This window comes from Peromyscus californicus, unplaced genomic scaffold, assembly GCF_007827085.1.
Source record: "Peromyscus californicus insignis strain IS unplaced genomic scaffold, ASM782708v3 Scaffold_5__1_contigs__length_169319896, whole genome shotgun sequence".
Taxonomy (NCBI): domain Eukaryota; kingdom Metazoa; phylum Chordata; class Mammalia; order Rodentia; family Cricetidae; genus Peromyscus; species Peromyscus californicus.
Genome location: NW_026294573.1, coordinates 146,758,525 through 146,830,389, shown reverse-complemented (window position 1 = coordinate 146,830,389; position 71,865 = coordinate 146,758,525). Strand labels below are relative to the sequence as shown.

Below are 71,865 nucleotides of genomic sequence, written 5' to 3'. Positions count from 1 at the left end.
TGGCTATAAAGCAGACAGCCATTGTTAGCAGTTAACCTTTAGAGCTGATGACTGTCAGTTTTTATCTCTTATGCTTATAATTTTATATTTCTATATTCCTGGACCCTTCATTCATATTGTTCTTCTTTACAGCTCCCTCCATGTCCCAACTCATATTGTCAGAATGTGAATCATTCCTGTGTCTTCCTGTCTTCAGATGAAAGTATCTAGCATGTAGTAAACCTCAAGTGTTCACTGACATGATTTGGTTCTATATTCGCCGGGTCCAGGACAAACCCAGGGTTTTTCTGTGAAGCCCATGATGGCCTGGAACTCAAAAATTATCCTGCCTCAACCTCCCGAGTGCAGAGATTAGCTATGTGCATTACTATGCCCGGCATCTGGCCAGCATGCTTCACAAGAGCTACCTGATACTTCACAAAAATCTCAAAACCTGTGTGTGGGTGTTAGGAGAGACATGGATATGTATGGAGTTCATTTGGTGGTGCTGGGTGTCTTCCTCAGTTGCTTGAAGTATTATTTTGAACCTGGAGCTTACTAATTTGGCTAGACTGGCTGACAAGAAGGCCCCAGTAACCAGCTTTTTCTGTGGGTGCTGGGCATCCAACTCAGGCCCTCTTGCCTCACAGCAAGCACTTTACTGACAGCTATCTCCCGGCCCCTCACGGAACCTTTGAAAGCCGTTTGTATACGGGCAGCCGGTCTTGGCAATCTTGTGAAGAGCCTCTTGTTACTTGTGTATTCAACACTGTCATTGCTAACCTGAGGTGCAGGAGAAGCAAGAAGCACAAACTCTGGGGTGGGCCGCTGTTACATGTTAGCAGATGTGGAGGGCAGTGGAGGTGGACCCTTCCCTCCTCCTCAGCAGCTTCTAAAACCAAGGCCTGAAACTTCAGGACTCAACTGTTAGTCGAAAGAATGGATTCAAGGTTATATAACTGGGTCTGGGTGGAGACATGATATTCTAAACGTCTTGGAGGGTCATTATTAGATAACTATCTAAACTTTGTAAGATTCTCATCTAACTGGAGACTTTGTGACAAGGAATAAGGTCAACCCCACCCCCCACTTTTCACTGGGAAGAGTCAATCCAAATGGATCTGTCAATCAATCCCCAGATGGGAAAACACCTCTCAGGGAAAGTTGCCCATTCTGGACTTCAGAAATAGAATGAAGCTTACCTGACATGGAGGCGAATGTTTTGGTCGCTTTGGCCATTGCACACTCTCACTCCTCATTGTTCCACTTTGCTCTCTGATAAACCTATCTTCTGTGTCATGCTGTGTGTGTGTCTGCTCTGAATTCTTTCTATGGTGATCACAAAAACTGGGGCGCTGAGGAGAGATGACAGTGAGAACCTAGTAGCATCCGAACTTCAGAGAACCCAGGTCCATGGATAATAATTTGCTCATTTTCATTCTGGCTGGATATGTTGTCCCTTTCAAAAGTAGGGAGCATAGAGCACTTGCCTAGCATGCATGAAGCTTGGGTTCAATCACCAGAACTGGAAGAAAAAAAAGAAAAAGTACAGTTTAAACTTAGAATGTCCCTTCTTGGGACATACCCAATTCAACTATACCGGATATCAGAGAGAGACAGCAACAGACAGCATGCAAAGACAGAGCAGGAGTAAAGACATTCCAGGGTCTGTGGCCTTGGGGGCCTTGCCTACCCAAGAATCATCCACCAGGAGGCTACTTCCTGGTGGGCCAACACCCTGAAACTCAATCGTCACCTGCTGCCCCACAACATGGTTACTGGCTCCTGGGCTACACAAGGACCTGTCTCAAAAATAAAAACAATGGAAACTGTATAATCATTGACTGGAAATGAAATGAAGCAGAGAACAAATAACAAAATATTATAGCACCCAAGCTGGAAAAAAAAAAAAGCACTTTTCTTACTGGAATGGCCTAATTGGTAATGGCAGAATGTTGGAAATAACCTAAATGGTAGGAGGAAGAGCATGCAGTCATGCCCATGTCGTGAAGTCCGTCTTCTGGTGTGGTTGGCTTGTGTTGGAAGTTGAGCAACTAGAATCTGATTTCTCAAATCTAACTTGCAAAAGTACTGGAGAGCTTGGATTTGACAACTGGAGAAGCACCTTGCCAACTGCTCCTAATGGTGACTTCTGTGTTGCTAGCCTGGGTTCTCTAGGCCTTGGCCCATGATCAAGGCCTCTGTTTTCTGAAGCCAAGTATTGGATTTGAGGAGAGGGATGTGCTGGTGTTGGAGGGAGGCTTTGGCTCAGGTCTAGGCCCTGCTGTCTGGAGTTGCTATACGACACTGAGAAGGTGAGAGGAAATGCCATACATCCTACTGCTAACTTGTTTGCACACGACTTCAGGTGAGACCTGCTCTTAGGAGTGATGTTTTTATCTGGGATTTTTCTTACCTCCCTACTAAATGTAATCTTCCTTGCTTGCTCCCCGCCCCCCTTCTGCTCCCCCTCTCTCCTTCTTTCTTTTCTCCTCCTCCTTTTTTCTTTTGACAGTCTAAGGTAGCCCAGGTTGCCCTCAGACCCACTAGGTAGCCTGGGCTATTCTTGTACTCCTGATTCTCCTGCAATCCCCTCCCAAGTGTTGTGATGATAGGCATGCATTATCTTGTCTTCTAAACTTCCTTAACATAATTTTTTTAAAAACTCAGATGTCTACTGTTTCCCCTGAGTGTACATAATTAGGGGACAGATGTTGAGAGCACTGGACATTGGGACAGTGAGATGATGACAATTATGCTGCAAGAAATAGAACCACAGGGCTGGAGAGCTGGCTCAGAGGTTAAGAGCACCGACTGCTCTTCCAGAGGTCCTGAGTTCAATTCCCAGCACCCACATGGTGGCTCACAACCATCTGTAATGAGATCTGGTGCCCTCTTCTGGCCTGCAGGCACACATGCAGACAGAACACTGTTTACATAATAAATAAATAAATCTTTGGAAAAAAAAAGAAATCGAACCACACCCACTCTCTGTCACCACTGTCTTACCCCATCAAAGGGACCATGAGGTGAAGTATGGAGAAGCCGGTGCACAGCAGCCCACAGGGATACTGGCAACCACAGGCGGTGACTGTAGCCACTGAGGCGGGTGTCCCTACAGGAGGGGCCGGGAGACTGGATTCCATTGGGATACTTGGCATTTGTGGTTTCCTTACTCTGAAATGTACTGGGAAATTAGACAGATAATTTGTCCCATGAAAACGAATGCCCTGGAGATTAGCTCTGCCTGGGAAGTAGAGAGTAGGCGAGTGATGAGAGCAATCTAAGGAAACAGGAATTTGAAGGGACATGTTTAAAGTTAATCAAAAAATTTCTATTGTTAAACCAGACATGGTGACACATGCCTGTAACCCTAGCACTTGAAAGCCTGAGCTAAGAGGACTGCCAAGAGTTCAGGGCTAGTTTGCGCTACTCAATAAATCCCTGTCCAAAAAAAAAAAAAAAAAGTCTATTGTAGAAAACTTCAGGTGGGGTGGGGTGGGTGAGAAGTACAAAGAAAATTAGGTCTGTATTCCCACTATGCTGTGGATGATTGATTGATAAATAAAACACTGATTGACCAGTAGCCAGGAAGGAAGTACAGGCGGGACTAGCAGAGAGGAGAAAGGAGAGAACAGGAAGGCAGAGAGGAGGAGACGCCAGCCTGCCATCCAGGGAGCATCATGTAAAGGCAGCAGAACACGTGGTGACATATAGATTAACAGAAATGGGCTGAGTATAAGAGTAAGAGCTAGACAATGGTAGGCCTGAGCTAATGGCCAAGCAGTTTAAATAATATAAGCATCTGTATGTTTATTTCATAAGTGGGCTACGGGACTGCTGGGCTTGGCGGGACCCAGAGAGAAAAACTCTAGCAACACCACTATGCTGAAATGACAACTCCTAGCATTTTGTTGTATTTTTTTCAAGTATTTTAAAGTTGACTGTATAATTTCTGAAACATATGATCAAACGTACATAACTGAAAATGGACTGTGTCAACCACTTTAAGTGTATGGGGAGGGACAATACAGACATTCACACAGCGCAGGCGCTGCTACCTGAAGGCTTTTCCCTTCACAAGACTAGAACTTGGTCCATTAAAACATAATTTACATGCTTGCATGCCGGCAATCCCAGCACTCAGGAGGCAGGAGCAGGAGAACCAGAGCTTGAAGCCAGCCTGGGCAACACAACACATTCTGGACCAGCCTGAGCTAACAGTGAGACCTTGTTTCCAAAACCAAAAGTCAAGCTAAGCTACCTCCTACCCTCGCCAACACACACAACTTCCTCACCACTGTTTTCTTAGCCCCTAGCAACCTTCCCCTTTTCTGTGTTGGAGATTGAACCTGGGCCTTCTGTAGCCAGGCAAAAGCTCCATGACAGAACCACAGCTCTTGCAACAATGGCCACTATATGTCCTGTCTCTAAGAATTTAATCAAATACATACCATGCATTATTTAAAAACATGATACACTATGCTGTGGGTTTTTGTTGTTATTGTTTTGTTTTGTTTTTCTCACACAGAGTTTCTCTGTGTAGCCCTGGCAGTCCTGGAACTCACTCTGTAGACCAGGCTGGACTTGAACTCACAGAGATCAGCCTGCCCCTGCCTCCTGAGTGCTGGGATTAAAGGTGAGCACCACCACTGCCCAGTCCCATGTTCTTTTTAATTAATGCCATGTTATCTGTTTCATTAGCTAGCCTTACCGGCATCTTTTCTAACAATCGGGCAGACAAACTTCGAAGCTTAGCAGATTCTGGGAGGAAAGAGACAGAGAGGAAGAGAGCACAGTGCTTCTTGAGTTGGGGGTAAGTCTGGGAGTAGCTGCATGTGGTGGGGACCATGATGATGTTTATGGTATGATCTGCTATATGGATATTTCTCTTTTTACCTTTCCTTCTCATTTGTTCTAATGCACACTCACACACAAACTTTTGATCGTTTTTTTTTTTTTTTTTTTTTTTTTTTTTTTTTTTTTTTTTGGTTTTTCGAGACAGGGTTTCTCTGTGTAGCTTTGCGCCTTTCCTGGAACTCATTTGGTAGCCCAGGCTGGCCTCGAACTCACAGAGATCCGCCTGCCTCTGCCTCCCGAGTGCTGGGATTAAAGGCGTGCGCCACCACCGCCCGGCTTGATCGTTTTTTAAAAGATGTATTTATTTTTGTTTTATGTGTATGTGTGTGCCTCCTTGTCTGTATGTACAGTACCTGTGTGCAGGTGCCCTTGCAGGCAGAAGAGGGCACCCAATCCTCTGGAATGTCGCATGCTCTTAACTGCGGAGCCATTTCCCAGCTGACACGTAAAATGCTGTAGGTAAAGGATTCTGTAAAATGTGCTGGTGGACTCCAGAAAATGAAGAGCATTGAGAAGTGCCTACTTGCTTTTCTATCTTGATGGAGAAGCTGCATTCTTTTTTTAGAACGAAAACTAAAAAGAGCTGGGAAGATGGCTCAGCCTGCTGAAGCCTGCACGAAGCTGTGCAGGGCTGCTTGTGTCTGTGACCTAGCATGGCAGGCGGCAGGCAGAGACAGGAGCTCCCTAGAGCTCACTGGCCAAACTTCTGTTTCAGGGTGAGACCCTGGCTCAAGGCAATACCAGGCAGAGAGAGAGGAGGACACCTATTGTCCTGCTCTGGACGCTTTTATTTGCTAGTCTCCTCCATACTCAAGTGCACATACACACACACACACACACACACACACACACACACACACACACACTCTCTCTCTCTCTCTCTCTCTCTCTCTCTCTCTCTCTCTCTCTCTCAAACACACACTCATTCACAGATGCACTCACTCACTCACTCACACACACACACACACACTCTCTCTTTCACACACACACACTCATTCACAGATGCACTCACTCACACACACACACACACACACACACACACTCACTCATTCACAGAGGCACTCACACACACACACACACTCTCTCTCTCTCACACACACACTCATTCACAGATGCACTCACTCACACATACACACACTGACTCACACATGCACACACACACTAAAGAAAGAAATTTGTCTATAACTTACTCTATTTTTTAAGTCCATCTTAATGTATCAACCACAGATTGCCAACATTTTTCCTTTGTTATTGTTTATATATTATTATGAAAAAAAGGAACGTACAGAATAAATAATTTTCTCTTTCCTATGAGGGGTATAAGATTTTTGGTCTCACTATAGCCATTTCTCAAATTAATACTGTTAATAAATGCAGAAAAATGTGGGTGGTGATTGCTTTTAACCTAAAACACTCACCCAAGAGGAAGGGTTTTCTCTGACTTAAAAAGAGGGAAGTCCCATGCTGAAAGCTCTGGTGATGAGGCAGAGTCCTGATTTGGGTCTTTTCTATTTCCACAATGCTTTGGCACCACTCAGGGTGTGCCAAACACAGAGTGCTGTGTGTGTGGTGTCTGGACCTTTGTATGGCATTGGTCTGGTGAAGTTCATGCTCTAGGGATGTCGAGATGGCTCAGTGGATAAAGGCATTTGCTCTCAAGACTGCTTGAGTTCAACCACTGGACACCACACGGTGGAAGGAGAGAGCTGATTCCTATCAGTTGTCCTCTGACCTCCACACACGTGCCATGGCATGTGAGCAGGCCCTCCCCACAAAAAATGTTGAAAGATTTTCACACACACCCCAAAAAACCCTAAATTCTATCAACTACAGTTTGATCTATACCAAGAAGCTAGATGGACTCGTAGGGATTCAAGGCTATTTTCCTTTAGACGTTTGAAAATCTATCTATTAATCAATCATGCTCAGTGCACAGTCACCAATGTTAATGTCTCACTGCTGTGGGCCGCAGGAATGTATCGTAAGAACTCAGCTGGTTATGGCAAAGTCACTACCTGGAGGAATCAGGGAATTCCTCCAGAGGAAGCCAAATCCCAAGGAGTTTTTGGTGTTACTTGGCTTGCTAAATATCAGCTGTATTCTGTTATGAAAGTCATGTGTGCCTTCATAGTTTTCCCATTTGACTTTTCCCTAAGAAGGGCTAACAGTGTGGACTGATCACTCTCTGGACATACACATTCCAGGTATTTGGAGAACAGCCTCAGGAAAGGCTTTCTCTGGTATCAGATATCTCCCTTGGCCACTTTCAAGGACCAGCAGTAATAACAGTCCACATGCAAGTCTCCTGATTTAAGGTAAATTCCACAAGGAAACACCACCTAGGTCAGGTGAATGTTAAGTAATAGCTTTACACAATTTAGCTCGGACCCTCCTTTCTTACAGCCTTACTAACTTTATAGACCTCTAACTCCTTACCTAAGCACTTCTAGGAATATTTAGATAACTTTCTGCGCTGACAGCTATGCTCAGCCAGAACCCCAGTTCAAGCCTCCCTGTAATTATCACCATTAGCAGCATCCGGCCAGGTCCATCCCCAGATGGAGGAAAGTACCTTATCAGAGATACCTCCGTACTCTCTAAGAACAGACTTAAGCATCCAGGCTACCTGTTTGAGAAGGCCTGGTGGATGTGCCAATTAAGTTTTACTTCCTCCTTTCCCAAACCTTACCTCTAGTTCCAGATCTCCCTTTAACTATCACCAGAGGCATCCACCTGTACACAGGTTGCCTAGCGACTGAGCACACTTCCCCCCACCCTGCAGAAAAACGGCAGATAGCTTGGACAGATAGGAGCCACAGGAAAAAAGAAGACAGTTTTATTTTTTCCCATTGACCTAGCAACTTATAGATTCTTAACATTTTCTACTAATCACGTTTAAGAGTTTAATAGTTGAGCACATAAGATCCCTCTTCTTAGATATTACCTGAATTTAGCCTTTAGTTAATTCATTTCCCCATTGGTCACCTCCCTTTGGGGTTGCAAATGATAATTAACTGTTATTGCCTCTCAATGTGATTCTTATCACCCCTCCATTTGACCCTGGAAGCCTGGCTTTATGTACCAGAACTTCCAGGGCACGGGAGATGGAGCAGAGAAAAGAGAATGGAAGAACTAGACAGGTAAGAACTTGAGAGGAACAAACTGAGATGGGGAAGAACTAGATTGAAGGTTAGAAGAGAGGACTAGAGGAACGAGATGGAAGATGAGGAAGAGCCAGATGAGGGGGAAGAACAAGATGAGGAAGAACGAGATGAGGAGAGAGAAGGAGATGGGAAAGAAGATGATATGGGAAGGAACAAGATGGATGAGAACCTAGAAGGGGCAGAACTAGATGAAGGAATTAAGATAGAACCTAGAGGGGACCGCAGACAAGTGTAGAGAGAAATCAGGCTAAAAATGAGCTAAATATGAGAGCAGAATATAAGCTTGTAACTGACACAGAATAATAAAGTGTATGAACTAAGGAGTTTCGTGTACATAGATTCATTTCTTTTCATCAAAGATTAATTATCAGCTGGTTGTAGATTCTTCCTGGACCCTGGGAGGGGACTATCGAGGGGCTGGACCCCCTTAGTCCTTGGTATCTCACCTCTCAAAAACTGGTAGGTTTCTTCTAGGATTATCCTCTAACCAACACTAAGGCTCAAAGGCTTTCGTGCAGATAAAATCTTTATGTGTCAATGATGTGGGGTATCACCACTGTAGGAACAAATTTCTTTCCTGCTGGGTATATTCTAGGCCACCATCAGTGACCATTCTCCTGGGCTTCTCAGTGGCTGACAGCAATGGTCACTGCCATCTGTGCTGGACTCTACTATCCCTGTTTGCCCTGACTTCTGCTGTCTGGCTCAGACTGCTAATAGTTCTTATAAGGGGTCAAAGGTAGAGTACCTAGTGCTTGATTTGGCCTAACCTAACTAACCCCTGCCCCATCCTCAACACACACAGAGTCTCCTTGGACAGACTGTCTGGAGACCTGTGTCTTGAATGTTCTCTTCTCCAACCTCTTCTTGCGCCATGCAGAGTTTAAGCCTCAGGTCCCCTTATTCCTAAGACACCCCTCCACCGTCTCACCTCTCAAGGATTTCCTATTGTGGGGCATCTGTAACTGTCTGTGAAATAATTAATCCTCCACTAGAAGAAAGAACCTTTGAGTAACGCCTCTGCTGACCTTTTCATTGCCCCAGGCCTCACAGAACATCTGTAAATGAGTCCAGGCTCTCTGGCCTGGCTACGGGATGCAGATAATTGTCTTTATGTTCAAGCATAAGGCTTGGAGTAAAACATAAGTAAGTCTGTGTGACCTGGAAATTGAAAACTGATTTAAACTGATGGAGGGAAAACTTAGAGCTTAGACCAATCCAACCTGTCCCCGACCCCCATCAGCCAATCCAATCTGTCCCCAGTACTCCTCCACCCTCTACCCTTCCACCCCATCAACTAACCAATTCCTGTCTGTGTCCACCTAATCTGCAAGGAGTAACTGGGCAATCATGAAGTGACCCTGAAATGGAGATATCTGTAAGAGTTAGGTTTCAAATTGATTTCCCCCTCAGGATGTGGTCGGCGTGCAGAAAATAAACAGAACAGTAGTAAATAGACTGGCAAAGCAGTAATTAAACTCGAAAGAGCAGCTAAGCGGCACAAACCTTAGCGTGGCAATTGTAGCTAGGATTTCTTTTTCTTCTTAAAAGGAAAACAGTACTGATAATACTGAAATGATCTGATTTGCTGAAATGTTTGGTCTAGAGGTTTCCCACTTTACATGACCTCTGACTACATGGGTGTCAGGCCATCAGACCCACCACATTATGATTATGCTAGAGCTAGACCCAGCTAGCTGGGAATCAGCCGCCTCTAGAAATGAACTCAGAAGGTGTTGGGAAAAATTGGCTAAATGATACAGTTCTCAGCTTAGTTCATGCTCAGGAACTTTTCCGTGAAAAGCTTCTGACTCGGGACACCTATTGTGTCCATCAACCAACTCATTGTTTTCTATTTCCTGGGCTTTTCCTGCTGGACTTTCACACACTGCACAAGGTAGGCGTGACAATGGTTTTATTTGTTCTTGTAGCTGGACAGAGTAAAGTTCGGCAAAGTCAAGTTCTCTTGCTTTCTTCTCCCCACTTCTCAAGGTTACTAGAAAAACAGGATTAGAGTCAGTGTTGGCTGCCTCCCAGCTTCACGCTCCACACTTTGGGCTGAGCCAAGTCTTACTTAGGGCACATTTCATTTGCTGGCTTGTTTAAACCATGCAGTTCTGAGTCAGGTAAATGAGCTTTAGTCAAATGAAAGCCAAGTGTCTAATATGCTTCTTTTCAGGATAATTTTATTTATAGTGATTGTTTCGCTGCTTTTCATGCAATACATTGTGTTCTCAACAGAGAAAGAGGTCTGTATCTAAACTTCGCTATCTGGTGACTTGGTCCGAGTTCTTTGCATCTAATGACATCTGGCAGTACCCAAAGTTCCCGAGTATTGACATAATGCCCAACACTGCCTTTGTTCGCTTGTCTTTTAGACAGCTTGCTTTCTAGAATCTTAGATTTGGAGGGGCTTTATGAGGTCACTTAGTTGCAATTCATACCCAATGCAATAATCTCTACCGTAGTACTCTGGGGCAGTGACTGTCACTCCTTGTTCCCAACATCTCTATGACAAGGCACTCACAACTAAACAAGGCAGTTAATATTTTTTTTTTTTTTTTTTTTTTGAGATGAGGTCTCACTATGTAGCCCTGACTGGTCTGAAATTTGCTGTGTAGACCAGGCTGACCTAGAACTCACACAGATCCTCCTGCCTCTGCCTCCCAAGTGTGCCGACTGAAGGCACATACCACCACTCCTAGCTTTCCCTTTTGAATACTGGATTGCTGGAGAGTTCTTCACGCTGCCGCAATTAACTATGATCTTGTCTCTCTGTAACTTTAGTTCTTTGGCCCTAACATGCTGCTAGCGAGATTGAAGCCACACAGTTTGAGTTGCCAGTAAAGTTCAACTCTTTGCTCTGACGAGTGTGTGCAGTTTCATGTCTCCTCCTGACAGGGCGACTCTCTGGTAAGCATGTTTTGTCCCTTCATTCTTCCTCTCTCCTAACTCATATGAGCGCCAATCTTTAATTCGTCCGAGGGAGAAAAATGCAACCGAAATAACCCAAGTGAGACAGACAACTTAAACAATTTTTGGGATTGGGGCAAGAGAGACGCTCAGCGGGTGAACGCACTTGACACTAAACCTAAAGTGCCGAGTTCATCACCAAGTCCCACATGGGAGAGGAAAACCCTGAAAGCTGTCCTCTGATTTCCATATGTGGGTGCACATGCCGCGCGCAGCGCGCGCGCGCGCGCACACACACACACACACACACACACACACACACACACACACACTTAATTAATTAATTAAACATGTTTAACAACCTTGAGATAAGCCCTTGTTATGTAGATTAAGACTCTTGATTCTCCTGCCTCATCTCTCCAGTGCTGAGACCACAGGCAAGACCCTCCAGCTCTGGCTAGAGCCAGCTTTTGATCCAGTCATGTCCAAATTCAGCCACTCCAGTCATGGCCTGGTCTCACTTCCACCAGGACAGAGAAATTATGTGATCATTCGATCAGAAAAAAAAAAAAAAAAAAGAGTCTAAAAAATGCTTAACTTTAATAGGTTATTTGGAGTAAGGGATTATCGTAACATATAATAATAGTCATGATGCTAGTTCCCCAGTGACACAATCCCAAATGTCACAATCCTGAATATCGAAATCCTCCCAAATCATCCCTGAAGCCTGAACTCCAGGAAGTCACAGTCCCTAAAGATTCAAATCCTGAATGCTGAAATCCTAAAACCTCAACCAGGACTCCAAACTGCAATTCCCATTGGGGGAAGCTGCTGAAAAAACAAAACAAAACAAAAACCCAATAACAACAATAACGTAGAGTCTTAGTTAAAGTTTCTATTGCTGAGACAAAATACCATGACCAAAAAGCAAGTTGGAGAGTTAAAGATCTGTTTGGTTTACATTTCAACATTGCTATTCATCACTGAAGGAAACCAGGACAGGGCAGGATCCCAGAGGCAGGAGCTGATGCAGAGACCTTGCTCCACATGGCTTGCTCAGCTTCGTTGCTTATAGAACCCAGGACCAGCAGCCTGGGGATGGCACCACCCACCATGGGCTGGGTCCTCCCCCAATGACCACTAATTGAGAAAATGCCTTACAGCTGGATGTCATGGAGGCATTTCCTCAGCTGAGGCTCCTTCCTCTGTGATGACTCTAACGTGGGTCAAGTTGACTCACAAACCCAGCCAGTCCAGGTAGTAAGGCCAGCTTGGGGGAAGCGATTAGTTCACATGCTATGACAGGGGTGTGTTTGTTATCTGCACTGACATCCCTTCACGTTTTTAATGAACTTACTCTGCATTTGTGTGACGAAGCCAGAAAAGTTAATGACTGGTTCCAAAATAAAGGCATGAACAATAGGATGAGAAGGCACATACCCCTGCTACTGTCTGCTCACTGCCATTTTCTGCCAAATGTGTGGTCTCTCCATGAGTACCTGCAGAGCAGACTTTTGTATATGCAAGATGATGCAGAAGTGTGACACAGGAGATGGGAAAAATGGGTGGAATGTCTGTGTCAGTGAATATCAAGTCATAGAAATAATTAAAACAAGCAGTATGGGGCTGGGGGATGGCTCAGCAGTTAAGCACTGGCTGCTCTTCCCAGGCCCCAGGTTCGATTCCCAGCACCCACATGGCAGCTCACAGTTATCTGTACTCCAGTTCCTGGGGGGTCTGATAACCTCTTCTGGCCTCTGAGGCCCACTGGTGCACATACATACATGTAGGCAAACACTCATACACATAAAACAAAAATAAAGAACGGGGAAAAAACAAAACCAGTCAGGACCAGTCAGAAAATGACTGTGGCCATTTTTTTTTCCTCCTGAGAGCCATGCCAAGAAAAAAGGTAAGAAAGAAAGAAAGGAAAGAAGAAAAAGAAGGCAGGTATTCCCCGGGATGAAGGGCTTTTAAAATCTAGCCATAGTCACCTGCTCCTACAGACTCACTGCCTACCACCCATCCCCGGAACACAGTTTTTTATCGTGTTGAACTTTCTATAACTTTGTTTCATGTTTTAGTTTCTTCCCACATAGTGTTAACGCTTCAGTTTTACTTTTTACAGTGTTACATAGTTCCTCTTCAGGTCTTCTCAGATATTAGATGCTTTTTTTCTGGTTTTTGCTTTTGTGGGTGGCAGGCGGGTAGACAGGGTTTCTCTATGCAGCCTTGGCTGTCCTGGAATTCACTATGTAGACCAGGCTGGCCTTTAACCCACAGAGATTCTCCAGCCTCTGCCACCTGAGTGCTGGGATTAAAGATATTCTCCAATACCATTAGCGTCTGCATGCATTTTTTTGCAAAATCAACTCTATGGAGAAACATTGTTACAGTTTATTTGGTGTGGTAAAACTCTTAAAATCTCATCAGGGTATGGTGGCACACGTCTTTAGTTCCCAACACTCCAGAGGTAGAGGCAGACAGATCTCTGAGTTTCAAGCCAGTCTGGTCTTCAGGGCAAGTTCCAGGACAGCCACAGCTACACAGAGAAATCCTGCCTCAAAAAATAAAATAAACAGCAACAGAAAAAGTCAAAATTCTGTTTTAGTGGGCAGTGGTGGCATATGCCTTTAATCCCAGCACTCGGGAGGCAGAGGCAGGCGGATCTTTGAGTTTGAGGCCAGCCTGGTCTACAGAGTGAGTTCCAGGACAGGCACCAAAGCTACACAGAGAAACCCTGTCTCAAAACAAAACAACCCCCCCCCCCCAAACAAAACAAAACAAAACAAAAAAACAAAAATTCTGCTTTAGACAGGTTTTTTTTTTTGGGGGGGGGTACATCTCCATTTGGGAAAGATAAAATTTCTTAAGACTTTAGCTCTTTGGGTAACTGCATATTAACAGTGTTGACCTATTGTGTATGTGTATGTGTTTTCTTGTAGTGCTGGGCATTGAACCCAGGACCTCAGATGTGCTAGGCAAGTGCTCTACTTATAATACTGAGTGATATCCATGCTCTCTAATGTGTGTGTGTTTTTTTAAAATTTATCTTATAAAACATGCAAATTGCTCATCATGGTATTTCAAATAACCACATTTATAAAATACACAAAATTAACCAAGAGATATGTACATATACATTTGCTTTTGTGTTTGTTTTATGAGCCTGGGGGCTCACTATGTAACTTTGACTGGTCTGGAGCTCCCTCTGTAGACCAGGCTGGTCTTGAACTCATGAAGACCAGCCTGCCTAACCTCCCAAGGGCTGGGGTGAAAAGCCACCACTCCTATCATTGGCTATATTTTTTGGATGTATTTTATGTTTTTGAGTGTTTTGCCTATATGTATATCTGTGCGCCACGAGTGTGTCTGGTGTCTGGTGCCTGAGGATCCAGAAGTGTGTGTCCGATCCCAGAGACTGGAGTGACACATGTGTGAGCTCTGGAAGAGCAGCCAGTGCTTCTAACCACTGAACCATCTCTCCAGCCTCCTCCCTGCTTTCTGATAGTGTAATGATATGTAACTAAGGAAGACCCTGGACACCAGCTCTTCTAAGCTCTGTAAATTTTGCAGTTTTGCATTTTGAACTATGTATGAATATGGTTCATCTGCTCACAAACATTACACCTATGCAGTTCTTATTAGTGTATCCATGTGCTATAAATATACATATGTATGTAAAATGTGTGTGTGTGTTATATTGTTTCATTTGTAAAGGGGCCTACGAAATACTATATTGTATTTTTACATTTCTCAAACAAATCTCTTAAAAAGTAAATTAAAGTCTTTTAAAATAAATATAATTTTTCCCCAGAAATATAATTTTACAATTTCAATCTTTTGTTATTTTAGACTTAGGGGTTTTGGACTTTTATGATTTCAACATTTGGGATTATGATACTTAGAATCTTTTGGCTTTATGGCCCAGGTCTGAGTAGGAATTTTTTTTAAATCACCCCCACCCCCACCACTGCCCGGATAAGGTTTCACTGTGTTGCCCTGGCTGTCCTAGAACTTATTCTGTAGACCAGACTGGCCTCAAACTCAGAGATCCGCCTGCCTCTGCATCCCTAGGGATGCACCACTTTAATAAAAGAGCAAGTTCCAGGACAACCAAGGCTACGTAGAGAAACCCTGTGGGGGATATATATATATATATTCAGATATGGAAAACACCTTGGGCAGAGACAGTACCTGAGGAAGACGAAAACCTGCCACCCCAGCCCCAGCCTGGGTTGAAATCTTGAGTATTGTACAGAGCACAGCTGTGTTTCACTACTGACAGAAGTTGCTGTTACATGGCGTCCATGCATTCCCCTGGTATTCACGGGGGAAAAGTTGTTCACAGAGAAGTGTCTTTCTGAAGGCACCAGGGGAGGTGCCTGTTAATTTATTGAAACAGAAAGAGCCAAGAGCCAGAAGAGCCGTGGGCGTTGCAGGAGCTGAAGTGGCAGCTCGGCTGGCGTGGAACATACCAGAACCGGAAAGCAGACTCCCTCCTTCTGCAGTGTCTCCCCAGCGCCCTCTACTGACAGTTCCACATCCTAATAGCTGCGGAGGAGAAATGTTTAAAGAGCCAGCTAAATATTTGCTGAGCAAGCGATTAAGGGTGAACTGGAGTGGAGACATCAGCAGCAGACACACCTTTGCATTCCTCTTTTCTCTGCAGGCTCTGCACACGCCCTTTATACCTCGAAGATCCATGCTCCAGCTGCACACGCCCTTTATACCTCAAAGAATATACATGCTCCAGGCCTGGACCTCCGCTTTCAGCAACCCTAGGGAGAAAGCACTCTGCCCTCCCAATGTGGCACCACATTGTTCCAGATTACATTTAATTGACTCTGATATACTAAACACATATCATATATTTGTTTCTGAGCCAATCATGGTGTGCAGGTGGCTTTGCTGGTCCAACAGGCCTGAACTGAGGTATCCCCACTGGAGGTTGGGGTGACCTAATCACACAGAGAAAATTCCAAATAAAAACAAGTTGTCAATACCACTAGGGGGAGGTTATACCATCTCTCTGGAGCGCTACCTGGAAGTGAAAACTCTGGCTAGCCTGGCTTGGCTAAGCAGAGAGGCAGGGACGGGAAGGCTGAGGTTCTGCAGCTGTGAGCACGGCAGCCCTTCCCGAGCAGGAATGTTATGACTGTAGGTCACCTGAGCAATTATCAACTTAGGAAAAGAGCAGGCGCAGGAAGGAGAGGGATTAGAAAACCAGTGACGACTGGACAGGAAGAGGTCAGCCCAAGGGTCACCGAAGGGCATGCTGGGCAGTTCCGGGCAGTTCCGCCAGGTCAGAGATAGGCAGCTGGCTCCAGAGGCACCCAATGAGTGACCTTCACCAACATTAGTGAGAACGCTCCAAAGCTCTGTTAATTTACACATCCTTTATATGTGTGTGCTCTGTATGAGCGATTTTATGCACTCTTTGAGCTAATAAAATGTCTTCAGGAACCAACACAGTCCATTCTTGGACTTACGGTACTTTTATACAATATTTCATTTTTTTTCTTGAGAACTTCATACATGTATAGATGCCCCGTTGTTCCCTCTAACTTCTAGATCCCCCTCCCCAGCTTCATGACCTCTTTTTTGTTTTGTTTTTTTGAGACAGGTCCCACTATGTAGTCCTGGCTGGTCTGGAACTTTCTATGTAAATTTGGCTGGCCTTGAACTCTCATCCATCTGTCTCAGCCTTCTGAATACTGGAATTAAAAGCCTGAGCCACAGTGCCCAGCCTCTTTTTAAATAACCTATCCAGTTCAATTTGTGTTGCTCATGTATGAGTGGGTGTGGGGCCGTCTCTGGAGCGGAGTTGACCTACCAGGAGCCACACCCTTAAAGAAAGTCACTCTTTGACAGTGACATCAACTGTCAGCAGGTCTGCAGCTGGGAGTCGGGGTTGCCGCACTCCTCTGCATTCCTCGGGGTTGTTGGACTGTGGACTGGCTTGATCTTGTACAGAGCTGTTTATCCATGTCTTGTTCTGATTGGTTTTCTCTGCTAGGTAGGTGTTGTGGAAACAGGCCCTATAAATCACACAGACATTTGCTACACCTCTCCCGCTCCGCACTGCAGATGTAGGCGTTTTGACATCACCAGGCTATCTGGTCCAGCTGCTCACCTAACAATAACAAAGGAGTACTGGTACACAGGCTTCATCTAAACCTAACGGGATCCACTGAGAGAGATGAAGCCAGAATATGAAAAGAGAAGCACATTATTTATCAGTTATCCGCTATGTTCACAAGGATAAAAATACTGTGCAACATGCTTCTATGTTACTGTCTAATCCTCCGGCCATGACTTAGTCTTTTCTCTGCTGTCTGGTGGGATTTCTGCTTTGGTCATCTGAATGCTGCTGGCTTCACTCCCTTCCTTGAAAAACCCCTGTCTTAGGTAGGGTTTCTATTGCTGCAATGAAACACCATGACCACAAAGCAAGTTGGGGAGGAAAGGGTTTATCTGGGTTTCACTTCAGCGTTGCTGTTCATCAATGAAGGAAGTCAGGACAGGAACTCAAGCAGGGCAGGAACCTGGAGGCAGGAGCTGATGCAGAGGCCATGGAGGGGTGCTGCTTAATGACTTGCTTCCCATGGCTTGCTCTGCCCACCTTCTTATAGAACCCAGGACCACCAGCCCAGGGATGGCATCACCCACCATGGGCTGGACCCTCCCCCACTGATCACTAACTGAGAAAATGCCTTACAGCTGGATCTCATGGAGGCATTTCCCCAGCTGAGGCTCCTTCCTCTGATGACTATCTTGTGTCAAGTTGACGCAAAACCACCCAGTACATCTTACCTCTTGTCAATTTGACACACCAACATCACTATATATATTATTCATCCTCAAGATCTTAACTTTAGAAGTCTCACAGTCTTCACAAATTCAAACACATTAAAATTTCAGTTCCTTAAAAATAGCCAATCTCTTTCAAAAAAGTTCAAGTCTTTCAGCTGTGGGCTCCTTTAAAAATCGAAATTAAATACCTTCTTCAAGAGGAAAGAAGTGGGGCTGGAGAGATGGCTCAGTGGTTAAGAGCACTGGCTACTTCAAGAGGAGCTAGGTTCCATTTCCAGCACCCACATGGTACCTCACAACTGTCTGTAACTCCAGTTCCAGGGGATCTGACACCTTCATACCAATGCACACAAAATAAAGTTAAATAAAAAGAGAGAGAGACGCCGGGCGGTGGTGGCGCACGCCTTTAATCCCAGCACTCGGGAGGCAGAGGCAGGCGGATCTCTGTGAGTTCGAGGCCAGCCTGGTCTACTGAGCGAGATTCAGGAAAGGCGCAAAGCTACACAGAGAAACCCTGTCTCGTAAAAACAAAAGAGAGAGAGAGAGAGAGAGAGAGAGAGAGAGAGAGAGAGAGAGAGAGAGAAGAACCAGGGCACTGGTCAGAATCTCAACCAAGCAGAACCAAACCCCAACATTATAAATAACTCAATGTCTAATTATCTGGGAATCACTCATCTTCTGGACTGCTCCAAAGGGTGTGATCATGTCTCTGGCTCTGCCCTCTGCAGCACACACAGTTTATGTTCTGGGCTCCAGCTGGCTCCACTCTGCTGCTGCTCTTCTTGGTGGTCATCCCATGGTACTGGCATTTCCAAAATGCTGGGGTCCCTTGCTGCAACTGGGCTGCACTTTTACCAATAGCCTCTCTTAGGTTCTCTTCATGGTGCCAAGCCTCAACTTCTTTGCATGACCCCCTCCAGTCCTGGGCCTTCAACTGATTCTGAGGCTGCACCTCCACCAATGGCCTTTCCTGGCCTCTCATAGGGCCAAGCCTCAGCTGCTCTCCATGACCCCTTCATGCCCTCAAAACCAATACCACCTGGGTGACTCTTACACATTATCAAGTCAGACTGCCGGCATGAGGTACAGCCTTGGCCACCTCTGGAACACAGCTTCTCTGTGCTCTCAGGAAACACCTCCCAGAAGATTTCACCTCAGAGATGCTGGTCTCCTCTTAATCACTGCTAATTTCTTAGCTCCAGCTGACCAGTGTCAAGTATCCCAGCAAAGCAAAATTTTGCTTAGTAGTTCTGGTATCTTGTTAATCACAGCTGATTCTTCAGCCCCAGCTAACCAGAACCACAGGATCTTAATTCAAAATAACAAGCAGCGCTGGTAGAGTCTAAACTTCCTCTGAAACCTCACAAGCCAGGCCTCCATCTTCTGCACTGCTCTTAACATCATTATCTTCCAAGTTCCACAGAACATCCCATAGAACCTTTAACACTCAATGGCTCTTCTTGCCCAAAGTTCAAAGTCCTTTCACAATCCTCCCAAAACATGGTCAGTTTTGTAACAACAATACCCCCACTACACTGGTACCAATTTGTCTTAGGGTTTCTATTGCTGCAATGAAACACCATGACCAAAAAGCAAGTTGGGGAGGAAAGGGATTATTTGGCTTATAATTCAGCATTGCTGTTCATCACTGAAGGAGGTCAGGACAGGAACTCAAACAGGGCAGGATCCCAGAGGCAGGAGCTGATGCAGAGACCTTGCTCCACATGGCTTGCTCAGCTTCGTTGCTTATAGAACCCAGGACCAGCAGCCCAGGGATGGCACCACCGACCATGGGCTGGGCCATTTCCCATTGATCACTAAATGAGAAAATGCCTTACAGCTGGATCTCATGGAGGCATTTCCTCAGCTGAGGCTCCTTCCTCTGATGACTCTATCTTGTGTCAAGTTGACACACAAAACTGCCCAGTACACCCTCCATTGACTCCTGTTAGAGAAAAACTTACGTTCTCTGCTATGACAGTTCACAGAGTAATTACCCTCCAAAGGCAGCTATCTACATCTTAATCCCTGGACCCAGTATGTTACAGTAAAGGCTGTTTTGCAGCTATGATTTGGTTAAAGATTCTGAGATGGGGAGATGGTCCTGGCTTATCTGGCTGGATTAGTGTGGTCATAGCTGGTGTTTATAGTAGAGTCAGAATCAGAGAGGGAGGTGCATGATGGGAGAAGAGATTGGAGCAATATAGGGCCATGAGCTAGGAATGCCAGTAGCTTCTAGAAACAGGAAACACAAGGAAGTAAAGGATTGTGTTCTGAGCAGGAGAAGGATGCTGAGGAACATGTCTGAGAAGCACTGAGGTCCATGCTGTATACTTCAGTGTCACAGAATTACAGCTTGAGAATCATCAAGCATTGGCTAGACGTGTAGGAACCACAGTGTCTGTTAGGTTCCTCGTGGACAAAGGCTTCTGCTTTTGTATACATTTTAGTGGGTTCAACAGTGGCTGCCAGAGACACTATTCATCAATACTGTTCAAATCTCAACCCCTAGATTCTGTGAGTCTGATCTTATTTGGAAAAAGTTCTTGCAGATGCAATGACATTATGGATCTCAGAATGAGATCATCCTGGATTTCTGGACATCTCCAGTGACAGGTGTCCCTACGAGCCAGGCAGAGGGGATTCTCAGTAAGGAAATACACGTGAAGAGGAGGGCGGGGTGGTGGTGGTGGTGGTGGTGGTGGTGGTGGTGGTGGTGGTGGTGGTGATGCTGCCACAAGGAACTCTGGAGCCCGAGCAGCAGAAGAGGCAAGGAGGACTCTGGAGCCTTCAGAGGAGCACGGGCTTTCCAGCCTCCAGGGTTGAGAGACCAAATCATGGCTGGCAAGCCTCGCTGCTCTCAGTCATCTGTGTGGTAGTCAGTCACTAGCACAATCGCTTTCCTCTGTTCTTTGTTATACCACAGTCAACAAGACGCTTTTGCTGACCATGCTGAGAACAGAAGTCCTCTGGCCAGGCTCTCTCCGATGCCTCTGACATGGTGGCCTGTCCTTCCAGACTCCCCTCTGCTGTGCTCTGTCAATCCATTAATGCACACTTCTCTGCGCGCTTCACAATCAGCGCAGCTGGAACAGCACCACTAAGATGAAAACCGCAGCAGCCAGGTTGGCATGGTTGTCAACGACCCAAATGGTCAGCAGGGGCTACAGTGATGGAACAGCGTCCAAGAGGCCACCAGCTGGGCCAGATACGGACAGTTTCGGGGCTGCTGGAGTGCGTGCGTGCGTGCGTGCGTGCGTCCGTGTGTGTGTGTGTGTGTGTGTGTGTGTGTGTGTGTGTGTGTGTGTGTGTGTGTGTGTGTAAGAGAGAGAGAGGGAGGGAGGAAGAGGGAAAGAGAAGGAGGAAGCCATCTTCCTAGCCCTCGATGCCAGATCTTACCATGCACTGGTCTCTGTGCTCAGCTGACTGTTTTTGAAACTTTGTCATAAGCCTCTGGACAAACGGAGGCTGAGGTTCATTTGTATGCTGGAGGGCACACAGGTAACAGGGAATGTCAGCAGGGAAGGAAGTCTGATGTCTTCACAGACATCTGGAGAGAAATAATGTCTCCATGGAGTAAGGAATACATGGAAAGGGGAGACATTCAGTCTGGATGCCCTCAAAAAGGGACAATCTACTTCACAGAAAAATGGTGCGGGGTAGAACTAACGGCGGTCCCTCAGTCCCCACTGGAATGCAGGTCCGAAAGCTGGGAGGCAAGCCTTCTTAGAGAAGAAAGCAGGCTTGTGGGGTCCGTTGTCCCACTCTCTACTTCAGGGAGAGCTGAGCTCTGAGGCAGCTAAGTGGGAAATCCAGGGAGGCCCCAGAGGAGGGAACTCGGCACTCTTCCTTGAGCCCCAAGGCTCCCTGACCTGGCTGCTCTTTCCTTGTCTGCAGCCCTAGCACCGGCTGGAGCAAAGCCTTGGAGCCAAGAGGGCACAAAAGCTTCTGTGAGACAGCAAGGACTGGCTTGAACAGCAAACTGGTATCTCCAGTTGAGAGCAGAGACGCGAAGCCAAAAATAAACAGACTGAGACATGGTAACTGAAGGAGGGAAGCGCTCTAAGCTGAGGGCTGGCACAAGAGAGGGAAAGAGAACCAGGGAGGCCTGCTCAGCCTTAGCTGGAGGTGTGCCCCCAGAGCCGTGGGCAGATAGGTGGCAGAGACAGTGAGGGAGCCCCCTACCCCAGTGCGAGAGCAGCTGGTGCCACGCAGTGCGTTAGTGGACAATTTGCTTATCTTGACCCTCATGGGCTGATAGCCATGCTTGACCATTTTCTGGCATTTTCTGGCACTGCAGATGTAAGTGTGCTTCCAGATAACCTCAGTGACAAGTTCTTAGTGTCCCATTGCCTTCGTTTCTGCCAGATCTGTCACACCTATACCAAAGCTGAGCTATTTCAGGGACCGTACTTATGAGTCATCCTGTCGATTCTCTGTATATAGTTTTTACCTCTGCTCTATAATCTCACTCCTTTGTTCAGTGTATATGGGCAATTATTATGTTCTTTCTTTGCCTACCTTTTCCCCTGTGAGATCAAGAAAGCCTCAATAACAGAAAAGGCAGACAAAGTTTCCCTGACCGTGTCACGGATGTGGCGGAAGCTAAGCTGGGTGCTGTGCTAGGTGCAGATGTGAAATGACAATAAACAAAAGAGCATCTTTGGTGGGCTGACAGAATGCATGCCAAGTGTTTACAAGGCCCCGTGCTCCATCCTGAAGGGCGTCTCTTTTAAATATGGTCACATTTGTCATTTCCTGTCACTTCTCTACCAGCTCAAATGTCTTAAGTAGATAATCTTAGGGAATTATAACAAAAGGAGAGAGCTTTGCTTTGTATTTGATAAAAGTAACACATACACATATACATACAATGACATGCACACACACACACACATACATATGCATACACACAGACACAGACATAAACAGAGACATACACATATACAGACACACAGATACTCAACTGACATATATATGTCTATCTCTCTATATATAGACAGAGACACAGACAAACACACATACACACATAGACACTCACAGACATGCACATGCACACAGACACACACACACAGACACACAGACACACACACACACACACACACACACACAATTTTGCCTTTGAAGGGCTTACCTATCAAATTGTGTATCTTGTCAAATTGCCAACTCCTCAAAAATTCTTTTAAAAATTATTTTATATGTATGAGTGTGTGTGTGTGTGTGTGTGTGTGTGTGTGTGTGTGTGTGTGTGTGTGCCTCACATAAATGTCTGGTGCCTATGAGGGCCAGAAAAGGGCATCAGATCCCCTGGAACTGGAGTTACAGACAGTCATGAGCAACCATGTGTTGGGAATCAAACCCAGTCCTCTGCAAGAGCAGGAAGTGCTCTTAGCTGCTGAGTCATCTCTTTAGACCCCTTCCCCCACCCCTCTTAATCTATATTTTTTGAGACAGAATCTGGCTATGTATTTCAGGCTAGCCTTAAACTTGTTGTGTGTCTGTATCTCAGGTTGGACTCAAACTCATGGTCTTCCTGCCCTACCCTCCTGAGTACTGGGAATGTGTGATCCTATACACAGCCAGACCTCTGTTTAAAGATAACAGATCTGTTTCTCCATCATTAGCAATGAAGTTTATTGGTTAGTTTGTCTCCTCCTCCTCCTCCTCCTCCTCCTCCTCCTCCTCCTCCTCCTCCTCCTCCTCCTCCTCCTTTTCCTCATCCTCCTGGAGACAGATGCAGTCTTAAGTAGCCTAGGCTCGTCTCAAACTCACATATGTGATTGTTCTGTCTCAGCCTCCCATGTCATAGGAATACAAATGTGTGTCACCATGACCAGCTCACTGAAACTTAAAGACTTTGTCCTGAACAACTCAATATTTTTAACACCGAGGGGGCTGAGAAGGAAATAAATTACAGTAACCCAAGAAAGATGAATCGTATGGCTGAGAAGACCGAAGCACGGCTTTCCGGGAGGCAGGTGTTTTAAACGTGGCCAGATTTACCATTCCCTGGCACGTCTCTACCTGCTTAATGTGGTAAGGAGATGAGAGAACTTAGTAGAGGGAAAGAGCTTTACTCTTCTCGTAGGAAGCTATTTTTCCATTTCTCCTCTTTTTCCTGCAGGATCTGTTAGATGCTGTACAGTTGACTGAGCCACACTGGTCGGAGCTCCACTGCACACACTTTGGAGCACACACTTCCTCATCCACACAACCCACCAGGAAGTGAAGGGCCTAACTTCCTGTTACTCAACAGGGGCTTTTCTAGGCACAAGGATGTCCACATAACATCCTCTGACCAGGCTCATCACATGCCCCAAGGCTGCTTCTAGGCTAGATCTCAGAGAAGAGTGTCCATTTGTCCAGGCACATGCTCAAAGTGACAATGACAGGTGAATGCCACAGGAATGGCACACGTCGACAGCTGGAAATCTGGGACACTCTCTAGTTTTAAAGTTCTTCCTACGTGTTGGAGGTGCTGATTTTGTTCTTTGGTCATGAGAATGTGGCCTGGACATGCTTTTTGAAGGGAAGCTATGTTTGCTTACTACTATACCACCAAAAGCCACTGGACATGACTCATATATCATGGTGATATGTATTTGGGGTGCATAAAATGTATTTTGAAGTAAAAGCACCTGGATTTTGAAAAACTCAAAATGACTTGATGTGGCTGCTCACAGTGTCGGCACCAATAATTAGGACTTTTTGGTGGAAATGAACAGAAAAAGAGGAGAGATATTGATAAGGAACAGCTGTAAGAAGCCTGGATCCATGAGTCATCAAGTGGCTGTCGGCTGCCCTGGAGAACAGCAGATGTTCTTCTCATTGATTTTTGTACAGCATATTGTCCCAGTGTTTAGCTCGGAGCTGAGGAGACGGCCCAGCAGGTAACGTGCTAGCTGTGCAAGCTGGATGGACCAAGTTTGGTCCTCAGGATCTAAATAAACAGCCAGATACAGCGGCTCACGTCTATGAGATGGGAGGCAGAGGCAGGAGAACAGCCCTGAAACGCACCAGCCAGCTATCCTGGAGTAAGCTACACAGCAGCAGAAATAAGAGAGACCCTGTTTCAACAGGTGGAAGCAAGTTGTCCTTTGACCTCCACAAGCACATCGTAGCATGTGTACGTTCTCTTCCTAGCAAAATGAATCCTAGAAAACGACAGCCTGCTGCTGTCGCATGGTTCTGTTAACAGTTCTCCTCTGGGTCACCCACACAGTTGATAGCTGGAGCTGCAGTCTCCTTATGACTCATCTGAACTGGGATCCAAAATGGTTCCCCGGTAGGCTGGGATTGATGATGCTTATCTACTGAGTGTCCTGGGCTACAGCTCGGGCTTTCACTGCACGTGTGCTCGGTTTGTACCAAAAATCCAGAATAGGGGCAATATAGAAAGAGTCCTGTAGACACCTATTCTTGGATGCTCCGGAATGTTATGGATGCCATTTTCTGTTGGTCAAGGCAAGTCACTAGTTCTAGAGTCAAAGGGAGGAGAAATGACTGGTTGATTGATTGATTGATTGATTGAGACAGGTTCTCATGTAGCAGAAAGCAGACCCAAACTCCCCGTGCAGTTGAAGATGACCTTCACTTCTGGTCCTCCTGCCTCACTTTCTGTGCTGGCATACAAGCATGCACTACTATTCCTGCTTTTTTATGTGATGCTGAGAATGGAGCCCAGAGCCTGGTACTCACTAGAATGTGAGCATTCTATCAACTGAGTTACACTAGACCCAGACTCTTGCTCTTGACGCCGTGAAAAACATGCAGTAGAGCACTTGCCTTGTGTTTGTGGGGACCTGGGTACCATCCTCAGTACTAAAAGCTGAAAGCAGCTAGCCAGACTGCAATAATTAACGATTATATATATGTTCATGTGCTGAGGCCTAACCAAAGTGAGGCAAGGAAACTGTTGTGTAGTGGGGAGGTTCCTTTCCCTGGGGCAGTCCACTAGTCCTTCTAAAACAAGAGCCTTGCTCCTTCCTGTCATGCCTACCTGTCCTGCAGCCAGAATTGTGTCTGAGCTTGAGATGAAAAGGAAAGAAAATTGTGGGTGCATTTAGTTGAAGTCAGATTGGAGCAGGGTGTTGGGGATGTTTACCCAGCAGGAGACTAGGTAAACAGTTTGATTGGGTGATCCATGGATGGCATGTTTATCTGGTGTTTTTCCTGCTAGTGAACAGGCTATTTGTTCTCAATTTAAAGTGAAGAAGTGATGGAAAGCAAACCATGAAGAAAAGAGTTTTGTAAGAATTGGTTGAGGGGTATGGAGTATGGAGTCCAGTTGTTAGAGCCTGAAGGAAACCTTGGATTTGATCTCTAGGACCACAGAAACTGGGCATGGTGGGACATTCCCATAACCCAGGAACTTGGGAGGTATAGGGAGGACTAGTTCAAGGTCATCCTTCTGAGATACTCAGGAGCCTGTCTGAAAGACAAAAAGAAAGCAAGCAAGAACCAAGGATCTACGAATAACACATGTCAAGGTTTAATATACAATTTCCTGTGCATTCACTAATATGGTAAAAATTTATATTGTTAATAACTTCAATAGCAGCCATATTTAGTCATTACTGTTGAAGCTAGTTTGTTGAGCATCTATTATCTGCCAGGTGCCATGCATTTCTCCTGATCTTTATAATCCTAGGAGTTAGAGTTTATACTCCTCATTTACAAATCTTAAATATTTGGACATTTTGGTGCACACTTACCCCCCTTTCACATGGTTATATGACTAATAACCTAATACCAATTTCACCGGCTCTGTTTGACTCCAAACTAGAGATTTTTGTGTTTGCTTTGTCCCCAAGAAGATTGTGTTTCTACTTAAGAAGAAATCTTAAAACAAAATCATACTTAAATTTCTTTTTACAAAGAAACACACAAATGATGCCAGTGTTCTACCAAATGCTATTTTTGGAAATAGATTCTCTTGGCAATATTTGGATTTAAATATTCTGTTGAATTTTATTTAATCTGGAGTCAAGTTTTAAAAACTGTTCTTTGATGGATGTATATTTATTCTGAAGTAGTCATGGAAAGAAAGGTTACTCAATAATTGTCTGCCACACATACTAGTAATCAATGAAATTTTGTTTCGTTTGCTTTGAAGATAGGGTCTCCCTGTGTAGCCATGGCTGGTCTGGAACTCTCTGTAGACTCAACAGAGATCTGCTTGCCTCTACCTCCCCAGTGCAGAGATTAAAGGCATGAGCCACCACACCAAACATAAATGAAAATTTCCCTCTACTGACAAAGAAGGTAATGTGCATAGAATTTAGAAACTTACTACAGAGGAAAGCAGATGTTATATGTTTGTTTGAGAATATTTGAGTAAGACTTATACTCTACAATAAAATTTAATCAACCACAATTGTGCCTGTGTATGTGTGTGTGTGAACATATGTCTCTTCCTCTGTGTGCCTGTGTGTGTCAACATGTGTCCCCATCTGTGTTCATGTGTGTGTGTGTGTGTGTGTGTGTGTGTGTGTGTGTGTGTGTGTGTGTGTGTGTGTGTGTGACCATGTCTCTGTCTTCACCCATGTGTGGAGGCTGGAGATTGACGCTAGCTGTCTTCCTTAGATGCTTTCCATGTTGTTTACTCTGTCCAAGGCCATCCTTAGTGACATGGTGAAGTTAGCTTGTTTCAAAAGAAAAAGAAACTATAATTTAAAAACATGAATAAGGATCTCTATTCACATTTAAACACCATTTAAAAATTCTAAGGTGAGATTTTGACAGATGGTAAAAAGAGCAGTCGCCTTAGAGATGCAGTTTACAGTAACTCTTCCACAAAATGTACTTAAATGCCTGCCAAAAAGCATCTCAAATCATTTCTAAGCTTAAATCCCAACTTCTCCAAGAGACATATGCAATATTTTTTGCCTTTTTTTCTTTTTGGATAGATTTTTTTTTTTAGGGCAGCTTTTGGTTCATAGCAACTCTGAGAGAAAAGTACACAGTTCCTGTATACACCCTCCCCATCTCCCCAGCCATAACTGTCCTGAAACAGTGTTGTATGTCTGCTAGAATAGATTAACTTACATCTACCTGAGGATTCAACCCAGGACCTTTTACAAGTCGGTCAAGCACTCTACCAGCCCCAGAGAGTTTGATATTACAGTTTGAGCAAAGTATAAGGAGTATGTTTCCATTGTTACAGTAGTATTCTAGAGGGTTTGCCCTCCCTGCTCCACCCATTCATTCAGTCTCTCCCTCCCCACCAATATCTGACCACCACTGATGGTTTTTATTGTCGTCTGACATTATTATTTGAAGCAGACTCTCACGTATCTCTGGCTGGTCTCAAATGCTCTATGTAACGGAGGGCTTGAACTGATCCTCTTGCCTCTGTCTCCCGGGTGCTAGGGTTCCAGGCACGAACCACCACACTCGGTTTTATGCACTGTGGGACACAGGGGTCAGTCTCAGGAACCACCCAACAGTGTCTCCCGATGTAGGCTAGGATGGCTCGCCAGTGAGCCCCAGGGATCTTCCTGTCTCTACCTTCCCAACACTGGGGTGCAGCTTTTTAGGTGGGTGCTGGGGTTTGAACTCAAGTCCTCATGCTTGGGTATCAAGTTCTTTGCTGACTGAGCCGTCCCCACAGTCCTAACTGTTGTTTTCTGAGATAGGGTTTCATGGTTTCATCCAACTAGATGTGTCCTGCTGAGGATGAGCTGGGTTCCTGTCTCCTCTTCCCCTCGCAGGTGCTTTGATATGGGTGAGCACCAGCACAAGGCAAATGACAAAGTTCTTTGAAGATAGATCCTTCTATATTTTGGAAGTGGAATTTGGATTCCAGCAGAAGATAAAAGGATAATGACTTATCAGGTTTGTGGATGAGGCAGTATCATTTTACTGTGATGGCCAAGACTAGAGAAACAAACAAACAAACAAACAAACAAAACACCAAAAAAACCAGGGCTCCTGGGCAAAAGATACAATGAAACTAAGGAGCAAATGTAGGCCTTTGCTATCTCCCCTCAATGCTGTTCTCAGTTAACAAGCTCTTCTCTTTCCCAAAGAAGGCACCCTAGAAGAAAACCCTTTTGATTGAAGGACAATTAAACAGGATCAACTTTGTCCTACAGGCTTAAACAATTGAGTTGACTGACACTCAAATTTGACTATTTCTCAAGCTTTTCTATGGTAGACCTTTGCCAACCTTTCTACACTCCATACACTCTTTCTTCTACAGCAGTCTATCCAGCAGTTTACCTTCAGGCCACAGACGAGATGTGAGGGTGAGGGACAGATCTTACCACATGAACAAGTACTCGAGTTACAGGCTGAGTCAGGACAGCCCAAATGCTGTTAGGGGACTTCGGTCTCTCATTTTGTTCGACTTGCTATGTGCTATCCAACAGAACTGTGCCAGCAAGGAGCCAGATCTTAAGTTTAAAATGTAATGAATCCGTGTGCTCAGTGGTTACCATATTTGCCGGTATGACTCTAAATAAATGGCTTCCAAACTGGGGAGCGCACATCCCAGGGAGAATACACAGACTGCAGGGAGAAAACACAGCCTCCATATATTTAAATCACTATTTGGTATGTTTTAAGACTTAAAAATGAGGAAAATTGTAATAGATGTATGTGTGCACACATACACAGCACATGTATGTTTAATAATTTTCATCATACTTATTTAGCACTTAGCTTGTGCTTGGCATATGTTACAAATATTGATTCGCTTAATGACTCTTTGAGGTACTTTCTTTCATTATTCCTATTTTACACATGAAGGAACTGAGTATGTCCAAGGACACAGGTATTATAGTTGGAAAAGCCGAGACTTTGAGTAGACCATCTGGCTTGCATCTGTGCACTTTAACTTAAATAAGTGTATTGGTAGGGAGGGCAGCAGTTTTATTGATGGTAATGTTTGGTGTCTAATGCTCTAGAAGGGACCCACAGACAAAGCAGTTCCTAATCTCCAAATGTACAGGGATCTTAGAGTAGTATATTTAGTCTAACACATGTAAAGACTGTGTGCGCCTGACTGAAATCCTGTAACTATCCCTATTATCACAATTGGACTCTTTACCAATTTTGTAATTTTGAACTGGATACTAATTTAAAACAATTGTGTTTGTTGCAGAGACATTGAAATAGGGGAGGGTGGGAAAAACGTAAAGAATCCAGACACAAGAGCAGGAGGAAAACCAACACAACCCAAACCTGCTCACCCCCCTTCCCCCAGGCTCATTTGTGTATAGCGTGGTTGGTGGACCCGCTAATTCCAAAAATTAGAGCAAGGCTTCTCAACCTCCCTAAGGCTGCCCTGTGACCCTTTAATACAGTTCCTCCTCTTGTGGTGACTCCCGACCATAAAATTATTTTTGTTGCTACTTTATAACTGTAATTTTGCTACTGTTGTGAACAGTAATGTAAGTATCTGTGTTTTCTGTTGGTTTTAGGCGACCCCTGTGAAAGGGTCCTTCCACCGGAAAAAAAAAGGGTCGAGACCCACAGGTTGAGAAAGCTGAATTAGAGGTTCTGAAAGTTTACTCTAACTCATTTTCTACCCCTCCCCTATTTAAACGGAATGTTTTCCTCGCCCTGCCTGCTAGATAACCTGTCTCTCCACAGTGCCTAGCAAACGCTGAGGGACAGAGGAGCGAGGGCTCATCTCCCCAACGTCATCTCAACGCCGGGTTCTAGACACGCGATGCAGGTAGCAGAGGCCGTGGCCAGGGAAGTTTGGGGAAGAGCAGAGCTCTAAGGCACACAGCTACCAGGAAGCGTGGGGGCCGGGGTGCGGCGGGCGCAGAGCCGCTCCAGGCGGTAGGCGTTTGGGAGAAGGCGCGCGCAGGTGCTCGGCAGCATGGCCGAGCCAGGCGGGGCTGGCAGACGCGCTTGGGTGGCGAGAGGCGAAGCCTTTCTTTCCTGTTCCTTAGGGAGGCGTGGAGGCGGCTTCCGTCCATTCTTCAGAGAACTTCGCGGACAGCTCAACAGCCCTTTCCGAAGGCGCATCCGAGTCAGGAAAGTCGGGTTAGGCGACCCAGGCTTGCCCCAGCCCGCTCCTGCGCGCGTCACCTCGGAGCAGGGGACTGCGCCCCGCAACCCAGCCCGGGAGGGCCCCGGTGGGTGTGGCCTCCGCCCAAGGCCCCGCCCCTCGAGCCCGGCGCGCGGGGGGGGGTGGAGGGGCGGGGCAAGGCGGTGGGCGGGGCGAGGGAACCGGGAAGAAAGGGCAGGGCGGGTGCGCTCGTGCCCGTGCTTGGCGCTTGAGCGAGGGCGCGCCGGTGCGCGCGCAGGAGGGAAGCCAGCCCGGGCGGCTGTTGTCGGTCCGACCGGAGGGGCGGTGAAGTCACCTGCGAGCGAGCGGCTGCGCCCGTCGCGGCCGGATCGCGCCGGCCTCGCGGGGCCCCACACACCCTGCGAGGCTGGGGCCGGGGACCAGGCGGGGTCCGCGGCCGGAGTCGGCGACGAGGAGGAGTCGCAGCCTCGGCGCCGCCGCCCGCGCCGGGCCGGGTAGGTGCGGCGGGGGGTCGGGGCGCGCCGGGCGGCGGCGGGCTGGGGAGGGGGAAGCGAAACTTTGCGGGCCCGGGCCGGCCGCGGCGCGGGGGGGACGCGTTGGTGCGGGCGGCGGCGGCCGACGCCATGTTGGGGTCTGTGGGAAACGGGGCGCTCCCGGGCGGCTCCGCTCCGGGCCGGCGCTCGGGCTGGAACCGCCTCGGTCCCGCCGCGCCCGTCCGCCGGACGCCGCCCCGGAGGCTTGAGCCCCGGGACGGCGGCTGGGGACGGGACCCCGCGTCGCGCCCGAAGTTGTGGGGCGCCAGGACTCGGGCCCCCAGATCGTGGGGTCTGAAAACTTTGCAGGGTCCGGGCGTCAGGGGCACGCTGTGACTTCAGCAGCGTATTTTATGACTTTATATGAAAATGGCACCGCAGAAATTGGCTCTGATGGGAGCAATGGCTTACAAGCTATTTGGAGTGTTTTAAAGTTTTATGATCTTTTGCTGAGTTTTTTTTTTTTTAAATGTTATTAAAGGTCAAGAGTTGGTTCCCGAAGTTGCTCGAGTAGCCTTGTCTACTCCTAGAATATTAAAGCAATAAGTTGTGTTGAGTGTGCGTGCAGTGGAAGCAAATAGAATTCAGGTTACACCTAAGCAGCACTTCAGACTCCTAGTACGTTAAATTGGTAAATGCCTTCTTTGTTATGTTTTTTTACGTTGCCTAAGAGACTCATTAAAGAAACATTGAGACGTGAATGTTCAGTTGACGTTAAGGCATATGTTACTTTCTTACAAATAAAGTGAAGTAGTCCAGTGTGTTGGCTCCTGCCTGTAGCCCAAGTACTCGGCCGACCGGGGCAGGAGGATCTTGTGAGTTCCAGTCCAGCCTGGACTACAGAGTGAGCCTGTCAGAAACAACCCCCTCCAAATCAACCAACCACAACAAACAGAATAGGATGATGTGATCTTGACGTTTCAGGGTTTTTTTCCATTCTTTTTCCTTTTGGTTCCTTAATGGTTTGTGAGTTTTGCCTTTATCTCTTTCTGTACTCTTGTAGCTTATGGGGGCCTTGGGTTAATTCAGAATTAACAAAGGCTATTTTTAATCACCATGGGTCATGGTAGCATTGGGATGTGGATAGTATTAAGTTGCTTATTTGGAAATCACATGTAATCGTCCTCCCCCAGATGAAGCTGGTGGACAGCATGAATTAGCCTAGTAAATGAATATCATTAAAAAAAAATAAAGACAGCTTTAAAATTATGTTAAATGGGCTAAAAAGGCTCTTAACAATGCAAAAGCCCTAAAACATGTCTCTTTTTACGCTTGATTTTTAAAAAACACTCATTTGTGTGTAGTGCGAGGCACACAGCCTTGTGGAGAGGTCAGAAGACAAATCACCAGTTTCTTCTTTCTACCACGTGATTGTGAGGATCCAGCTTAGGTGCTTAGGCTTGGGGGCCGGCGTCTTTCCTTACTTTCTAGCCACCTTCTGGCCCTCTATTTTTAATGATCTTTTATGTGTGTGTGTGTGTGTGTGTGTGTGTGTGTGTGTGTGTGTGTGTGTGTGTGTGTGTGTCGAAGGATAACTTTTGGGAGGTGCTTCTCTTCCTTCCAAGGACAGAGCTTAGGCTGTCAGGTGTGGCCTTGAGTGTCTTAACCCCCTGAGCCATCTTGCTGCCCCTCCTTTCGTTTTTTAATAGGTTAGATTTGTCAGTTTCCTTAGTTCTTTAAAAAAGAAAGAAAGAAAAAGACAGGACAGGCTCCAAAAGCTGCACAGAGAAACCCTGTCTTAACCCCCCCCCCCAAAAAAAAAAACCCCAGATTTATTTTGCTTCATGGTCAGGTCAAATTCATTATATATATATACATAAAATTTTATTTTTAACCAAAAATATTTATTTATTAGAAAGGAGTTACTTGGCTGATTTCACATCTCTAGCAGTCAAGCTGATAATTAACTGAAGTCTGGTGACTGAAGCAATCTCCTTTCTCTGTAGCATCACGTAGCTCATCCCTGTGGGGCATTCTCTGCCATCTTGTCACTTATCCTTCTGATTGAATTTAGGTTTCCAGTGTAACTGTCTCCTAAGAGCTGAAAATGCAAGGGTGTGGTGTTGAATCTTTTCTTAAAAACACTCAGTTAAAGCTGGGGGTGGGGTGGGGTAGGGTGGGGGGCGGTGTTTGTAGTGGGACATGCCTGGAATCCCAGCACGCTGAGGCAGGATTGCGGAGTTTGATCTGGGATGCAATAGTGAGAACTTGTCTCAAAACCGAACCCAAACAGAACCCACACCACCTCTTAAGGCTGCACTCTTTGAAGCTTTCTGCCCACAGTGCCCTCAGGCTTCCTCTTCCTCTCCAGATTCAGTTCCCTTCCCCCATGGCGTCCTGGAAGTGTTGCATAGGTCTGTGTGGCGCGCCCTTGACGGCAGGCATCCAGTGAGGTCCAGCAAGCCGAGCACATAACAGAGGCTCAGGGAGGGTTTGAATGGATTCCTTGTACACGTGCTTCATGAGTTTACCAGATTGTACTTTCCGTGGGATAGTTGTTAAGTTTCTGTAGTCTTTTCCCTTCGTACCGTGAACTCCATTCAGTCCACAGATTAGGTGGTCGGACTTTTCCTTTTTAGTTCTTTCTTTTTAAAAATAATTAACTTTGGTAGCTGAATTTTGACATGGGGATACAGACTCGAATATTCATGAAATTTCCAATCCGACGATGACTGACATGTAATTGTGGTGAATGGAGAGAAGCTGTGGATGAACAAGAGGGTACAGTCACTGCTTTAAAGTGTGATTGGCTACTTTGCCCCTGACGGAAAATGAGAAGGTTATGTTTGTGTGTACATGCCATTCCATCAAACTGATTTTGTTGTGGTCTTGTCACAGTTGTCTTAGGAAAAGTGAATACAGTCTGCTTTTCTATTGATACTTGCCTTGAGGCTCAGCTTTGCATATACAGCTCTTTGCGTAAATAGTAATCATCAGGCTGAAGTATAAGTCTGAATGCTTCTTAAGTGTGCTTTTGCAGTGCTAACTTAAGTTGCAGAGCTTTTCTAGGGTGAGGTAGGTGTTTAGTAATTTTGTAAGGACTCTAGAATTTGGATTAATGTCTTGTCCTCACCTAAGAGAAGTCTTTTTTCAGGTCTCATGTAGCCTAGGCTGGCCTCTAGCACCATATGGAGTTAAGGAGCCTAGGCTCCCAATCTTCCTGCCTCTAATAGTCCTTCCCTACTGTACCTCATTTATTTATTTATTTATTTATTGTTGATGGTGTTTTCCTTTTTTGAAAGAGTGTCTCCTTATGAAGATCAGGCTGACCTCAAATTCTCCATCCTATGCTTCTGCTTCCTCAGTGGTGGGGCTGTAGGTGTGTGCCACATTCGAGCTCCTCAGTCTAAAGCACAAACTCGTGTGCACAATTTGAGGAGGACCTGGGAGGAAAACAGAAGGCATTTTAGTAATCGCTATGAGCACACTGGAAAGAAAGCAACTTGAATGCTAGGAAGAGCCTTGGCTCCGTACTGGCTAGATTCTTGAACAAGGCACTTCATTCTCTAAGCTCCACTGGAGCCATTTGTGAAAAAGTTGTGAAGATTCGCGAAGATGTTGGTGTACGTGCTTGGCACACAGTAGTATCATTTTATTGAATTTTCCACTTAACAACCATCTCCTCTGTGGACAACTACTGAACTCCCTCCATTCTGGAACCCCGAATGTGCTGACTTTCCTGTTTGACAGGTGGATACCCGGAATGATTATCTTTTGGATTCCTTAAAGGACTTCAGGATAAGTGAGCCAAACCAATTTCTTCTTGCTGCAACACTAACAGTCGGCCACAGGCTTTCCTTCAGCTTTTCAGTCCTAACTCACTTTTCATCCATGCATTCAGTCAGTTCCTGGATTGTGTCTGCTGCTCCTGAGTCCTCCTCCCTTGCCTTCATTTTGTGCTCCGTTGTTTTTATGCTTTCTTTGTTAGCATGTCTTAATCACATAGCACACTGGGTCTCACTGATGTTTCTGTGCATGTATACAGTGTATTTTGCATTATTCACCTTTCTCTTTTTTATTTTTTTCTCTCTCTCTTTTTTTTTTTCTTTTCCGGAGCTGAGGACCGAACCCAGGGCCTTGTGCTTGCTAGGCAAGCACTCTACCACTGATCTAAATCCCCAACCCCAATCACCTTTCTTGTTTTGCTGTAATACTCTTCTGATTTCTTTGCTTTCAGTCTTGTGTTTTCATATTCTCTTACTGTGGTGATATATTGTGCACCCTAATAAAGCTTGCTTGAGGATCGGATGCCAGCCACTGAATTAGACACAGAGGTCAGGCATTGGTGGCACACACCCTTTATCCTGTCACTTGGGAGGCAGAGATCCATCTGGATCTTGGTGAAATCAAGGCCACACTGGAAACAGCCAGGCAGTGGTGGCACACGCTTTTAATCCCTGGAAGTGACAGCAGGGTGGAGAAGGGTATATACAAGGCGTGAGGAAACAGGAACTAAAGCAGTTCAGCTGAGACCCTTTTGGGTGAAGACTCAGGATTTCAGTCAGAGGATTCGTGGAGTCGGTGAGGTAATAGGTGGTGGTGGGGTTTGCTCTGCTTCTCTGATCTTTCAGCTTTTACCCCAATGTCTGACTCTGGTTTTTTTTTTTTTTTTTTTGTTAAAAGACCGCTTAAGATTCAAACAACACTTCACTTCATCCTGTGTGCTGTTTCTGTATATTGATATTTTCCTGTTAAAAAAATTTTCTTTGGCCCCCATTGCTTGTATATTCAAATCTACATTTTCCAATCTTACATTCTCTGGTTTTGTCTGTTTTTTTTTTTTTTTTTTTTTTAAGATTTTTTTTAAACTTTATTTTTAGTTATGTGTACTTGTGCTTATCTGTGTGTGGATATGTGCACATGAGAGCAGGTGCCTGTGGAGGCCAGAAGAGAGTGTTGGGTTCCCTGGAGCTGGAGTTACAGAGTCTGTGAACCACCATGCTGAGACTTGAACTTGGGACTTCTGCAAGAGCAGGTTTCACATAGCCTAGCAGGCCTCTCACTGTGTAGCTGAGCATGACCTTGAACTCTTGATCCTTCTGCCTCTACTTCCCCAAATGTTGGGGTTATAGGCATATGCCACCACACCCAGCTTCAGTCTGATGCTTTCTTTTGCAGTTTATCACCTGTTTATTTTACCAAAATTAATACTCATGCTACAGCAAGATGATTAAGCAAGTGAATGCTATTACTGTCAGGCCCGATGATCCGTGTTTGATGATCATGAAACCCACATGGCAGAAGATCAACAGTTTTTGCAAATTGTTCTCTGATCTGTACTTGTGTGCCCTGGCACTCAGGTGACCAAGTATGAGCATACACACACACACACACACACACACACACACACACACAGATATAAAAAAAATTATTTTTTAAATTAGTACTCTACCACTGTACTTCCTGCTTGCCTTCCTTCACATAGCCTGGGCTTAGGCATCTCTTTTCCTAGGGTAGACATACGTGCCATCATCTACCCTTCCAAATAGTTTAACCTACTTTTTTTAAATTTTAAAATTATAGTTACATCATTTCCTCCCTTCCCTTTCCTCCTTCCACCACCCTTGTTCTCAAATTTGTGGCCTCTTTTTCTTGGTTACATATATCCATTCATCCATCTATCCATCCATAGATACATATATTCCTTTATACATATGTGGAAGCTGCTTGGCCTGTATAATGTTACCTGTGTATATATGATCTCAGGGCTGACCATTTGGTATTGGATAACTGATTAGGAGGCTCTTTGCTGGGGAAGACCATTTTTCCAGCTCTCAGCATTCCCTTGTTGCCTGTAGTTCTTAGTCTAGGGTTGACACCCCCAGAACTTTCCCATTCCATTTTAGCACATCCATTGGTATAACTGTTGTTCAGGTCTTGTCTAGGCAACCATGTACAGACTTCATGGGTGTATCTTCTCTGACATTTCTAGGAGACAGAATCTCACAGCAAACTTCCTGTTTCTCTGACTCTTAAAATCTTTCTGCCCTTTCTTCTACAATCATCCATGAGTCTTAGATACAGGAATTGCATCAGTTGGGACTGGGCAACAAACTGATGTCTTGTTCCCTACATTTTGATTAGTTGTGGTTTTTTTTGTAAAGGTCTCAGTCTGTTGCAAAGAGAAGTTTCTTTAATGAGGGGTGAGAACTACTCTTATCAGTGGGTATAGGAATAAATATTTAGAATGTAGTTAGAAATTAAGCTGGTTTAGTAAAGTGTCAGAAACAAAAATCCCAGCACCAGGCATGAGAAGCCATGTTTTGAATTGTTGGCCAGCATGTTGAAGAGTCTTCCCCAAACATTACAGGCTATCGCTCTTGCCCTCGCTTGCCTCCCTGAGGTGGAAGTAAATCCCTGTTGCTGAAGACACCATGCATTGACACAGGACCCAGAAGGACCTGAGCTGATCTGACTTGAGGAAGGCACCATGCAAGCTTCCAAGGGAGGGAGGCAACCAACAGTCCTCCCCAGCTCTGACGCTGTGAGCCACACCAGCTGGCCTGACACAGTGGCCCTAAGAGTGCAGTAGTGGCATGAATACCTTGGTGGTAACCAGCAGCTCTCTAGTGGGATTCAAGGTCTGCCCAACAAGAGGGAAGCCGTACCTGGTACTGGAGACAGAGCCCTGGGCCTATCTTGATCGGAGGAGAATCTACGTTTTTTTGTTTCAAGATTTCGGCCTAGATGTCACATGGTCAGAATTATCACAGCTCAACTCTTAGCCCTAAGACCATCTTTGTGTGTTCCCTGTGTAATTAACTGGTTCTTTGCTTCTCTGCAGTTTATACTTTAAGAGCACATTATTCCTCAGTTTCTAGTACATTGCAGGGATACTAGACCCCTTTCTTACCCTGTTTCTTTTTGGTGGTGGTGGGGTGTTGTTTATTTATTTGTTTTTGAGACAGGATCTGTATAGCCCTGGCTGGCCTGGAAGTCAGTTTGTAGACTAGAGTGCTGGAATCAAAGGTGTATGCCACCATGCCCGCCATTTTTTTCCTTTGTTAATTGCTTCCATCATTTACTTTCCTGTAGAAACAGACCTGAACTATATATACTTGCTTGTATAAACTTGAGGGTTATAGTTACCTTTTTTTTTTTTTTTTTGCCACAAAGATTTTAGCTTTGAGTGTCTTGTTTACTAGAGTTTTATATGGTGCCAAATGGCTAGTGACTGTTTTACTGCTTGGAATCCATTGATATCATCAATGATTGCTTCCACATTACTTAGAACTGTAGGGATCATTTTATACTTAACCTCCATCCCCTCCCCATGCTCAGTGTTCTGTATGGACACTACTACTGAGCTACATCTCCAACCTGGTGGTTAGTTTTAGCTTTACATCCAGTCAGTCATGGTAACTTCACCCCCAACTCCCGTCCCTTACTCTATCAGGCCCTAAACCTCATGTAGCCCAGACTGACCTCGAACTTAGAGCTGTCTTCCTGCTTCAACCTTCTAAATGATGGACTGCAGGTGTGAGTACACACTCACCTCTTAGATCCTGTTTTCCAGCTCTTCCTTCTAAAGCAGCGGCTTTTACTGTTTTCATAGTTATTTTAGGAAAACTTAGATCAAATCAGGCTAGTCCTTCCAAAAGTTTAAGCAGGAAGTCTCAGGAACTAAGATAGTGTGGTCAGGTATCTTGTCTTTTTCTTTCCTCTCACTCCAGTGACTCCCAACATCCTCTACTGAAACTGTGTGCATTAGTGTAATAAAAAAACCACACTTACTTCAGGGTCTGGTTTTCATTTTCTGTGTGTTTTTATATATTTCCTTCTGAAATTTCACTTATTCTTTCAGATATTAGAATGGTAAATTTTGTGGGCCACATATTCATCCCCTCCCCTCACTTCCTGATTTGTTGACTTTTTTATTATACTCCTTAACCAATTGTGCTTTGTATTAAAATGGAATGTAGAGCCTTCATTCTCTGTGTCTTGTTCGTTCTTTTTTCCTAACAAGTATAAACACAGCGAGCAAATCAGAAGTGTTTTGATGATGCTAAAGAAAGTGTTGGGAAGCTCCAGCGCTTGCCCCTTTGCAGGGTTGCTCAGTTCTTCCTAAGCCGAGCACTGCTGCTCTCAGGCCCTCTCTGCTCAGTGTTGGTGATGGTAAAAATATGCTTGTAGCATCATTTTGTATTGACAGAACAGCTGTGCTTTTAGAAAGAGAAGAGCTCTTATAGATTATTGTGACATATTGGGGACTTTTTTTAAAATAGGAGCTTCCGGACTGGATGTTTAGAATTCATATTTAGATATAGTTAGATTTGCTTGTCAATCTGAAATTTGTGGATTCAGTGAAGTGCTTGGTGTGTGGGGAGCAGTTCCTATTTTCTTTGAAGATCAGCAGGCTTTAAAGATGTACTTGATTTTCAGCAAACTCCAGATTGAGGAACTGCTGTTACCTGTAACTGCGGTCATGTTCAACTCCGTCTATTCTGGCATGTAGAATGCAGCAATTTTGCAGGTGCTGTTTGGAATACATAATTGTAGAAAATGTTTTTGTTTTCAGGAACTCCCAAATATTTGAAGTAAACATGTATCCAAATTTCAATGAAACATATAATAAAGTGTGTGCTATTAAGTGGTGTGGAGATTTAAAGATGAAATAGTGTCTGGTTCCCAGGCCTTTGGCCTGAGTACCTCTTGAGGGCCTGGTGAGATTTCAGCAAACCGAAAGAAGACAGGAGGAGGTGTCCTCGTGCTGAGTTCAGAGAGGGGAGGAAGCCCAGAGCAGGCTGCTGGCGAGTCTGGTTTGTGTTCAACAGAGGGAACATGGAGCAGGTGAAGATGGGGAGGACTGCGGGAGGCTGGCGTCCATGTGGAAAGCTTTGAGTAGCCCCTCCCGCCGGCTGGTGGTGCTTCCTGGTCAGAGCTGTAGCTGCAGAATGTTAATCTTGCTTTATTTAGGACCGACTGTTGGAGACTCGGAGGATTCTTTAGAAACTTGAAGTCCATATTCTACTCTCCCGAGTAGACCTTTAAAACAGACAGCAGCTAGTCCAGCATCTCCTCAGTGAGTGGTTCTTCTGTTTTTGCCCCTAAAATCTTGACCCGTGACTCTGTTATTCTGTATAGCACACTGTGTTTCTTCCTCAGACCTGTCCTATTTGAAGCCTCCTTCCCTGACAATCTCCATAGTCACTTTAGGAATCCTTTGCCCATGTCTTACACTGGAGCAGGCCTCCCCACGGAGAAGCCGCTGTCACTCCTGGTCATGTTCGGTTGTGTTGGTGGCGTGATATAAAGCTTTTGAATCTTTCCCTTTAGTATGTGAACTGCCAGAGCGAGCATGCTCTGTTTTTGTAGGTACAATTGGTAATATCAAGTTATAGGAAATAATTTTGTTTTCAGGAACTTCCCAATCTGTTTGGAGTAAACACATATCCAAATTTGGGCCTGTTGGTGAAATAAAAGCCTTCTTGACTGACGTTAATTTTTATTTTTTGTCAGTGGCCCCTCCTAGATACATAATTAAAGGTCCACATTGGTAAACTATTTCTGAAGGGAGCAGGGAATAACAAAAAGATCATATGTCCCCTAGCATCCCATAAAAATGTGAGTGTATCTAGCTGTGAAGTCATAAGAAAGTTATTTAACTTAAATTATTTCAAACATATGGATGTTTCGCCTGCATGTATTCATGTGCACCACAAGCATGCCTGCTGCCAGCTGAGGTCAGAAGAGGGTGCCAGATACTCTGGGACTGGAGTGACAGATGGTTATGAGCTGCCAAATAGGTGCTGGGAGTTAGACCCCAGTCCTCTACAAGAACAGCCAGTGCTTTTAATTGCTGATTCAGCTCCCCAGTGTTCGAATTTGAGTGAATGGGGACCCAAGGCTGGCCAGACCAGGGTGGCCCATGTCTGAGGGAAAATGTGCTGGGCAGATGCAGCAGGGGCGGCAACTCGTGGAAAGTCATTCACACCCAGGCGCTGCATCCACGTGGAGAGTTTATTATAATAGAGAGATGAAGAGAAAGATAGGGAAGAGAGACAAGGAAGAAAGAGAAGGGAGAGAAGGCGGAGCTGTGCACACCTCGTGGGGATGCGGGGAGAGACAGACAGACAGACAGAGGAAGGGGAGGAGTTTTTCCTTAAAATGAGGCTTTTATGTCAGGATGCAGGATGGGGCAGGACTTGAAGGGGCAGGTCAGAATGTTAACACCTAATGTGTTTGACCGGCTTGTTTAAGAAACAAGTTTTTATTTTGTTTGGAGAACAGTCCTACCATGTAGTCCAGGTAGGCCTGGAGCATTCGGTCCTCCTGATTTGGCTTCCAGTGCTAGGGTAGTAGGTGTATAGATGTATGGTACCTACCGGGCTCTCAACCATTTTATGACTCCGTTTACATTTACTTATTTGTTATTTATTGATTTGGTAAAGTGAGTTATTTTCACCTAACATCATCATCATTCTTTTTTTTTTTTTTGAGACAAGGTTTCTCTGTGTACCCCTAGCTGTCCTAGAATTCATTTTATAGCCAGGCTGGCCTCGAGCTCACAGAGATCCACCTGCCTCTGCCTCCTGAGTGCAGAGATCAAAGGCGTGCTCCACCACACCCGCCTTCACATAATATTATTAAATGAAAGAGTAAAGTAAATGTCTAGTAGGCATTGATTGAACGTACTTGCTTTTCCTTTTATGATTGAGATTGTGAAATAACTTAACTTTTTAATTTTAGGCAGATGTGGTGCCTAGGGAGACTTGCAACAGTTAGTGTAGTTTATAATATGATTCAACTCTTGAAGTTTCATTTTTCTCTCAGCTTTGATAACTCTAAATGTAAAATACAGCATTGATATATTTAAAAATAAAATACAAAAGTTTGTTCCCTTTTTCTTATCTAAGAAGTCAGTCTATTTCCTTCATTACCGCTGATTCTACAGATCATGTTAGCAGTGATTTGCTACCAGGGCAGAAATCTTAGTGGTCAGGCCAGAGAGGCAAAGTCTCTTCTTCTGATTGAAAAGGTAAACTTCACTCAAATAAAATTTCAAGTGTTTCTTCTTTGTTTTATTATGCTAATATTTTGTTTACACTTTTACCTAGAGTAACTTTATTATGCTGGTTATTAGATTATGTGACTACTAAAAGTTAGGTAGGCACTCGACTATTTATTTGGCCTACATGGACCGAGAGGAGGGGGGTAGTTCGCTCTCCTATCCCCATGCCCAGGCGGGCTGTTTTTTCTACTGTTTTGTTTGGTTGCGGAAGTTGCTGGAGGTCGGAGCAGGCTTTCTGCCACAGAGCTTTGTGTCCAGGCGGCACCCCTTTGTTTTCTCTTCCCGGCGGCCCAGGCGACCCAGAGCGGCCCAGCGTTCTCACCCTCGGCTCTGTTCCACTGTAAAGTTTCAGTTCAGCAGTACCTCCCACTTGAAAGTCTTGATCAGATGTTTGCAGGAGATGTCTTGGTGGTAGAGCTTTTGCCCTGGGTCCAGTCCCCAGCCCTGGGCAAGGGGTAGGGAGTTAGGGGCGGGGGTGTTGAGGGTGGGCGTGTTGGTAGATTCTGGCAAATAAGACTTGCTGTAAATGGGAAATCCAGCCAGCCCACTTATGTAAGGTCAGTGTTTTAAAGACAGAAAGTACCTTACTATTTTATTGAAGGTGGCTGCTGCTGCTTTTTCTTTTTTAAATTAGGCCTTTTGGCTCATAGTTTTGTTGTTGGGTTTTTTGTTTTTTACTGTAACCTGTTAAGTTTGAATACTGGAATTCATTAACACCAGAAATTGTGAGTAAGAGTAAGAAAATAAGTTTGGCCAGGCATGGTCCACACGCCTTTAACCTCAGTCAGAGGCAGGCAGCTTTCTGTGAGCTCCAGACCAGCAGGCCTGCTTGGTGAGACCCAGCTCAAAAGGAAGGAAGGAAAGAAAGAACTTAGGCTGAGATGAGACACCCTGATTTGCAGGCAGAGGACCAGCACTGTAGTCTGGACAGGTGGGTCTCCTTAGTTGTGAATGGAGTCTCTGTCTTTGTCTTGTCTCCTCCAGGGTTACATGTAACAGGTGCTGAGCGTGCCCCACTAAAGAGTGTGCCCCTTTAAAAACATGCAGGGCCTGTCTGCCAGAGAATGGAATTGGTTTTCTTCCTCGTCTTTTCTATTCTGTGATAGTCTTTCCCGGGAAAAGCAGGCAGCAGCGTTCAGATTGGACCACATTTTGCAGCCCTCTTTCCCTGAAGACCCTCAGTAAAGCATGTAGCGACTCTGTCCTTGAGTATACCAGTGCTCTTGCATTCTGGTCATCACAGCGAGTCTCGGGAGGTCTTAGTGCCTGCTTGTGCTGGTGGTGAGTTAGGGCCCTGGAGAGAAGTCTCTTTGGCATTGAGACAGAGGATCTCTTTTACCAGAGAATGTTGCTTTGGGGTGTGTAATAGAAATATGGGTCACAGTGATGTGTATGCTCTTTTGATGACTTTCTTCACTACTAACCCCCATGTACTCTACCCCCACCCCAGGATAGCTTGTACATGAGTAAAGCAGGTTTTGTGTGTTTTCTAGTCCATTGCTTTTCATGTCAGACACATGGGACCTATTTCAGGACCAAGAAGGATAATGGAAGGGTGAGACATAGGTCACAGCCTGGCAGTGAAAACAGAAGAGGGCTGCCATGCTTATTAAATAAACGGAGATAATAAAATGCATCATTTATCATGGAAAGAATCACGAGAGTGTGTGTTTTTGTATCCTTGTAGTATGTAGTGTATTTATGTGTACCTGCCAAACTTTGGAAATCATTTGTTCTAGCCAAAGACTAATTCTTTATGCCCAGACTTCTCCAAGTTGCATCCTTCTTAAATGGGTGAGAGCTCGTGAGCCGGCTCAGTGGGTAAAGGGCTTGGTGTGCCAGCCTGGTGACCTGAGTCCTTCCATCTCCAGGACCCACATAGAGGTGGAAGGAGAGAATGACCTACAGAGTGATCCTCTGACATCCATGCACATCCACACAGCAACAGCAACAACTACAGTAATAATAACAATAATACATTTTTAGAGGGGGAGATTTGTGAATAAAATAAAAATTCAGTCCTAATAAATTGCTGAATTTGAGCAGTGACACATTATTGGGAGCCTGGCTAGGGAAATTGTGGGGCTTTAGGTCATTTGCTTCCATTCCTGTGTCTTCAGTATGTGCAGGGTTTCCAGAGGTTAGTGACAACTTTGTGTTCTTCCATGTGGGTAGAATGCTACCATATTATGCTGGTGACAGTACGGAGACATTGGGCTTGATCCCTGGTGTGCTATATGACAGTCTCAGGCCAAGTCATGTGACCCTCTGTGGCGGTTTACTTATCCATAAGATGGAACTCATACCGCACACGTAGGTAAGGTTGCTGTGAGTAGGAAATGCGGCCATGTATGCGTGTTCAGCACCTCACTCAGCTCTGCAAGAGTCAGTTCCAGGCTGTGTCTGCCTCTCTGTGCCAAAGTTGCTCATATAAGCTTCCCTGGGAATCATAAGAACCTCTGGCCACTCACAGGGTTTGAAACAGTTTCAGTCAGAACTAACAGATAAGAGATTCACTGTTCACATTTATGTGTTGAGCCCAGCAGTGGCCACAGTAGGAAACCTGTTTGCACTGTTCAGGAGTTGGTTTAAATGCAGACAGGTAGTTTAGTTTTTAAAAAGTGCCTTTGCTCCCCTGAAATTGTCCTTTGTGCCTAAAGTGTGTCCCCTTACCAATTTAGAGAGGCCTTTCTTGACCATATAGTTGGGTGACTTCTGATTTATCTGTTCAACCTTTACTTTTTCCTTTGGGGTTTGGAAGTGGTCTTGTGCAGACTGGCCTTGTTTGTTCTCCTAACTCTCCTGCTTTGGCCTTCAAGGGCTAGGATTACAGGCATGTACCACAGCCTGGGTATAGGCAGGGGATCTGAAATTCTGTCTCAGTACAGAGCGGATTTGCAAGCCTGAGACCGGGAAGGAAGGGAGAAAGGGGAACGGGAAAGCGCTCACAGCGTTAGTTCCTGCTTGGTTCTGGATTTTGTTTTCTGTTTCCCCTGGAAGAGTAGGGAACTTGCTTGTATCGTGTTTTTTCATACACATAAATCAGTGTCTGAGGAAGACTTTTTGAATGGTTGAATGTAAAGTCTGAAAATACTTTTCATAGATAAGTTTCTATTGTAGATATTGTTTTTTAATTTTATTTTCTGTGTACTTTCACATTTTTTTGGTTTTTCGAGACAGGGTTTCTCTGTGTAGCTTTGCGCCTTTCCTGGAACTCACTTGGTAGCCCAAGCTGGCCTCGAACTCACAGAGATCCGCCTGGCTCTATACTTTCACATTTTATGAGTAGCTATGATTATACTTTACTAGTATACTTAATCTCAAGATAAAATTTTCAGTTGTATCTTATGTCTCTGAATTGAATGTCTTATTGAGAATATGCTGTGTTTAGTTGGCACATAAGCTGTGAGTATCTTTGAATCTGCAGTATCTTAGATTTGATGAAATGTAGTGTGTGTTTGAGGTGGTGGTGATGGATAGTGGGAGACGGAGACAGAGCACTGGTCACTTAGGTAAGACCTTCAGGGTTTGAAGCCATCCCTTGTCTGGCTCACTGATGGGAGGACCCTCCGACATGCCAGTGCCCCTCCTTGTGAAAGGCAGCAGAGATGCAGGAAGAGCCCGACTTACAGTAAGCTACTGATGGAAGAAGGCAAGAAGGGTCACAGCATCATCAGTCGGTGAGCCGAAGACAATTTAATCACACTGTTTGTCTTTAAACATTTCCTTTCAAACCTTGGTGTTTTTCAGTGTGATTGTTAGTGTAGTAGTACTCGGTTGGTGGTTGAAATAGAACACCATTCAGGGACTTGAGAGAGCTCAATATTGGAGCTAGAGATTAGATCTATGATCATTAAATAAACAGGTTGTTTTTTTTTTTTTTAACATTGTTAAAATGTTCTTGTTTATCTTGAGTACATTTCGTACTTCTTGTCAGTTTAAAGATGACTATCAGAGGGCCTCTGCCTTCCAGGTTTCACTGCAGCCAGTGGAGGCATGGGCTTCAGTCCGTTGGTAAAAAAGAAGCTAAGGAACACATAGAATGTGACCAACATGGAGGATGGAGTTTGTTGCTGCTGCTGTTTCTGTTTTTGTCTCGCATAGGAGGATGTACTGGAGGAGATGCTCACTGAGATTGAGGATGATGAAGAGGCAGCTGGAGTTGTGGGTAGTAAGGAAGACAACAGTGAAATGCACTTAGACACACATGGTCGTGTTTGATTCACATACTGTGTTTTAGGCAGGGAATGACTTAGGTTGAGGTTGGAGAAAGCAAAAACCTGGTAATAGCTGGATGTGGTAGCACATGCTTGTCATCCCAGTGCTCAGGGGTCTGGGGTAAGGGGGTGGCAAGTTCAGAGCCAACCTAGGCTACGTAGTGTGAGATCCTATTTCAAAAACAAAACAAAACCAAAAACCTACCATGTAATTAAGGGCCTTACACACTATGCTAAACTTCATATATTTTAAAGATTAAGGGGAATCATTTGAAGTAACAACAGCAGGATCAAATTAGCATTTTAGAGATCACTGACTAGGGATTGGTTTAGAAGGGAAGCCTGGAAGCAGGGAAGCATGTTGGGAAACATTTGGGAATAATCCAGGAAAGAAAATTAGCCTAGGCTCAGAGGTTGTATTTTATTGGGAAAATAGTGGTCATGTTTTTAAGTGTGTGTGTATTAGACATTCTGTTCTCCAGCATCGCATTGAGATTCAGGTTCATGGAATTGGGTTTGTTCTTTTGCAGAAGTAATGTGTTAATTGTCCTGTTGTTTTTACTTGTGCTGGTTATGATGGCACACACTTGAGAGGTAGAGGCAGGAGGACTGTGTTCTAGGCCAGCGAGGGCTACAATGGAGGGCTGTCTTTACAGCCTTTGTAAATAGTTGTGTGACTAGGATTGTGTTTTGTGGAAGGGTAGAGGTTTGGATTACTATAAACACTGAAGATGTAGTATGCTCAGTCATTATTTTACAGGGAAGGAATATTGGATTATTTGCCTTTGGAAAAAGCAGTGTCTTGGGCGATTAAATTTTGTTATTTCCTCTTATAGGAATTTATAATTTATAAAGAATTGTGCTAATTCTTTTTCTTTTTCTTTTCCAAAAGATTATTAGCAAAAAATGGTGGATCGCCTGGCAAACAGTGAAGCAAATACTAGACGGATAAGTATCGTGGAGAACTGTTTCGGAGCAGCTGGACAGCCCTTAACTATCCCTGGACGGGTGCTCATTGGCGAGGGAGTACTGACTAAGCTGTGCAGGAAGAAGCCTAAAGCGAGGCAGTTTTTCTTGTTTAATGATATTCTTGTGTACGGCAACATTGTCATCCAGAAGAAAAAATACAACAAGCAACACATTATCCCCTTGGAAAATGTCACCATTGATTCCATCAAAGATGAGGGAGAGTTACGGAATGGATGGCTTATTAAGACACCAACTAAATCATTTGCAGTTTACGCTGCCACTGCCACCGAGAAGTCTGAGTGGATGAACCACATAAACAAGTGTGTCACTGATTTACTCTCCAAAAGCGGGAAGACGCCCAGCAGTGAACATGCTGCTGTCTGGGTTCCTGACTCTGAGGCCACCGTGTGTATGCGCTGTCAGAAAGCAAAATTCACACCCGTGAATCGGCGGCACCATTGCCGCAAATGTGGCTTTGTTGTTTGTGGTCCCTGCTCTGAAAAGAGATTTCTTCTCCCCAGCCAGTCTTCTAAGCCTGTGCGGATATGTGACTTCTGCTATGACCTGCTTTCCACTGGGGACTTGGCTGCGTGCCAGCCAACTAGATCAGACTCTTACAGTCAGTCGTTGAAATCGCCTTTAAATGACGTATCTGATGATGACGACGACGATGATAGCAGTGACTAAGGACATGTCTTGGAGTATTTAATTGGGTGCAACTACCTGAGAATCAGCTTTGGGGGAAATGTAAAAGTCCTAGCGCTCTCAGTTTTGCTCTAGCCATGACTTGGCCTGAGAAAGTCTTGACCTTTGTGCCTCTGTAGCCTGTAGAAAGTAGCCCCTTCTCTGCTCCTCTCTCCGCACTCTCACAGGGACAGACTGTTGCACATGTATCTGATACAGCCTTGGCTTCTGTTCTCCTTACTTCTAGGTTATTTTCTTGTAAGTGGGAAAAAGTGTTTATTTAACAGATCTTGTACTACATTTTTCCCACTGATAAGGAAAAACTAAAAGCACAGAATGATGGGAACAAGAGTATGAAGTGATTAATAATATTAGTGGCTTTTCCTCAAGCATTCTATGTAATGGTTAAGACATCAGTGGCAGAACGTGGTTTGGAAATTCTTTACTTCTCTTTCCTGAATGCCAAGTGGTGCCTTACTGTGGCGTCATTGTCACGTGAAACACGAGCCCTACCTTCTTTCTTTGATGTAAAACACACTGGTGCTCTTACAGGTGTGATAAGTGAGTGTTTGATGGGTATAGTTAAGAATATTTATTTGACAGCTACAAGGAGCTAAATCTTCACTCTGATATGAATACATATTTTTCATAAAATAATTGTGATTATATTTTTACATCTTTTAGGCACCAAATTACAATGGTCACATATATATGTTTGAAATTAATCAGTTGCCACTATCAGGAATTTGATTTGAAATATATCACATAGAAGTGGCTTATTCCACTAGCTTCTACTTTCCTAAGACATTTTTACATATAAATTTATTTGCTTTACATTATTTCTAAAAGGAAAAATTTTATGAAACCCTCATTTTTTGAGATAGGGGTTCTCTGTGCAGCCTTGGCTGTCCTGGAACTTGCTTTGTAGAGCAGGCTGGTCTCAAACTCACAGGGATCCACCTGCTTCTGCCTTCTGAATGCTGGGCTTAAAGGCTTCCACCACCACCACCTGGCAAAAATAAAGTTGTTTTTTTTTTAAGTTCCACAGTAGAACATGGAGTCTACAGGAGAAGGATCTAGAGATTGAAGTTTGACTAGACTCCCTGTCTTCAAGCATTGTCAGTTTTATTGTGAAATTATCTTGATTTACATGTGGTGTTCAGTATTTTATGGAGTTTGTGATGCACCAGTTTCTATTTTTGTAAAACAGTCGTTATGTTTAATCTGTTTCTGAAATCATTTGCAATATATGGAAATAGAGCAGTTTATGTTTCTAAATTGTGACCATCAGCGAGACTGCTTTGAGAAGTTGGAGTTCTTCTCTTGTGTTTGGAGGCAGCCAGAGGTTGAAGGCCCATTCACTGCATAGCACTGGACATGCTGCACACGTTCTAGGTACTTGTGTGCTGCAACAACTAGATTTTTAAATGTGGGGAACCAGAGGGCTAAAAGTTCTCATTTTTTCTTCAAACTGAAAAGCCTGTATAATTCTGCAGATGTCCTGGAGTTTGATTCAGTAACTTGTGGATGGAAGATTCATTGGTAGCTCACTATGTGGTTGCAGTACTAATTTTACATTGCTGTTCAGTTTTGGAAGCATCTGAGCTATATAGGTCTCCCTGTAGGAAATGTGAAAGAAAAGCACAATAGAACTAGGGCTTGGGGTTTTTGTTCTTGTTTTTGTTTTGGTTGATTTTACTATCAGATGGATTTTTATTTGTTTCAAAGCAACATAAACATGTAGTCAATAAGCATATTTGAAAAGGACCATTAAATCAGAGAAATTTGGATGGAAACTTGCTGTACACAGGAGTTGAGCAAATTCAGGAACCAAGGGGAAATGTCCTGAGATAACATTTGCATTGTCAACCTCTATTGATTGTTTTTACAATAAAAATATTTTGCAGCTTACTTCCTGGTTTTCTTTTCCTTTCTTTCTTTATTCCTTTCTTTCTTTTTTTTTTTTTTTTGCACATTGTGACTTGAAGATTTTCTTTCCCTTTGCTAAGTGTAAGGTATTCTGTAATTAGACTTTTCTTTGGGCTTCCAGCTCACAAATAATGACATGGAGAATTCTTATTATGAAAGCTCGGCCTATAGCTTAGGCTTGTTCCTAATTAGCTCTTATAACTTAAATTAACTCATTTATATTAATCTATGTTCTATCCTGTGGCATTACTTCTCTTCCATCTTGCACCTCCTTTTTCCTGTCCTTGTCTCCTGGCTTATCCTGCATGCCTAGGTTCTTCCTCCTCTTCCTTTCTTTTCCCAGAAATCCCACCTATACCGCCTGCCTAGCTATTGGCTGTTCAGCTTTTTATTACACCAATCACAGCAATACATCTTCACACAGTGTACAAATATCCCACATTTCCCCCTTTTTGTCTAAATAAAAAGGAAAAATTTTAACTCTTAACATAGTAAAACTATGGTACAATAAGAACAATTATCAGGTAGAATTACATTTACACTATCTAGTCCACCTGTATTAGGCAAATTTGAAGAAAGTATTACACTTAAACCACTTTTTATCATAACTTATGTTACCATTCTAAAAAAATCTTTCTAGACCTTAAACAACGTAAGCATTTATGTTTCTCAATCTTACAAACTTTATATCTCTTATGTAAGTCTTTTTTTAAAAATTTGGTATCAAGGAAAACTGTATACTATTGTCTTCAATCTCCATCAGAGATCCAAGAAGGATATAATATTACCTGAGTAAACAGGAAGTGCAGAGCAAGCAACTTCTAAAACTGTAGAAATGACAGAAACAGCTGGTAGCCTGGACAGTAACCCTCTCAGCTAACAGCTTTGATGAAGATGAAATAGAATTTTGAGGAAACATTTAATAGAGTCATTCTGAGAGGTTAGATCACCTGAACTACTTGCCTTCATTGGTGTCTGGTTCTTTTTTCTGAAAACACACAAACTTTTAAAGATAGCTTATGTATCTGCATTAATGCAAGTATGGAATGTGTGGTGTATACAAGTCAGCTAAAGATGATTTTTTTTCTATGTTTGAAGCAGGTAAAAAGCATCTGTTAACTTTATAAGTCTATAAAACCAAGTCTCTATCCTTGCCATATGAAGGATGTCATGTAGTAAGTCATGAGGACTCTGTAGCCAGCAAGATTTATGTCTTCATCCAGTCTCAGAGCTGTTCACCATGTCAGGGGCTCAACATATATATATGTCACCTGTCCTGTAGTCTTTCTTGACTTTTTCCCCTCGTGTACGTAGCCAAGATCCTCAGGAGGTCTTCCCCGGTCAAATCTGATCTTTATTAATTTTGAAGAGAACCATAACTTTTTGTTTCATGTGGAAACAAAGGCATAACCTCTCCCTCATTGCAGCATATTTTCTGACTTCCACTTTGAAGTTCAGACATTCTTAAAATATACAGGTTGGTTTAATTTAGCAGTTTCCATAATCCAGTGTCTCAGCAGCTATTGTTTTTTTGTTCATTAGCATTCAAACAAATTAAAATGAACAAAGCACTATATAAGGTCCAGATATTACTTTACTCTCTTTTTAAAGACTTTATTTTATTTTTAAACTTTTTTTTTTATGACTGCCTATACCAATTTTCTTTCTTAAGCACCTAAGCACCTTTTTAAGCATGCTGTACCTGTTTATAGAGTTTGTGTGTGTGTGTGTCTGGACCTGGCTTTACTGCGTGTCTGTAGCATTGTCTGACTGTGTAAGACATTTTAAATGGTTAGGCAGTGGTTAGGCCCTCCATTGTATGGCTCTAGCTGCTGGCTCTGTCCCCTCTCTGTTCTCCTAGAGCCTAGCTAGCCTCATGCCAATGGAAGCCTCATTTACCACCCCAGTTCTGGAAAGTGGTTGAGTACACTTTCCAGAGTCCCTGTGAGGGCCCTCAGAGAGGGCCAGGCAGCAACTGTGGCCATGCCCACCGGCATGGCTTCTCTGTCTGTGGTTGTGCCCCATGTTGGGTGCATTTGTAACTGGATCTTTCTTTGGGGCTCCAGCTCACAAATAATGACTCAGAGATGGCTTATTAATTATGAAAGATCAGCCTATAGCTTAGGCTTATTCTTAACTAGCTCTTATAACTTAAATTAACCCATTTATATTAATCTATGTTCTGTCACGTGGTGTTACCTCTTCCATCTTATATCTCCTGTTTCTGTGTTTACTGGGGACTCCCTGTGCACCTAGATTCCTTCTTCCCTCTCTCCCCAGAAATCCCGCCTACATCTCCTGCCTAGCTGTTGGCTGTTCAGCTTTTTATTACACCAATCACAGCAAATACTTCTTTACACAGTGTGCAAATATTCCACAACAGTATTATGCATAGTTTTACCTTAATATTCAGTAGTTATGAATGCCAGGTATGTTGTAGGCACTAGTGGAGGGCAGCGAACCGAAGTTCTTATAACTTTTTTTTTTTAAGATATGGTCTCATTTAGCCCAAGCTGGCCTCAAACTCACTGTGTAACAAGTAGCTCTCACTGTTGCTGGCAATGTCCTTGATTTCTGATCTGTCTGCCTCCACCTCCTGAGTGCCAGGACTGCAAGCTGTGTTCAACACCCTGTTTATGAGGTACTGGTCACGGAACCTAGGACTTCTAGGCCAGCCCTCCACCAACTGAGCCACATCCCAACCCTTGCAGGCACTTCAGAAGGTGGCTAACACAGGAATTGGCAGAATTGCTTGTCTTGATGCCTCTTATTATCTTAGTTTTCCAAGGAGAGAGAGAACAGGAGAGATTGGTTTGATACTGTCAGCTTTGCTGTCCAGTTATTGTATTAAGTAATCCACGTTAAAATGGTAGTTGGAAAGCTTTGGTGATAGCTAATAAGTTTTTCAGGAAAAAAAAAAAAAAAAAGGAAAAGTGCCACTTTACCAGGTATTGTTTAAGCATGCTCCTGTGAGTTTGTTTGGAGAAAAAATAATTTTGTGCCTTTATTAACTTAGCAATTTTAACAGCTTTATTTGAAACATACTTCATTTTACCTACCTACAATTCACCTGTTTGGTGTGTTCAGTTCTGTGATTCATATTCACTGAAGGTGTCACCACTGTCTGTTTTTAGAATATCTTTATCATGCCCTGCCCGTTTGGACAGCATACTGTCAGCAGGTGAGGCAAGGGCACTTTCTTGCCCAGTGGCTAACTTGGCATGAGGAAAGTAAACTCCATAAGGAGTTTCTTTGATGCCCATCATCTTCTCTGAAGTAGATTGGTGCTGCCAGGAGCAGACATGTCTCATAGTCATAAATAAAAGAATTTATGTTATTAAAACATCTTAAGTGCCACATTCTGTAGATCTCTGAAGTGTTTGAAGACTACCTGTCTGTCTGAAATATATGTTTGACCTTGAAAACATACCTAACATGACTACAAGTTTGATTGTAATAGGTGACTAACTACTAACCTACATTTCTTTATATCCTAATTAGTTGATAATAACTTTCAAGGACTAGAAAACTGCATTACATTGCTAAATGAGTTGTATAGGTACAATACCTTGAACAAGATTAAAAACCTATGTACAGTATGTTCTAACAAAAATAATCTCAATTTTGTATCAATATACAAAATTTGTATACAATATAAAAAAATCTAATCTAATGTAAAATATTTAAAACTAGTAGTTGCTTTTTAAAAGTAGATTCAATTATCTGCCTTTTTATGTTATTCATATTCTTCCTTTTTTCTTTTCGGAGTAGATTCAATAGTCTACCCTTTTATTCTATCACTTTTGTATCTCTTTTTTTTTAGAGTAGATTCAATAATCTACCTTTTTATCCTATCATTCTATATAATACATTTCTATATCAGTAAGCAGCACTCTTCCATGGCCTCTACATCAGTTCCTGCCTCCAGATTCCTGCCCTGCTTTGTTTTTTGTTTGTTTGTTTGTTTTAGTTTTTCGAGACAGGGTTTCTCTGTGTAGCTTTGCGCCTTTCCTGGAGCTCGCTCTGTAGACCAGGCTGGCCTCAAACTCACAGAGATCCACCTGACTCTGCCTCCCGAGTGCTGGGATTAAAGGCGTGCGCCACCACTGCCTGACTCCTGCCCTGCTTTAATTCCTGCCCTCATTGCTTTTGATGATGAACCATTGTATGGAAGTGTGAGTAGCTGTTGATCATGGTGTTTCATCACCACAGTAGAGACCCTGAGACAGTCTCTCTGCACGTCCTCACTCACCAATGACCCTACCCAGGTGTCTCCCTGGTGCCCCTTGAACACTTCCTCAAACAGATCTGCCCTCAGCACACTTCCATACTCCTCTGTGCTTGCTCTCACAGGGTTGACCCACACCGCTTTGTTAACCAGGCTGCTCCTCTTGGCATTCTGGCCTGCCCCATGGGGACCTGCCCTTCACCTTGACGTAAATCCTCTTTTAAGGAAAAACCCCTCCCTTCCTCCTCTTCCCCCTTCCTCCCTTTCCTCGCCATGAAGTGTGCACACCTCCGCTTTCCCTGTTTCCCTCCCTTTCTCTTTCTTCCTCTCTCTCTCTTTCCCTTTCTCTCCCTGTCTCTAATTTATCTTATAACAAATTTCCATGTGGATGCCTGGGGTGTGAGGAACTTTCCACCGCGCCATGTCGCCTGCTGCATGTCGTGTCTCCCTCACCCACTGGGGCACCTTGGTCCAACCCACCAAGACCTCCCACGCGAGCTCTATCATTACAGCTCCTCCCACTCGGCTCCTCCCACCACTCCGTAGTTTGCTCATCCTCTGCTTTGAGGACATGCTTTGTACTCTGGCCCATGGTGCTTCCTTCTGACGCTCTTCATGTCACGTGAGCTACAGCATTCAACACTAGACCACCTCCCTTGGCTGCCAGCTCTGGCACTATTTGGAGGGCAGGTTTGGTCTCAGATTCGTCTCATAGGTTACCACTCCCACCATTCTAGAGCATTCTCACTCTGATTTTTTACACCAGACCCTGCCCCCCTACCCCCACCCTCACCCCCACCCCCACCCCCGTTGTGTGAGGATCTCACCCCATCTTGGATTTATAACTGTGCCACACTGCTCACTCCAGGGAAGCCCTCTCATGGTGCTCTTAGTTCTCACAATTCGCGGCAGGCTGCTCCCCGAGGTGGACCCTCCCCTCTCTGGGTCTGACCTGCCCCAGGCTGCCTAGTTTCAAGATTTCCCAGCTTGCTCAGGTTCTGCGCCTCTGTGCAGGTCCTTAGGAAGAATTGTTCAGAAGGAAAAAGAGTAATGTCCATGATATTGTATGCAAAATATGAAGTCTGAGAAAGAGGGAGGGAGGGAGGGAGGGGGGAGCATAGCAAAATGTGTTTTTCAAGAGAAACAACAGCATGTACAAACAAGACAGATGTGACTACAGCCCTTGCGCTGCCCTGGCTAAAGGGAATGTTGGGCAGACGAGCTGAGGCCTGCCCCTCAGCCGTCCTGATGCCCCTGCAGAGGAGTTGAAAAGTCATTGCTTGCTGGACACTTGTTTCCGTGGGTGTTCACATCCCAAAGAGGATGTGTGGAGTTGGCAGGGAGAGAGGAGGAGACATCTGAGGCTGAATCAGGATGGCTGCCAACAGCGTTTATTGAAAAAATAATACACCTTCTATACTCTAGAGTTGTACATAGGGTTAAATGGGAGGAAGGCGCCTGTGGGCTGGGGTGTGGTTTGAGATCAGGCCTTGAGGAATCTAGCATTGACCTTGACAATAGGCACCAGTCATAGATTAATGGAAGGGCCATAAATTCCTCCTGTCAGAGATTAGGAGAACTTTACTCAACAAGCCCCTGAGGGAATGGAGACCCTTATCCAAATGCCTGACCTTGGGAAAAGGACTTCTGGGGCGCAGACACTATACTACAGTTTAAGAGCAGTTTTCATTCCTCAGGAGTATGAGCACCGAGCGGTTCCCTAACTGTGTTTCTTTATATCTTAGTCTTGCTGTATGGGCCTGTTCCCCTCCTCCTCTCCCATAAGGGAGGGTCCTGATGTCTTACTCTTTTCCTATTACACTGTACCATTCTGATTTCTCTGTACTTGTACTTAATGGCCTCAGGCTATGGATCTGAATTGTAGGCATTTCATCCTTGGGATCAGGTGTAAATCTCTAACTTTCCTGTTCTTGGTGTAATTAGGACGGCACAATGGTGTTCCTGGTTCCTTGGTGGTGAGTTTTTTTTTTTTCCCCAAAGAGTTATTTTGTTTAAAGAGGCTGCCATTGTACACATTTTCATCCTTTACCAAAGCCCACAAAAAATTTCCCAAAGGAAAAGGCATTAATAGTGAGATCATTAAAAATGAAAGTAAAAGGGTGATGGAGCCAGGCGGTGGTGGCGTGGTGGCGCATGCCTTAATCCCAGTGCTCAGGAGGCAGAGACAGGTGGATCTTGTTATGCCCAGATTGCAGGGACCCCCAAAAGACCACCACGGAGATAATAAGATTATATATAGTCTTGTTTGTGTCTGAGCCAACGTAACACCTAATATAGTTCAGAAAAAGAATCTGTAGATAGCAACTGTTATACACATTAGAATACAAAGGGAACATTGCTGATTAAATTACAATAATCATACAGAATAGGGTGCCATTTAGAAATAGAAACAACAGAGTAAACTACTAGAAGGAAAAACATTTAACTATATCTGCACATACATACATGTATTTGAATTCTTGTTTATTTTGAAAATCAGTTTACTTTTAACTTGATACAATAGAAATTTTATTTCAAGGCTTAATGACATCCATAACGATGTCATAAACTTTAAAGCATTCTTGAGGAGTATATGTTTTATTTGGGTATTTTCGAGACAGATTCTCAGAATACAGTCTAGTCTTGAACTCATGATTCTCCTGCATCAGCCCCCAGTATTCAGTTATAAGCCTATGCCACCATGTTTAACTTTGGGGGAGATATTTTATGTATTTATTTTTATTTCTTTAATACTTGTTTATTTTTATGTGTATGGGTGTTCTGCCTGCATGAATGTCTGTACCATGTGCATGTAGTGCTCATGGTGGCCAGAAGAAGGTGTCAGAACTGGAGTTACAGATGGTTGTGAGTCACAGTGTGGGTGCTGGGAATCAAATCCAGGTCCTCTGGAAGAGCAGTCTGTGCTGAGTCATCTCTCCAGATTACATAGGTTGTAGGTGAGAGGTGATGACATGTCCACCACAAGCCTCGTCTACAGAGGGAGTTCCAGGACAGTCAGGGCTGTTACACAGAGAAACCCTGTCTTGAAAAACCAACCAACCAACCAACCAACCAAAGAAACAAAACACAAAAAAACATGTCCTTTAAAATTTTAGTTTAATTTTATGAGACTGGGTCTTACTATTATGGGGCCCAGGGCAGCTTAGCCACATAGCTGCCATGACAGGCTTAATAAAAACCAGCTAAAAAGTAGGCCTGAGTTTGGGGTTACTGGCAGGCAACACCTGGATACAGGAAAAGCTATAAGCTGACACCACCCAGGGGCAGGCCAGCATCTAAGGGGAAGTATCTGACATCCCAAACACTCCAACCATTAGATAAAATTAGATAAGATCACCAGATGTCTCTGAGCCTAACACACACCTATCCCCCTTTCACCAAGACACCCCCAGACAAATGTCAGCCAATCAGGGTCCTGAACTCTGGAAATCCCCTTACCCCCAACCTCTACTGTGATAAAAACCCTATCCTGCCTGGGCTCAGCACTCTCTGAAGTACCGCTGTGTCTAACACATGGAGGGTCCAAGCTCAAGCTTGAATAAAGGCTCTTTGGTTTTACATATGGATTCAATGTCTCTGTGGTAGTCTTTGAGGGGTCCCCACTATCTGGGCATAACAACTATGAAACCCTGACTGTCTTAGAACTCTGTGTGTAGACCAGGCTAGTCTCAAACTCACAGAGATCTGCCTGCCTCTGCCTCTGGAATACTGGGACTAAAGGTGTGCACCACTATTCCTGGCTTGCTTTTTGTTGTTCTTTTGTGACACAGGCTTGTACACACTGTGGTCAGGCAAATGTGGAACTCATTCTCTAACCCAAGCTGGCCTCAAACTCACCATCCTGCCTCCTGAGTACTGGGATTATAAGTCCACCATGTCCAGATTCCTTTTAGCTTTTAACAAAAATATAATATTTAAGAATATGTTTAGTGGGTAAATGTGGATTTTTCTATTGTGGACAAGGAAAACTATATTTTATCAGCAAAAAGCTGATAAAGTTAGAGTTAATTATTATCATCAATGATCATGTTTTCTGTTTGTAGATATTTATTTTAGTTATAATAATCATTGTAGAGATGAGATTTTCAATTTTAGTACATGTTTATACCTAAGAAAAAACTGTTTTTGCCAGGCTGAGAGGTAGTATGTTCTTGCAAAAGCTAGTGAGGGCATGCACTTTTCAAGTTACACTTGAATTGCATGTTAAATCCACATGGGGTTCTGTGACGTCTCCAAAGGATTTGCATGGTACTTTCCTCATTGTACCTCTAGGTCTCAGGCAAAGTGAATTGCTGCCACTCCAAGTGTCCTCCGACGCCTTTCCACCTCCAGTCCCAGCTCCCACTGTTTCTGTTACCATCTGCTCACCCAGCCCTGGGATATTTGCTTCATTCTCCCTGGGAGACTACCTCTTCAAAGCCTCCTAACTCCTCCAGGCTACGCAGGTCCATGACACTGCCTTCTGCCTTACCTTGTAATTACACTGCAGCTGTAGCTGTGCCTTCATGCTGCCAGCCCTTACAAGCCAACAGCTTATACACAAACTAATTGGATGAGGTTTGAACAGTGTGTCCTTGCATGGGAGTGCTTTGAGACAGTCTCACTACGTAGCCCTGGCTGGCCCGGAAGTCACGCTGTCATAGACTTTGTGTGGGTTGTCTCTCCTCTGCTCCTTCCCCCATCTCCGTCATCCCTCCTACTTGTGCCTTCTGCCTGAGCATTGCCCTTTCCACGTCCACATCACACATGTGCTATGACTCTCTCCATTGCCCTTCTTTAAAGCTGCTTTCTCCTTCTCACGGTCCCTTTCTAATTTCTTTCTTCTTGTTTTTCCTTTGGTTTGAGGGAGATTATTAGTATGTAGGCCTGGCTGGCTGTCCTGAAACTCTCTATCTAGACAGGGCTGGCCTCAGACTCATAGAGATTTGCTTGCTTCCAGCTCCCAGGGGCTAGGATTAAAGCATGTGCCACCATGCCTAGCCTTTTTTCTAGTTTCTTGATCTATATCCACTTGGTGACTCCCATGTATACACATGTATAAAAATAGGAAGCTTGGATCCATATATAAGAAAGAACATGTAATATTTGTCTTTTTGCCCCTGGTTTACCTTAGTTAATGTAATATTTCCCATTTCTCTCTGTTTTCTGCTAATTTCATTTTTTTCATGACTGAATACAATTCTGTTGTATATATGCATGACAGTTTCATTATTCTCATCAGTTGGTGGGCATCTAGGTCAATCCCAGTTTTTAGCTATTGTGAACATGAGAGGGCAAGTGTCTCTGGGAGGAAGTGAAGTCCTCTGGGACCCGGTAGTGGAATAGCTGGGTCCTATAGTAGTTCTATTTTTAGTTTTTGAAGAAACCACCATGCTGATTTCCACAGTGGCTACACTGGTTTACATTCCTACCAGCAACAAGTAAGGGTTTGTCTTCCCCACATGCCCACCTGTGTCAGTTTGAGCCCTGAGAAATCTGTCAAGGAGAATTTAACTGTCAGTTTGGGTCCTGTGAAATCTGACAAGATAAACATAGTTGTTAGTATGGCCCCCCTGAAATCTGTCAAGGAGAATGTAGCTGTCAGTTTGGATCCCCCACTCCTCTGCTCCACCACCACCGCTGGCAGCTACCCCTCCACTGCAGTATTCTTGGGGCAATCTACCCCAATACCAGCCTGCCTCAGGAGGTGGCTACTCTTCTGTGGTGCCAGATGTCTTACAACCCTCACAGCCTGCACCACTGTCAGTCCATAGGCCCATGGAAGCCTTCCCAGTCAATATGGGCCCTGGATTCCCACCCCTATAACTCATCTCCCCATCATCTGGAAATCAGCCAATGAGTCAGGCCCAGATTCCCCCTACTTTCAGCAGGTCCTTGTTCAATGGTCCATGCAGTTACAAACGTATTTCCATTGGTAACATTTGCTTAAAGCTGTGTTGGAGCCTACAGTCTTTCTCAGTTTGAGATCAGTCTATGATGATCAAGCAGAAACCCAGGCCTGGACAAATATCTTGCTTAACATCCCAGTGACCTATGATATGCTCACAGGGCACAGGGAATATGTCCATCCTGTGCACCAGGCACAGATTAGTTTGAATGCCTATTTTTAACAGGTCTCAGACTTGGCCCTCAAGGCCCTACAAGGGGCTTAGCCTGGCCTACAAGCACGAGGTTTCTCTGTTAAGGAACATGCCTCTGTCCCTGGTGAGATGAAAAGATCCTATCTTCCTCTAGTGGCAGCCACCAGCCCTCCTGCTAACCCATGGGAGAGGATATGCTTGTGTTTTTCCTCAGAGTGCTACTACACAAATATAGGTCCCAGCAAGAGAGGTGTGCTTGGCCATAGATCAGCCTGCTTCCACCAGGAGAAAATCACCCAGGATGGGTAATGTATATACTCTCCTTTCTTGCTGTCATTGCCCCTCTAAAGGATGAAGACTTGTGGAGCCTTGCTTTTCCTCATTTTGTATGATGCCTTTTGAGATGAGGAACATTAGTTTAGCAGGCCAGGAGCTAGCTAAATATATTAAGGGCCCATGGTCAGCTAAGTTTCTGTATTATTCATTACAGCTAACACATGAAATTTTCCAATTAAATCAGACAACAGCACAGGTTATGGCCTTTGACTCTTTATTTTTTGAAAAGGTTTGACATGATATAAAGAGGCTGTTTGGTCTCTCCTGGATTTCACTTATGTTTTGATTGGCTTGGTGGTACTCTTGATCTTTCTCCTTTTTAAGTGTCTCCCACACCACATACAACAACAGGCAGCCACTAAGATGACTCTATAGGTGTTAATGACTCTTACACATCCAACTCACAGCCCCTCACAGGAGCTTATACAAGCCTGGCTTTCTGAAATTCAAAAGGCTACTGTCTGACACTCCCTACCTGGGGTGACTCCCCAGGGATGGATGCTCTTCGAGGGCTGGTAGTCAAAGACAGGTAAGAGCTTGTTTGGCAAACCAACCTAAGACAGGCACAGCCCACCTGCTGAGCCCTCCTGAGGCAGGGTCAACAAGGCCAGAGCAAAGAACTCTGATTCCTGCTGAATGCCTATGTAATAAAATAAATGGGTGGATATGTAGTAGGACAGGCCCATAGGGTCAAGGAAATTGGCTCAGACCAGTTGCCAAGGCATGCACATAACATACTCCTTAAGAGCCAACTTAGAGTCTGTCTGTGCCTAGCAACAGGAGCTGTCAGAGTTCCTGGTCGATGTCAGAGTTCCTAGTTGCTATCAGAGTTCCTGATCATTCAGAGTCTGCCTGAGGACCTAGCAACAGTTGCTGTCAGAGTTCCTGGTCATGCCCAGCCAATGAGGGACGACCACACAGACTGGGTGCTGGGAGGAGGGTATATAAGGCCTTCCCTGTTATTGAATAAATGAGTTTATTATTTGCCTTCAGCAGACTCCCAGTGTCTGTGTTGTTGATGCCGCACCTTCTCACCCCCTCCCCCGAGGGAGCCGTTAGAATCCAAGCAATACACTTGCATTTTTATTTCATTTCTTCATGGTAGTCAATCTGACAGGGATGAGATGGAATCAAAGTAATTTACAATTTGCTTAGATAGCTAGGGATATTTGAAGACTTTAAAAAATATTTATTAACCATTTGTGTTTGTTTAGAGAATTGTCTGTTCAGTTTATTAGCTCATTGACTGCCATTTTGTTTTTGTGGTGTTTAACTTTTTTCAGTTCTTTATATATGCTAGATATTAACTCCCAGTCTGAAGTACAGATGGCAAAGAATCCCCCCTGTTCTGTGTGATGTTTACTTTGTTAGTTTGTGCAGAAACTTTTAAATTTTGAACACTTTTATTTTTAAAAAATATGTTTTAAGGTGGTGCATGCCTTCAATTCCAGTACTTGAGAAGTAGAGACAGGTGAATCTCTATGAATTTGAAGCCAGCCTGGGCTACAGAGTGAGTTCCAGGATAGCCAGAGCTGTTACACATAGAAATCCTGTATCAAAACCAAAACCCCAAAAACAGACAAAACAATGTTTTAGATTGAATATAGTGGCACATGCCTTTAATCCCAGGACTCAGTAGATAGAGGCAGGCAGATATCTGTGAGTTCAAGACCAGCCTGGTCTACATAGTGAATTCCAGGATAGCCAGAGCTTCATAGTGAGATCCTGTTTCACAAAACCAAACCAAACCAACAAAAAGACAAAAATAAAACCATGTTTGTTTGTTTATTTTTTATATCTCAGTGTGTGTGTGTGTGTGTGTGTGTGTGTGTGTGTGTGTGTGTGTGCAGGTGCACATTGCCACAGTGCACATATGGAGGTCAGAGGATAACTTGAGTCTCTTCTTTTTTTCCAGTGTGTTGGGCCTAGGGATTGAACTCAGGTGATCAGGCCTGACCACATGTGCCTTCACCTGCACAGCCATCTCACGGGCCCACATTATTTTCTTGAGAAAAACTTCTATTCCAGGTCAGGTGGTGGTGTCAAATACCTTTAATCCCAATACTCATGAGGCAGAGGCAAGCAAATCTCTGAGTTTGAGGCCAGCCTGGTCTACAGAGCGATTTCCAGAACAGCCAGGGCTACACAGACAGACCATGTCTCAAAAAATAAACAAACAAAACCTTCTTTTATTCCTAAAATTTTTATGTGATTTGATATTTAATAAACCCAAAGAATTCTTAATTATATGAGTATAAAGTGAATATAAGCAGTATCAGTCTTGAAAGAAAACAGGCACAAGGCATGGTGGTAAATACCTGTAATCTCAGCCATTTGAGATGCTGAGGCAGGAGGTTCACTGGGCTATACAATGAGACCTTATTTCAAAAACAAACAAGCAAATGACCCAAACAAAACAGATAACAGAGAAAAATGGGGGACCTTTCCAGTTTATGAGTTAGTGATAGGACATGTCAGTCTGAAAGAAATACTTTATAAACAAGTGAATAAATGAATGGATAAATATGGGAATGAAATACCCTATTTATTATTATTATGTAATTTCACCAATAATGTACTATGCATTGTGGAGTTCCTTGTGTGGAGTCAAGGTTTAAGTTATTCCTCTTCCTCTTCGTGATTTCTTTAAAACTATATATGCACTGTTATGATTGGTTTTCTTATGGGCTGACCAGATGACTCAGTAGGTATGGTAGTTTGAATGTAATTGGTCTCCATAAGCTCATAGGAAGTGGTACTATTAGGAGGTGTGGCTTTGTTGGAGTGGGTGTGAACTCATTGGAGGAAGTGTGTTACTGTGGAGGTGGGCTTTGAGAGCGCCTATGCTCAAGCTACTCTCAGTGTAGTCACAGACTACTTCCTGTTGCCTGTGGATCAAGATGTAAAACCCTCAGCTCCTTTTCCAGCACCATGTCTGCCTGTGTGCTGCCATGCTTCCCACCATGGTGATAATGGACTACACCTCTGAAACTGTGAGCCATCCACAGTTAGTTGCTGTGGTCGTGGTGTCTCTTCACAGTGATAGAAACCCTAACTTAGTAGGTAAAGGCACTTGCAGCCATGCCTGACAACCCAGGTTCCACCCAGGAAGCAGTTCCTGGAACCCACATGGTAGAAGGAGAGAACTGACTCCTGAAAGCTGTTCTTTGACCTCCACATGTGTGACATGGCACGTGCCAACATAGATTAAAAATAAATAAATAAATGAAAAAATAATAAGCTAAAATTGTCCCCCCCCTCATTTGCAGGCCCAGCTTGCCTCTCTGTGTGTGGTACAAGTGGAGGCTGCCTTTAAGTTATAGCTGGTATAGTGGTTTGAACAGGAATGACTCCCATAGGCTCATTGATTTGAACACTTGGTCACTAGGAAGTGGCACTATTAGGAGGTGTGGCCTTGTTGGAGGAAGTGTGTCACTGGGGGTGGGCTTTGAGGTTTTAAACACTCAAGCCAGGCCCAGTGTCTTTCTCTCTCTCTTCCTGCTGCCTGCCCATCCCAATGTAGAACTCTTGACTCCTTCTCCAGCACCATGTCCTCCTGCACACCATCATGCTCCCGGTCACGATGATAATGGACTGAACCAATGAACTGTAAGCCAGCCCCAAATAAATGTTTTCCTCTCTAAGAGTTGTCATGGTCATAGTGTCTCTTCACAGCAATAGACACTGACTAAGACAGCTGGTAATTTCTTTTCTGATACTTAGGCATGCTTTTGTTAAAGAGAGTAACAATAACAATAATACCTCACACTGTTACTCTGCTCTAAATGTGGTTACTAAGTCAGTTGGATACTTATGTCAGCCCTTGAGGTTGAGTCTAGTATGTCTGTAACATATGGAGACAGAGCAGGACCATACATCTAGTAAGTGGCAGGTCCAGGGTGTGGCTGCAGGGGTCATGTCTCAGCACCTAAGCTAAGAAAGTGGCTATTTGTTCAGCTGCACAAATCTTTGTGTGTTTTGATGAACTCCTGAAGTTCTGGGCCACACTGGCAGAGTCACATTCTGCAAGCTTCGCCTGGAAGATCTCAGCCCTTCCTTCCCTTGTGGTTGGTTTTCTGGGGCTTCCCTTGCATTATCTATGCATTTTATCCATTGAGTTTATTGTAACATTTCAGTTTATATATATTATATATATATAAACCTGTCCTGACTGATAAATGTGACCTTTCTTGGGAAAAAAGGATTCTATACTGCAGACTAAACTGCCTTAGCACCTCCTTGGTCGCCTAAGCACCCTACCTTGTGATCTAGGCAGAAGCAGTGTGCTTGCTACAAGCTTGCTGTGAGGCAAGCTTCTTCCTTCCAGGACTAGACCAGGGCCAGTCTTCTTCTTTTACATGGAAATGTCATTGAATTGTGGCTGCACCTTCCATGCTCACCCATCGACTAAGTAACCAAGCACCTGCTGTCACTGAACAAGCACTTTTTTGCCAGGTACTGTTCTTAGGCTCTGGAGAGACAGCTGTGATCAAAACAGCCTTGAAGTTCTCATCCTCATGAAGTGTGAATCGTATCAATGGGATCATAAAATAGCAACATTTAATGTCATGTAGCCTGAGCTCTGTGCTGACAAATGAGCTCGAATGCTGACAGTGAACTAGACGGAGGGAAGTCAGCTCTGAGGCTCTCGTGTGCACACGGCAGGTCCTCATCCATGCCGGAATGAAAGAGTAGTAAAGCTTAGTATTGACGGTGTGGTGGTTCAAGTCTGCAGTCGGACGTTCAGGAGGCTGAGACAGAAGAATTGAAAGTTCAAGTCCAGCTTGGGCTGCATAATGTGATCCTGTTTCATTAAAAAAAAAAAAAAAAAGGAGAACAAGGAATTGGACCTTGAGTCATGAAACGGCTCAGTGGGCTAAGGCAATGCTGACAACTAGTTCCTGAGACCAGCATGGTGGAAGGAGACAGTGTTCTTCTGAAAGCTGTTCTCTGGCTTCCGCATGCAGACTGTCTTAGTTAGGGTTTCTATTGCTATGATAAAATGCTGGCTAAAAGCCACTTGGAGAAGAAAGTTTATTTCATCTTACACTTCCATATAATAGTCTATCATCCAGAGAAGTCATGGCAGGAACTCAGGGTGAAAACCTGGAGGCAGGAACTCATGCGGAGACCATGGTGGAGTGCTCCACGAGGTTTGCTCAGCCTGCTTTCTTGTAACACCCTGGAACCACCAGCCAAGGAACAGCACCACCCACAATGGGCTGGGCCCTCCCCCATCAATCACTATTAAGAAAATGCCTTATAGGCTTGCCTGATAAGATAAAAAGGGAGATTATTGAATCTACTTTTAAAAATGAACTACTTGTTTTAAATAGGATAAGTAATGAAAATTTTTATCTGTATTTGTCAAATGATAATGGACTGGACATTGTTAGTATAACTCTTGACTGTATATATTGTATATACTTACTGTATATAGTATTTTCTTGTATTAGTTATAAGCTTTTTAGACTTAGACACCCCCAATATATTGTACACTCTAATAAACTTATCTGGGGTCAGAGAACAGAACAACCACTAGATACAGAGGTTAGAAAATGGTGGCACACACACCTTTAATCCTAGCATTCAGGAGGCAGGGATCCATCTGGATCTCTGTGAGTTCAAAGCCACACTGGAAACAGCCAGGCATGGTGACACACGCCTTTAATCCCAGGGAGTGATGGCAGAAACCAGAAAGGTATATAAGGAGTGAGGACCAGGAACTAGAGGCTTTTTTAAGCTTTTAGCTTTTAGCAGCAGTTCAGCTGAGATCCATCCGGATGAGAACACAGAGGCTGCCAGTTTGAGGAAACAAGATCAGCTGAGAAGTTGGCCAGGTGAGGTTATCTATGGCTGACTCTGTCTCTCTGATCTTTCAGAATTTACCCCAATACCTGGCTCCGGGTTTGTTTTTATTAACAAGACCATTTAAGATTTGTGTTACACTTGCCTACAGGCAATTTTATGAAAGCATTTTCTCAATTATGGTTCCCTTTTCTCAGATAACTCAAGTTTGTGTCAAGGTAACAAAAAAATTAGCCTCACATATATGGTAGCGCCTCCCCGCTATAAATAAATGTAATAAAATAACAACAGAAATTGAGTCTACTGTCCTAAATGAGAATCAGCTATTATAATTCCACCCTGGAGGGTAAACACTTACAACTCATGCTTGGAAAGAAAGCCGTTCTCCAGTCCTTCGCCAAGTCGAACCTCCTAGATGTTACAACTTGATTCAAGAACTTGCTTGCTTACTGCATTCAGAAGGAATGGTAGTTTTGAAGGATAAGTTTGTGTACATCTTTTAATTAGGGAATTTGTTAATATTTCCCCTTGGGGACTGCTGAATAAAGACTGACCTTGCTCTGGGGTGATAAAGAGAAAAAGACATTGCTGAGTAAAGCAGGCATGGGATCAATGGTGATGATTGGGAAGCCAGCCAAAATGTGGCTCAGCCAGGGCTTATTCTCACTTCAAGTCCTCCTGTGTCCTAGCCTGTCGTCAGAAGGGTGCCGTTGAAGCCACTATTGGCTGCTTTGTTTGGCTTCAGAGAGCAACCACTAATTAGGACTTTATGTATCTGAAGAATGTAACTCGTTCCAAACCTCTGCCAGCTCCTAAAACAAAGAACTTTGAAAGGAAGGATTGGGGTTTGCTTCTTGGCACTGGAGTGGGACCCACCCCCCAAATGTGACTGCCAGGCAGAGCCCTCCCAGCCCCCACCACAGCCTTCTCTATGGTGGGCTAGGCCAGCACAGACCAGTATGGTACTGCTTGTATTACTTTACCTGGTCCTGTGTCTCGAGCTAGCTTGGGAACCTGTAAGAAAGGGCCTTCCTACCTAGTGTGCTGATATGTGCTTGTCTAGGCAGGACAATCAGGAGTTCAAGGTCGTCCTCAGCTATGTAGTGAGTTCAAAGTCAGCATATGGGCCACATGAAGAGTCTGTCTCAAAAAAGGGGACAGTTTATTTGTCTGTCCTTTGACTCACATCGTGATACAGGACCAGCTTGCTGAGCTGAATTTGGTAGCAGCATCGTCTGAGTTTACTGTTTGGGGGAAGATGTCTTCATCAGTTGCAAACATGCTGTCTTCTTTAGTCCAAAGAAACACTTATTTCTGTGGGGGTGGGGATGTGGCTCAGTTGGTAGAGTGTTTGCCTAGCATGCAGGAAGCCTTAGGTTTGATCTCCAGCACCAAATGCTGTAATGGCACAAATTTGTAATTCTAGCACCCTGGAGGTGAGGTGGATGCAGAGGATCAGAAGTTCAAGATCATTCTTGGCTACATTTGTGTTCAAGGCGTGTCTGGGATCAATGAGATTCCTATCTCAAAAACCAAACCAAACCAAACCAAACCAAACCAGACACTGCTTTGTGCTGACAGTTCAATCCAGGCAGTAGAGAGCCAAGGAAACCAGGCACCAGTTCCTGCTTCCCAGACTGCTCTGGGGTATGAGAGGAGGGGAGGCTTGCTCAGTCTTGTGTTCCAGGTGCCAGCGGGTGCGGGGCTTCTCTTTGAAAAGACATCTGTGCCATTTCCCTGGCTGGGCTGTGCCTTGGCAGAGCCGGAGCCTCTCATTTGCAAAGGCCTTTGTCTTGACTTTCACACGTCACAAAGAGTCTAGCGGGCTCTCCCTCTTCAGTCTGCTGTTTGAGTGCGTTAGCGGAGGTGAAGGTCTCTCCCCACACCTCTTTCCTGCTGTTGCTTGGTGGCTCACATTCTTTCCCAGGAGAAGGAAATGGTATCTTGAGGACCTACACCTCCTCTTGGAGGAGAGACTTTCGGTTTTTCTTCCTCCTTGCTAAAGGATGATCCCAAATCTAGATGACACTGTTGTGTTTGTTGTGGAACGAGAAGCTGAAAGCAACTTCCACTGACATTTTAGGTCAGCAAAGGCCAGACTGATCATTAGTAGCTCCAGATATACAGCAAGAGAAAGACAAAAATAAATAAAAAGCAGTGGGTGCATGCCTACATCCGTGGTCCTGGCCCCTCAGAGACTAAGGTGAGGGGACCAGCTGAGCCAGGAGTTTGACATTATTATTTTTTGCTTCACATGTATTTATTTATGTGTGGGGTGGAGGTGGCACACCTGCCGTGACGTGGCCTGTGTGTGGAGGTCGGATGGCAACCTGTCAGGGTCAGTTCTCTTCTGTTCCTGTGTGCGTTCTTACAGATTATACTCAAGCTTGGTGCCAAGTGCTCTACCCACTGAACCATCTTTCCGGCCCAAAGATCCTGAAATTTAAGGAAAAACAAAAGTGCATACTCTAACGAGAATGGTATAGAAACTTCCATATTGGGGAAGCAACAGTGTGCCAAGGAGCTGTGCTTGGTCAGTGTCTCAATTAGGGTTGATAAAACACGGGACCAAAAGCAGCTTGGGGGAGGAAGGCTTAGTTCACTTCCACATCACAAGCCATGTCAAAGGAACCTACAGGCAGGAAGTGAAGCAACGGCCATGGGAGATCACTGCTTACTGACTTGCTCCTTGTGGCTTGCTCAGCCTGCATTTTTATGCAATCTCATCAGCCCTTTTTCTTTCATTTTTCCAGGCTGTAGGTGAGGATGACCTCGAATTCGATCTCCCAGACACCACCTCCTGAGTTCTGGCATCCCAGGGCATTCAGTGCCACCAAGTCTGGTTTATTGGTTTGGTGTGTGTGTGTGTGTGTGTGTGTGTGTGTGTGTGTGTGTGTGTGTTTCCCCAGCAAAACCGAGTGAATGGTAGAGCCTTGTGTACCAAATACTCGTGCCAGGCGGTACACTGGAATAAGTGGATGAGTCTGCGTTTGCATCCGTAGCCCGAGAGTGAGGATGTGACAGCCAGAGGGAGGCAGTCGACTTCAGTTCTCATTCAAGATGCAGGAGCTCATTGGAACCGGGTGGACTGGGAAGCATAGTACAGCCAGTGTGTCCTGTCTGACTGTCCCTTTCTTGTCTCTTTCACTTCATGAAGCCTTCAAGAGCCTTGAAATGCAGGAAGGCATCCGGAATTGGACAATGAGGTTCAAGACAAAGCCAGATTCAGTGATGCTGGCCCTCACCCTGGAAGGAACGTGGGCAGAATCCACCATCAATTAATCAGGCCAGCATCCACTCTGAGCAAACCCAGGTCTGAGCAAAGCTGGGAATGAGTAACAAGCAACCCCAGCCGCTCTCTTCGTTCCGACTGAGTGAACCGGTAACCCCAGACTGATACCCAGCCTCTGTCTCCTGGCACACGGAAGTCCAGGAAGAAAAAGTAGGTGAGGCATGAAGTTTCATATTTAGCCCCACCGAAATTAAACAGGAAGTGGCAGTATGCAGGGATGGCCTGGGCTAGGTACTTGGCACATGTGGCCTGAGTTCTTGGCAAGGTCACCACAGTTTTAATTTCCCAGGGGGTAATGTACTTTCTTCTCCTTTGTCATCCAGACACATTAAAAATTAACAAGTGGAATTTGAACTTGGAGGGTAAAAAATGACTCGAGAATAAGGTTCCAGAAGCCTCCTTGTATCTTTGTCTACTGATTCACTTAGAAGGGGAAAAAGACAGAAAAGCAAGGGTCGGGAAGGGCCTCTTGCTTTCTTCTGAGCATTTCCATCTTCGTAGCTATTGTAAGTTCTTACATGTGTCAAGAGATGTATTAGAAGTTAGGTGTGGTTATGTACTGGGTCCTGTAAGCCCAGCACTTACGAGGCTGAGGCAGGAGGATGGAGAGTTCAAGAGGCAGTCTGGACTATATAGAGTTTTGCAGGTCAGTCTGGGCTTAGCAAGACCATGGAGAAAAGGGGAAGGAGAGAGACAGAGAGACAGACAGAGATGGACAGAGAGTAACGATTTTGAGAAGGGACAGAAATTACTGGACACTTCTCTTGGAAAGAGATTTGGTATCTAGGGAAACCATTAAGAAGACTCACCTGTACCATGAACCATGGCCAAAATTAACTTGGGAGGAAAGGGTTTATTTTTATTTCATCTTACAGCTATAGTCCATCTTCCCGGAATTCAGGGCAGGAACTCCAGGCAGGAGCTGATGCAGAGGCCATGATGCTGCTTACTGGTCCCTCCTCATGGCTTGCTCAGTCTGCTTTCTTATAGAACCCAGGACTTCTAGGCCAGGGATGGCACCACCCACAGAGCTGGGCCCTCACATCAATTATCAACCAAGAAAATGCACCACAGGCTTGCACATAGGCTGATCCAGTGAGGGCACTTTCTCAACCACCACCGCCCGGCTGAAGTTACCGCTTCTAAAATGACTCTAGTTTGGTTCAAGTTGACGTAAAACTAGCCAGCACAGCACCTCACTAGCTTGTGTTAGTTTGGGTTGAGCTTGGCCCAATAAAACAGCCCTGGTGGGTCACCTCACTCATCATTCACTTTCACTTAGGAAAAGGAGACATCTCCTTACAGGAAAGTGGGATGCCACCCTTCCGACCCACACTCCTTTTGTCTTAGTTTAAGACAAAAAATTTGTCTGGTCAAATGGCTTGTTTATACATGAAAATGTGAAAGGTTTGACTGAAAAGCTGGTTCATATGTGGGCTACTGAACTTTCTAAGGGCTGTAAGAACTAAGAATTTGTTTAGCCCTTACAATCAGTGAAACAACCTTTTAAAATAAATCTTTTTGAGATAGGATCTCACTGTGTAGCTTTGGCTGTCCTGGAACTCACAGAGAGCCACCTGCCTCTGCCTCCCGAGTGCTGGGATTGAAGGCGTGCGCCACCACACCTGGCTGTGGGGTCACTTTCTGAGGAGACTTGTTTCCTACTCTACAAATGGAGCAGCTTGGCTGGAACCACTGGGGCTCGGCGTCGCTTGCATCCCGGCACCGGCGCCTTCCATCCCCATTGTTCTCAGCGTTCTCTTACGGTATTTTTAATAACTTGTATGGCCATAAAAAGATTAGTATGTCAACATTTAAATCTCTGGGCCACTCCAATTCTTATTCCTCCCCTAGTTTACTTTTGACACTTGACAATCTAACAAACTAATTAATATAATGAAGCTGGGCCTTTTGCTTTTTCTGCGGTACCTTATTTGGTACACAGCAGGTGCCTAATAAGTACTTGAATGAATGGCCAATGGCAGACACTGTAGCTCAAGCCCACTCCATGCCTTCAGGACTACTCCCAGCTGCTAACTA

At 44.5% G+C, this 71,865-nt stretch overlaps 1 protein-coding gene and 1 long non-coding RNA gene across 4 annotated transcripts in view; both read left to right on the top strand.

The window, feature by feature from the left end:
• Positions 1-30,802: 30,802 nt before the first annotated feature.
• Plekhf2 (pleckstrin homology and FYVE domain containing 2) lies at positions 30,803-50,042 on the top strand. Of its 3 annotated transcripts, none has more exons than XM_052717781.1 (2): positions 30,803-30,823; positions 47,371-50,042. In XM_052717781.1, exon 2 carries the CDS (start codon positions 47,385-47,387, stop codon positions 48,132-48,134), a length of 750 nt encoding a protein of 249 aa, XP_052573741.1. In that variant the 5' UTR covers positions 30,803-30,823; positions 47,371-47,384; the 3' UTR covers positions 48,135-50,042. The 3 variants fall into 3 exon arrangements, with proteins under 3 accessions (XP_052573741.1, XP_052573740.1, XP_052573742.1); XM_052717780.1 differs by lacking the exon at positions 30,803-30,823 and adding an exon at positions 30,951-31,211; XM_052717782.1 differs by lacking the exon at positions 30,803-30,823 and adding an exon at positions 43,169-43,192.
• Positions 50,043-69,312: 19,270 nt separating this feature from the next.
• The window catches only part of LOC128097771 (uncharacterized), a 16,957-nt gene continuing 14,404 nt past the window's right edge, over positions 69,313-71,865 (top strand). Inside the window, exon 1 of the long non-coding RNA XR_008213983.1 lies at positions 69,313-69,979. This is a non-coding gene — a long non-coding RNA (uncharacterized LOC128097771). The remainder of the gene's footprint in view (positions 69,980-71,865) is intronic.

Excerpts from the sequence above, each read along its gene's own strand:
- Plekhf2 (XM_052717781.1), top strand. The coding sequence starts at position 47,385 with ATGGTGGATCGCCTGGCAAACAGTGAAGCAAATACTAGACGGATAAGT.